The sequence below is a fragment of the Oryctolagus cuniculus genome, chromosome 2, assembly GCF_051225735.1.
Source record: "Oryctolagus cuniculus isolate XC-2025 breed Fujian yellow rabbit chromosome 2, ASM5122573v1, whole genome shotgun sequence".
NCBI classification, from domain to species: Eukaryota; Metazoa; Chordata; class Mammalia; order Lagomorpha; family Leporidae; genus Oryctolagus; species Oryctolagus cuniculus.
Genome location: NC_142868.1, coordinates 181,028,714 through 181,087,366, shown reverse-complemented (window position 1 = coordinate 181,087,366; position 58,653 = coordinate 181,028,714). Strand labels below are relative to the sequence as shown.

General features: G+C 56.0%; 2 protein-coding genes across 2 annotated transcripts; both read left to right on the top strand.

The window, feature by feature from the left end:
- The first annotated feature begins 13,970 nt into the window (after positions 1-13,970).
- SLC35F6 (solute carrier family 35 member F6) lies at positions 13,971-29,462 on the top strand. Its single transcript, XM_002709971.6, has 6 exons — positions 13,971-14,176; positions 22,162-22,234; positions 22,856-23,027; positions 23,226-23,438; positions 23,942-24,052; positions 25,458-29,462. The coding sequence occupies exons 1-6, from the start codon at positions 14,100-14,102 to the stop codon at positions 25,925-25,927; spliced, it is 1,116 nt and encodes a 371-aa protein (XP_002710017.2). The 5' UTR covers positions 13,971-14,099; the 3' UTR covers positions 25,928-29,462.
- An 11,354-nt stretch (positions 29,463-40,816) lies between these two features.
- On the top strand, positions 40,817-47,099 carry CENPA (centromere protein A). Its single transcript, XM_002709969.6, has 4 exons — positions 40,817-41,041; positions 45,010-45,116; positions 45,630-45,707; positions 45,989-47,099. The coding sequence occupies exons 1-4, from the start codon at positions 40,948-40,950 to the stop codon at positions 46,121-46,123; spliced, it is 414 nt and encodes a 137-aa protein (XP_002710015.1). The 5' UTR covers positions 40,817-40,947; the 3' UTR covers positions 46,124-47,099.
- Positions 47,100-58,653: the final 11,554 nt, after the last annotated feature.

Below are 58,653 nucleotides of genomic sequence, written 5' to 3'. Positions count from 1 at the left end.
AGCGTGACACAGACACAGCCCAGACTGGGAGCAACCCACATGTGGACCAACAGGGAAACACGCTGGGGTAAACAGGCCGGGCACGTGTGCACGCAGCAAGACTACTCCACCATCGGACTAGCAGGGTGCTCTCAGGGTCAGCATCGCCGGGGGAAGCAGGCCGGCAGAGAAGAGCACGTCTAGTAGGGTGCCATTTCTACACAGCTCTGGACAGCAAGAGCCAACCTGGAGCTTCAGAGAGCAGGGGGCGGGACTGCCCTGGGGATGGAGAGGTAGGGGTGGGGGGGCGGGGAATGCAGGGGCTCACCTCTCCCCTGTGCAGGCACCCGCAAACACCCAAAGTCATCCGCATCTGAACTATGTGTTGTTTGCTATCGTCCATTTTACCTGAAAGAAACTTTATAAAAGGACAGGGGACTGCTGCCTGTGGCACCCGCATCCTCTCTTAGAGCGCCCCTCGAGTCCCGGCTGCTCCACATCCGATCCAGCTCCCCGCTAATGGCCTGGGAAAGCAGTGGAAGACGGCCCAAGTGTTTGGGCCCCTGCACCCACGTGGGAGATCTGGAGGAAGCCTGGCCCAACCCCCACCATTACAACTCTCTGGGAGTGAACCATCAAATGGAAGTCTCCCCAACCCCGTAACTCCGATTGTCAAATAAATAATTAAAAAAAAAAAAAAGACAAGCGGCGGAGCCCCTGCATCCCCAGCCACCCAGGCGAGCTGAGCGCGCCCACCCTCGCCCCTTGTCCTGGTGGCGGCCAGGGCCCAGCAGAGTCCTCACGCTGATGCTTCTCTCGACATCACCAAGCCAGGCCAGTGTAGCCACAGCAGTCCCGTTTCCTGGAATAGGGGCGTAGCCAGCCCCACCGGCCCCCCTGCCGCACTGATGGGGTCCAAGCATCAGCGAGGGGAGGGGGCTTGCCTTGGGTCCCTTTTGCCAGTGGAGTAAGGAGTTACAGCTCATCGCTTCTGGGCCTTTTGGCTAAGAGCAAGTGTAGGAATCATAGCTCAGGGAGACAAAGTAAGGACAGCAAAGCGGGAGTTTACTGAGATTTCTTCCTGGTCCCAGGCGTTGATCCCTAAGGTCTGAGGGATGTAGACTGGTGATGCACCCAGAATGCTCTTGACTGGCGTTTGTGATTGACAGCTGGGAGCTGCACCCCTCTGGCCACAAACTTGGCTTTTCTAGTTTGAGTTAGTTCCATCTTTTTTAAAAAAAATAATTATTTTTATTTATTTGAAACACAGAACTACAGAGACAGAGAGGTCTTCCATCCGTTGGTTCACTCCCCACATGGCTGCAAGGGCCAGAGCTAAGCTGATCTGAAGCCAGGAGCCAGGAGCTTCTTCTGGGTCTCCCACGTGGGTGCAGGGGCCCAAGGACTTAGGTCATCTTCTACTGCTTTCCCAGGCCACAGCAGAGAGCTGGATTGGAAGAGGAGCAGCCAGGACTAGAACCGGTGCCCATATGGGATGCTGGCGCTACAGGCCAGGGCTTTATCCCACTGATGCACAGAGACAGCCCGTTAGTTCCATCTTATCAGGATACATTACACAGGAGTAAAACGTCAGAGTGGTGGTCTTGGGCGGGTCCAGTCCCTCCCCAAAAGGAGGGTCTGTGGCCCCTCCCCAGCCTCTTTATCCACCTGACTGAAGGACTCCAGAAACTTCAAGTAACCCAGAAAACACATTCTCCTGCTGTTTCTTAGCCTTTTAAAATCACGCTCCCAGCTCCCAAAGGCTCTCACGTCACTTCAACCATTGCGGGGTCCCCATCATGTACCTATAGGGCCCCACCATGTACCTGCGGGGTCCCTACCATGTACCCACAGGATCCCCACCATGTACCTGCGGGTCCCACCATGTACCTACGGGTCCCCACCATGTACCTGAAGGATCCCTACCATGTACCTGAAGGATCCCCACCATGTACCCACAGGATCCCCACCATGTACCTACGGGGATACCACCAAATACCTGACCCCACTATGTACCCACAGGGACCACACCATGTACCTAAAGGGACCCCACCATGTAATGCGGGTCCCACCATGTACCTGCAGGTTCCCACCATGTACCTACAGGGACCCCACCATGTACCTACGGGGACCCCACAATGTACCTACAGGGACCCCACCATGTACCTGTGGGTCCCCACCATGTACCTATGGGGACCCCATCATGTACCAGCGGGTCCCCACTATGTACCTGTGGGTCCCCACCATGTACCTCCTCACCTCCTGCAGGCCCAGCCATCCTGCCACCTGCTGCTGGAGGCTGGCACTGCTCAAGGTGATGGGGGGAGGGGGAGACACGGCTAATACGGCCTCTGCACCGGGGACCAGGCTGGTACACAAAGAGCAGAGCCGGTGCTGGGGCCCTCTCGGGAAGGAGTGAACCTCCAGAAACTCTAAGCGACACAGCTCGCTGGCTCCCTGGTACGCGAGGGACAATAGAGTGAGCACCCAACACCCTGTCTTGGACACCTTCACCGTCTCCCTGCCGTTCTCCTCCCTGGCTTCCTCCTCCCCACACTTTCCAAGACCATGCTTTTGTTTGGTGTTGTTTTGTTTTTTTTTTTTTAAGATTTATGTATTTATTTATTTGAAACGCAGGGAGAGAGAGAGAGAGAGAGAGAGAGAGAGAGAGAGAGACTCTTCCATGCACTGGTTCACCCCTAAATTGGCCACAACAGCCAGGGATGGGCCAGGCCGAAGCCAGGAGCCAGGAGCTTCTTCTGGGACTCCCACGTGGGTGCAGGGGCCCAGGCACTCTGGCCATCTTTTTCTGCTTTCTCAGGCGCATGCGCAGGGAGCTGGAAGGCAAGCGGAGCAGCCGGACCCTAACCTGCACTCCGATGGGATGATGCCAGCACTTCAGGCAGCTGTTTAACCCCGTGTGCCACAGCGCCACCCGCTTAGGGCCGCGTTTGGGTGCCTGGTGAGGGTATGCACAGACTAACACAGCCCCAGTCAAGGGGACCTCTCCCTCCCCTTCCTGAGAGACCCTGCCCACCTCCACCCCCCACCCCCCCACAGACATCTCCCCACCCCTGGTTCCGGCCTCTACCACGCCACCGGGACCCGTTCAGGACCAATCCTCAGCCGCATCTTCCCTCTGCCTCAGTGGGCGCCGAGCCCACGCAGCCTCCAGGACCTCTGCGCGGTTCTGGAACCAGAATCCTGCCGTGCGGGGTAGACGCCAGCCCCCTGGGATTTCAGGACCTGGCCCCCATGCGCTGCAGTTTCAGGGGGAACATTCTGGAAGCATTTTCCTGGAGAAGCACAGACTGGGGTCTGCCGCTTGGGAAAGGGTTTAGGTCCGTTTTTCTAGAAAGAAAAACCAGTGTCCACTCTGCTGGAGGGAAAGCTAGCCGGCGCGGCCCCCTGCGGCCGCCACAGAGCCCCTCCTGGGGACACAGGCTGCCCCCTCGTGTGCAGACAAGAGTGGGGTCTTGCCAGGGAACTTGCAGAGGCCCTGCGGGAGGAGGGTGCCCCCTCCCCACCAAAGGGCGTCTCTCCTCTGGAGAAAAGGTCGTTTTGCCCCCAGTCGCTGAAAATGAACTGTGCACAATGCTGCCTTGGGCCGTGCTCCCTCCTATTCCATAGTTTACATTTTATCACGTGCACACAGAGCCGTTTTAAAGCAAAGATTCCCAGGACTTGCCTTGCAAGTGCCAGAGGAAACTCTGGGAAACATGGGGGCCCCCAGGGCTAGGGAAGCCCTGCCTCGGAGCAAGCCCCGCCTCCTCTCTGGGCAGTGGATGTCAAACCCCCCCCCCCCCCCCCCCGGCAAACAGGCGACTCCCATGGCAGCTGCGTGCACTGAGCTCACTGTGTCAGGGACAAGGACTACTAACACCACCATCCACATCCTGTTCGATAGACTGTAAAGCAGCTAGGACTGTTAGACCCATTTTGCAGATGGGAAATAAAGGGTCAGAGAGGCCAACAGGTCTCTGCAGTCCTGATTGCACAGCCCACACTCTCCAAGGCTCTCTGCCCCAGCCAAGAAAGGCCACCTTGAGCCCTCACGGGGTCTGAAAGCTCCTGCCAGGCCCACGATTCTGCCAGCCCTCCGTGCTGAACAGCCCTGCCGTCCTGGCTGAAGACACTGACCACCTGCTCCCACGTCTGATCCCCCCAGAAGCTGAGCCCTCCGCACCTCGATTTTTCTACTTCTCCCTGAATGCCCCACCTTGGGATGCCCCAGCTGTCTGCACTGTTGGACGTCTGGCTTTTGCTGAAGTTCTCCCAGGTGACCCACAATGGTTTTTTAAAAGCCAAAAGCGCCCAGGAACAGCTGTCCTTTAGCAGTGGGGGCAGCACGCCATCTAGTGGCTGCGCCAGGCTTGGAGCAGAGTCTGGGACCTGGGAGGCCCTTAGGAGTCAGGTAGCGCCAAGGAGGTTCAGAGAGGGGAAGTGAGCAGCCTGAAGACACACAGCAAATGATAAGCCAGGCTCCAGGACAGCAGGACCGTGCTCCCCAGCTTTCCCTGGTTTGGAGGAAGCTGCACATCTGGACCAGCTGTCACTTCGGGGGGCGGGGAAGTCAGGGAAGGATCCCAGCCACAGCTGCACCATCTTCTTGGCACCTTCAGTGTGTTTGTTTGTCTTCTGATAGGTGAGCTTGCATGTGTTATAAAACAGAAGACACGGGGAGCAGAAGCAGTGGGAAGCGAGTCTCCTTGGCAGGCAGAGATGTTCTGTGCATTCACGAGTACGTACACACACTCTGACTTCTTTTTATTTATTTGAAAGGCAGAGTTACAGACAGAGGTACAGAGAGAGGGAGAGGTCTTCCAACCACTGGCTCACTCCCTAAATGGCCGCAACAGCCAGAGCTGTGCCAATCTGAAGCCAGGAGCTTCATCCGGGTCTCCCATGTGGGTGCAGGGGCCCAAGGACTTGGGCCATCTTCCACTGTTTTCCCAGGCCATAGCGGAGCTGGATTGGAAGTGGAGCAGCCGAGGCTCGAACCGGTGCCCATGTGGGATGCCGGCATTGCAGGCCAGGGTTTTAACCTGCTGCACCACAGCGCTGGCCCCATACACACCCTAATTTTGTACACAAATGGTGGTGTATCGTGCACATGGCTCTCGACCGTGCGTCACGTGGATCACCGTGCATGAACAGCATCCCCTTCCTCTCTCTGCAGCACCGTGACCACCGGCTATGGGGCGGCCAGCTGTGGAGGCGCCGCCGGTTCCTGAACCGCTGCCCTTTTGATGAGCCTTTAGGAGCTGCCCACTCCATCGATACCAACACATGTGGGAGAACGTGTAAGGGCAAATGCCTGGAAATGGGCAGCCAGGGCCCATTTCATCTCTTGTCTCAGAAAGCCCTAAGGCTCATTACCTCGTGTATTGAGAGTTTCCCTGTCCCGGCAGGTGTCCAGGGACACGCGGCAGCTCCACGCTGGGATGAGGGCTGTGCGTGCCTCATTGTCTTCGATCTTACCAAGTTGCCCTCCTCAGAGGCTTTCCTGTATTTTGTTTTTTAAGAGATTCATTTTTATTTATTTGAGGGGCACAGTTACACATAGAGAGAGAGAGACAGATCTTCCATCCATTGGTTTACTCCCCAAATGGCCGCAATGGCCAGAGCTGTCCTGATCTGAAGTCAGGAGCCAGGAGCTTCCTCTGGGTCTCCCACGTGGGTGCAGGGGCCCAAGGACTTGGGCCATCTTCTACTGCTTTCCCAGGCCACAGCAGAGAGCTGGATCAGAAGTGGAACAGTTGGGTCTCGAACCGGCACCCATATGGGATGCCGGCACTGCAGGCCGTGGCTTAACCTGCTTTGCCACAGCGCCGGCCCCACAAAGTGTTTTGATTGTTGTATTTGTTTGAAAGGCAGAGAAACAGATACAGACAGATGGACAACAGATGGAAAGTTCCCATCTGTTTACTCCAAAAATACCCACAACAGCTGGGGCTGAAGCCAGGAGCCAGGAATCCAGTCCAGATCTCCCATGTGGGTGGCAGGGACCCAAGTCCTTGGGCCATTACCTGCTGCCTCCAGGGTGTGCATTAGCAGGAAGCTGGAGCCAGGAGCAGTGCTGGGACTCTATCACATGGGAGACAGGCACCCCAGATGGCGCCTTCCCCACTGTGCCAAAGGCCCTGCCTCAGGTTTCCATTGTTTGACTGTTATGAACAATGCTCCTATAACTATCCATGCCCGAGTCGCTTGGATAGATACATCAGAGTGGAGTTGCTTTGTCTAGTGGTGGCTCCTGGGTTTAACCTTTTGAAGAACTGTCACACTGTTGCAGCATGTGAGGGTCCAGTATCTTTGCATCCTCACCAACACTTGTTACTACCCTAGTATTATTATTATTATTATTATTGCCATCCCAATAGATGTGGTTTAGCTCTGTGGTTCTGATTTGTATTTCCCTAACAGCTAAGCATGGTTGAGAATCTTTTCATGTCCTTATTGGCTATTTGTATATCTCCTCTGGAGAAATACCTATTGATTTTAAGACCTCATTATGTATCAAGGAAAGTCATCCTTTGTGATGTGACTTGCAATATTTTCACAGATTGTTACATAACTTTGACTTTATTTATGCTTTTCCCCATGCCAGGTTTTGCATCATACCTAGGAAGGCTTTTCCTACTCCAGAACTACTGTGACCTTTTTAAAAAAGGTTGTTTTTATTTATTTGAAAGGCAGATTGACAGCAGGCGGGGGAGCTGACGCGGAGAGAGGAGACTTTCCATCTTCACTCTCCAGATGGCCTCGACAGGCTGGGCTGGGCTGAAGCCAGTAGCTGGGAGCTCCTTGCAGATGTCCCACATGGGTGGTAGGGGGCCAAGCAGTTGGGCCATCTCCTGCTGCTTTCCCTGGTGCATTAGGGAGGTGGGTGGGAAGCTGAGCAGCCAGGACTCAAGTCAGCGCTCCGACACAGGATGCTGGCATCACAGGAGGCGGCAGCTCCACCTGCTGTGCCACAACACTGCCCCCTGTTGAAACCTTTACAAATGGCTCTTCTATGTTTTCTTCTAGCAGTTTTATGGTTTAGTTTTTTCTTCCAGTCCAATCTCCTCTCAAATGAGGATGTATGTTGGTGTAAGCTGAAAGATAGGGGTTCAGGTTTTTCTAGATATCTGCCCAGTGTCCACATGCCATTTGAATAATCACCACTGATTTTTATTTATTATTTTTATTTTCATCTACTTGAAAGGTGGAGTGACAGAGAGAGAGAGAGAGAGAGAGAGAGAGAGAGAGAGATCATCTGCTGCTGGTTCACAGTCAGGCCTGGGCCAGGCCAAAGGCAAGAGTGAGGAGTTCCACGCCGGTCCCCCAGTGGCTGGCAGGAGCCCGAGCACTTCACTTCCTCTGCCACCTGCCAGGATGCCTCAGCAGGCAGCTGGATCGGAATCAGAAGAGTCAGGACTGAAACCAGCACTCCACTATGGGATGCAAGTGGGGGCTTCATCCACTGCACCATAACGCCGGCCCCTCCCCCTGATTTGAAATCACATTTGCATGTACTAAATTTCTGCATGGATTTGGGTATACTTCTGGGCTCCCTGTTCTATCCTAGTTACTCATCTAACTATCATATACCATTACCGTAAAGATTGACTTTTTATCTTGAAAATCTGCAAATGTGCGAAAAATGAAAGAAAATAGCACGGTGACCCTCTGTGTACCCGTACCATGGTTTCAGCCACCACAGCTGGCTGCCTTCTTGGCTTCTGTGGTTCCTTTCTCCCTGCTCCCTTTTCTAGAGTATCTTAAAGCAAATCACTTCCTGATAATTACTTCACTCCTTAGCTGAGCCAAGGACTTTATTTTTTTAAGATCTAATCATGATACCTCTACCACAGCTGGGGTGGGAAGAATGAAGACTTCCCAAATCCTAAGGTCCCTACTCTGCTCCCCAAAACCTGCACCTGTGTTCCCTTATGTGACAAGAGGGACTTCGAAGATGAGATAAGGATTTTGAGATCTGGGTGATGTAGTCACAGAGGTCACCCCAGGTCCTAGCACCCGGCAGTGACAAGGCAAGGAGGTGTGTTTCTCCCTGGGAGCCCCAGGGGAGGGCGGGCTGGCTCTGCCCTGTCCAAGGGGTCAGCTTCTGTCCACCAGGACTGTATGAGAACACGTTTTGTAAAGTCTTAAGCCACTGTATTGTGGTCATTTCTTCCAGCAGTCATAGGAAGCTGATTGAATTAATCAAATGAGCAATAACGCGTTCTCCAGACCACGCTCCCCTGATACCTCCAAAAATATCTTTTTATTGTCTGTCTGTTTGCAGGCTGTATGGCTTCAAATGTAATATAGCATTGACAGAGCTAGTGATTTCTTTAAATTACTATCTGGCTTAAACTAAATCAATAAAACCAACTCCAAATAAATGAAGACACAGAGCCAAACAGCTCAGAGATTGCTCACTGGGACCTGGGCAAGTCACCTGCTTCCTGGGCCTGGACCAGAAGAGGTTGGAGAAGGTCGGCAGGTGTCTCAGGGCGGGGGTGGATCTGAATGCAAACGACAGCAGAGTTCCAAATCAGATGCCAGGGCCCCAGCCTGCAGCGACTTATCTCCCTCATCCCCACCAGCAGGGTGTGATATACCAGAGCCGGGGGTCCCCAGGGCAAGGCTCTCAACCTAGGGAGCTGATGTCCATTTGGAGACTGCACACAGCCAAGAACACAAGGCAGAAAATCAGCCAAGCTAGGCGATCGCAGAGGCAAAGAAGGTCGCTGCTTGTACTCCAACATTTCACTTCTGCCCTGTCCTCGCTCACCCTCTCCAGGAGCGCGCTGAGCGGGGCACGGGGGCTGGCAGACTGAGAAATGAAATACGGGATGCCCCATGAAATTTGAATGTCAGGTCAATAATGAATCATGTTGTACCGTAAGCGACGCTGCAGACATACTTCTACGAGAAAGTGATTCACTGCTTCTCTGAGCTACACTCTTACTGGGAGGCTGTGTTTTATCGGATCTGACTGGATCCTGTTCCCAGAGGACCAAGCCAGACACCATTTTCCAGGTCCCAAAGACCTGTCCCAAGGCTAAGGACCAGTGCTGGTCTAGAGACGATCACAAAGGAGAAGAGGAGAAACAGAAGGTTGGACCATGACCTTATGAGGACTTGAAGCTGGAAGCAGGTGACTCCTAATCTAATCATCTCTGGTTGCCATGGAGACCAGCTGCGGAGTCAGCCAGCTGGAGCTGGTGTGTTCCGCTGCCTGCTGCCCGCCTGTGGTATGGACGGTCCACACTCCCTGCCCCCACAAGCTACCCTAGTCACCCTGGCCTCTAAGTCTCAGTTTCTTGCCCCGTGAGACAGCCTGCGCCTAGCCCGGTCATCCTCCTCCCTAGCGGCTTGCTCTCTGCAGTGAAAGCCTCAGACAGCTGCCCTTGGCCCTGCTGAGGACACTCGGGCCTTGCCCGGCAGGAGGTCACGTTCCAGCTGGGGAACAGGTCACACAGGAAGGAAATGGCCCAAGGATACACAGCAAAACTTGTTTTTTTTAAAACAACAAAATGAAGTCTGACCAAGCTTGTCTGCTCACGTATCTCTGTCCTTCCCCGGATAAAGTAATTCTTTCCGAATCCAGAATGTGATTAAATTGATTGGGAACATGTTCAATCTTTCAGACAAACCACAGGCGGACAGGAAGCTTTGAATACAGATGCAGGGTTTGCATTGAGCATTTTATCTGGTGCTGAAAATTGGAGACTCTTTGAAGGGAGCAGACAAACTTGTTCAAAATGTCCCAGGCTTTGGGAGAAAAGACCCAAAGACAGGCTCAAGCTCTTAGCGAATCATGAGAAAAGATGTATTTATTTATTTGAAAGACAGAGAGAGACAGACCATCCATCTATTGGTTCACTCCCCAAATGGCCACAATAGCCAGGGCAGGGCAGGTGGAAGCCAGGAGCCTGGAGCTCCATCTGGGGTCTCCCACTTGGGTGCCAGGGGCCCTCTGCTTCTGCTTTCCCAGGCGCATTAGCAGGAAATTGGATGAAAAGCAGAGCAATGAGGACTTAAACCAGTGTTCATACAGGATGCTGCTGTCGCAGATGGGGGCTTAACCCTTTGCGCCACAACACTGGCCCCAAGAACTGCTTTTACCGCACACCTGAGGTCTTTCTCAGCACCTCCTACTGGACAGGCCTTGACCCCATCGCAGCTGTACTAATTGCTCCCAGGGGACCTGCACTGCCCTTGTACCTCTGTCCTCTCTCACAACAAGTGATTACTATTGTTCCCATTTTACAGATAGGAAAGTGGGGCTGTAGGTGATTAACTGAACAAACCCAAGTCACTTAGCTCTAAGTGGCAGATCCAGCCCAAGGCCCCTCTCCCCTTCCCTACTCAGGGACAAGCTGCACAAGCCTCATTTCTTGCTAGAAGATTCTGCACTCTCGGGGGTTGTTAACCAGAAGTCATGAGAGGCCACTGTTGTGAGCTCCTGCACTGGTCCCATCAGATGGAGAAGGAGGGACGTTCTGGGCAGAGACAACCCCACGGCCACCTCGGGGCTGGTGGAGCCGCCATCCATCCAGACCACACCAAAATGGGGTCACTATGCTAAATGTCACATCATCAAACAGAAGCTTTATGGAAACAGATCCCAAAAGATTACAGTTTTTCCTGAAAACAGGAAAGTCCAACCTATCTAAGTCAGCATAGCAAGGAAGTCACTTCTGCTTTAACCCTTGCAAAACAGTAACCCCAAGTCAGCCATTAGTTGTTGCTCGATTGTTCTGTTTCCTTGTCTGCAGTTCACAGAGCCCGCGGTCCTGCCACAGCCCAGTGGGAGCTCTCATTCTCTTGTACAATGCATGCTGCCCCGTTCACGAATCAGGAATAAAATCCAATTTGATCTATAACTGAGTTGTTTGCGATCTTGTCTTTTAACGGGAACAGGAAGAAATTCCTATCTCTTCCCACACCCTAGCCCCCGGAGGACCGGATCCCGAGCCAGGTGCTTTGCTGCAAACGGGCTACACTTGCTCCCCTGTGCAAGTCACATTCTCACATAAGCTGTTGCCTTGAATCCACTTGAGTTAGTCAAATCCAAGCAGTTGGGAGAACACTGCTACCCTGAAGCCTGAGACCCCCACCTGCAGGAGGCTGACCCACCTTCTACTTCCTAAAGGCTCCGAAAAGGAGGGAGGAGGGCCCGCCCCACCTCACACCATCCCCTGTCTCCAGTGTCCCAGCCGCCCAAGTTCTGACTTCCAAGGTAGGGTGTAGGGGGTGGGGGGGAGCAATGCTCAGGATATGGAATTTTATTTATTTTATTTTATTTTTTTACAGGCAGAGTGGACAGTGAGAGAGAGAGAAAGGTCTTCCTTTGCCGTTGGTTAACCCCCCAATGGCCGCTGCCGCCGGCGCACCGCGCTGATCCAAAGCCAGGGGCCAGGTGCTTCTCCTGGTCTCCCATGGGTGCAGGGCACAAGCACTTGGGCCATCCTCCACTGCACTCCCTGGCCACAGCAGAGAGCTGGCCTGGAAGAGGGGCAATGGGGAAAGAATCCGGCGCCCCAACCAGGACTAGAACCCGGTGTGCCGGCGCCGAAGGCAAAGGATTAGCCCATTGAGCCGCAGCGCTGGCCCAGGATATGAAATTTTAAGAGGTACAGATCCAGGTCAGGTATTGACAACATTCATCCTGATTTGCAGAGTATTTTGCCAGGAAATCCAAGCTTTCAAAATTTTGAAGCGAATTTGTGTCATTGAGCTCCATCCCTGAATTTCACCAAACACCTGATGGATTTTGCAAGTCCTCGGCATGAGCATACCTATCTCAATTCCTATTTTCCGGGGCAGCTCCAGCCATTGTGGCCAATTGGGGAGTGACCCATCGAATGGAGGACCTCTCTCTCTCTCTGCCTCTCCTCTCTCTGTGTAACTCTGACTTTCAAATGGATAAATAAATCTTTAAAAAAAAATTCCTATTTTCCTCGGAATGCCCGTCTGCTGTGGACTTGGGCCTCACCCTGGCTCCTGTTCCCATGGACTCTGATGTCCGCCCCAGTTTTCACCTGTCCAGTCCACTCTGGCTGGATGAGGGACCTGGAGCTCCCCGCGGTCACTCCCTGGCCAGCCCCGTGGTGGCCGCGGGGTAGTCTCTGCCCAGGAAATCCCTCCTTCTCCATCTGGAACAATCCTGCTCTTCTTCCAAGTCCCTGCACAGAGCCTGAATTCCAGCATCGCAAGGCTGCTGTGGAAACTAAGCCCACAGTGGGCAAGCTCGTGGCACGGGCCTGACCCAGGGGGATCCGATTCAGGACAGTTCGGATGGTCCCTGTCACTGCCCATCCACGCCGACCCCAGGCCCCTGCCTCTTACACGCTCTCGCGTCCCCACGTGGGGAACACTGTGCTCACCCCTCCTCTGCTGAACCTGGAACACCTTGGGGGCAGCAACCTTGCCTTGCTTGTCTTCCGGGAGCCCCACACTTAGTTGGCTCCATGTGTATTTGCCAATAAATCCTCCCGTCTCGGGTTCCAGAGACAGTCATGTGATGAACAGGCAGAGAGACTCAGAATTCGCTGCTTGATGTGGCCGTAGCTGTGCCTCTAGTGACATCATGTCGGGCTGGTGACACCAATGGCCATGAGTCATGTTTACTCCAGGGAGTGCCCTTGGCCTGAGCCCCGTCCGGTGAGTCACTGCCCCTCGGAACTGCCTCCTGGGAGTGGGGCGGCCCCAGCCAGTCCCCCTGGGCTCCAGTGTCTCACTTTTGGTAAATGGATGCTTTCCTTTCGCTCCTTATTTGTTTACATTTTTATCTGCTTATTTATATTTTAGTTGAAAAAACAGAGAGAGAGAGAGAGAGAGAGAGAGAGAGAGAGAGAGAAAGAGAGAGATCTTCTGCCCCTTGGTTCACTCCCCAAATGCCCACAACAGGTGGAGCTGGGCCAGGTCAAAGCCAGGAGCCTGGAACTCAATCCAGATCTCCCCATGCGTGGCAAAGACCCAGGTACTTGCTTCCCAAGGTGCCCATCGGCAGGAAACTGGGTCAGGAGCAGAATAGCTGGGACTCATATCAGGCACTCCCAGGTGGGGTGTGGGTGTCCCCAGTACTTCTTAGCCAGTGCCACCACAGCCCCCAATTCCTTTTAAATCCCACAGAACTAGAGGTATTGCAGGGAACAAGAAGTAACCTCCTGTGGGTCTCCTAGCTCCCCAGCACTCAAGTGAAGGAATGTTCCAGAATGATGTGCAGATCCCGCACTCACACTCACCCATGCCTCTGTGCCAGTGCACAGCCACTTCCTCCTCCCCTTCCCTGTCTGCCGCGTGAGTCTACATTAGCCGTTTCTGCGGGGATGAGGCTGTCCCGGGCCCACCTCGTTCCGCAGCTCCCACAAGGCGGCACATGTTAAGGGGACAACTGTGCACTCCGTGCCAGCCGGGGCACTGGGATGCAGCCTGGAGCCCTGCCTTAGCGCAAGGCGGCAGCTGGCGGCTGAGAGTGGGGCTGGGATGTTAATGGCCGGAAATCCTCAGCAAACAAACCCAGGGAGGGTATTTCTGCCTGGCTGACTCCGGAGCCACGAGGCTGGGGACGGCTGGCCACGCACAAGGTGGGAGCTCCGGCGGCGCGGGCCCTCGCCTCCGCCCACCGCCGGTCTCCGTGTCGCTCCGCTTAGTCGGCTCGGCTCTCAGATGCCCCCCGCCCGGCTGCTGGCACTAGATTCCCGCGCCATTCTGCAGGAAGACGGGAGCCATTCGTTGGGCTGGGGTCCCGGGGGACACCCCCAGGCCTCCCGGAGTTCCCTGGGAGCCCTGCAGAGAGGGGACCCCGAACTTCCCCCTTGCGGCTCGGGGTACACACGGCTCCAGAATCCGCGAGGCACCCTCACCGCGTCGCCCCGACAGCCCCTATGCGAAAGGGGACCGCTAGCGTGATCCTCCGTCTCAACCCTCCCCGCACCTGCGCCTCGCAGCCTCTCCCGGGGAGCGCGCACGCCGCGGTTCAAGCGCGCTCCCGGGGTGAGCAGGCGCGGGGCGGGACCAAGAGGGTCACATGACTCCCGGCCCGGAAGCGCTCGAGCAGGAGACCCCTCGGGTGACCCGGGCCAAGGCTGCTGACGGAGCGGACCCTCGCGTCCGCCGCCATGGCCTGGACCAAGTACCAGCTGTTCCTGGCGGGGCTCATGCTCGTCACCGGCTCCATCAACACGCTCTCGGCCAAGTGAGTGTGGGCCCGGCCCGGCCCGGAGCGGACGCTGCGACCCCCGCGCGCTCCCCGCCGGCTCTCCCAATAGGCCCGGGCGGTTCGCGCTGTTTAGAGGCCACCCAAGGGGAAGCCAGAGGAATTGTGGACGGGACCGCGCCCCACGCTGGGGGGATCCGAGCCCCGACCGCGATCCACCGTCTCTCCCGGTCTCCGCGCCTCCGTTTCCAATCTTTAAACGGGAGGGTTGGATCAGCGCCCACGGGCGGCCCTTCAAGGGCTGCAGTCCCAGCCCGGGTCCAGCCCTTTCAGAACCGAGAGCCAGACTGGGGCCCACCAGCCACAGTGGCAGCACCAAGGGTGTCCCCCAGGGGGGTCCCTCGGGGAAGAGGGCGCCTTGAAGCTGGGGTGGTATATCTAGATGCAAGCCAGACTTGGAGGCAGGAAACCAAGGGCCAGATTGGAAGTCAGCCCGTAAGCAGCGCCGTGTGTCCGGGCTGGATGGATTCCCCTGTGGGAAAGGGGTTTTGGGGAGTGACCCGTGAAAAGTGTTGCGATGCGCCTGGCGGTGAGTGTGAAAGGTCCTTGGGACCACCGCATGGTCGTGGAGCCCAGCAGATTGGGGCGGGTGGAAGGGAGGAGTGGGAGAGACCAGGTGCGGGAGGAAGCTGCCAGGCCTGACCCGCGGGATCGGGCTTCCTGCCTGGGAGAAGGGAAGTGTGGTTGAGACAGGACCGCGAGGCAGTTCAGCTGTGATGTGCGGAGGCGAGACAGGAGGACAGTCTCGCAGAGGCTGGGGATGAGGGAGCAAGCGTCGCCTCCCGCGTGTCGTGGGCGGGCAGGCAGGCGGCACCTGCTCCTGACCACTCTCTGCCCCTTCCGCTGCCCTCACCCGCCTCTGCCTTCTCTTCGCCACCCACGAGCCGCAGAGCCCGGAGCTGGCCTTTCTCTGGGCCAGTTCCGCGGTGCACGTGGAGAGGCAGACGGCAGCGCTCTGCTTGCTGGTCAGGCCTCACTTCGCCTGGGCCTCGACAGGTCCAGAGCAGGAGGGAGTGGTGTGGTGGTCCCCAGCAAAAGCTTCCCCTCGCTCTGGGCTGCGCCGCTGGTGCCCTCCAGTTCTGTCACGCATCGCTCTTTGAGAGACTGACTGCGAGCGCCCTGAGGGCAGGTGCCGGTTCTCACTTGGCGTGCGTGGCTGGTACGTCCCCCCGTGGTGTGCCACAGGAGAGAGGTATTCCGTTCAGTTCACCCAACCTGTGTATGGTGGCTTCCGAGATAGGGGTAACCACGAGACGGCCCCTGCCTTAGAGATGCGCAGAACCTGAGTGCGGGAGACAGATGTGCACACAGCTGGCTGTCACAGGGTCCTCCGTTCCCCTAGCAGGGGGCTCTGCATGAGCCCCACCTGTTGGCTGTGCCTTGTGGAGAGCTGGTGGCCTCCTGGGCCCTGTGGCCTCCCGGAGGTCACTTCCTGTGTCAAGTTCTTAGCGACAAAGGAGGCCCGGGCTCAGGGCTCCCTTCCTGGTTAGGCTCTGAACGCAGCAGAACAAGTCCTCATCCGTCTGTTGTAGCAGCTGTGGCTCGATCAAGTGCCTCTAGACTGTAAGTCTGCTAGGGCTGCTGTCCCCAAGGAGGGTCCAGGCGTCCCCCTCCTGCTAGGGTGCACTGTGCTGACTCAGCGCCTTTCTTTGAAGGGCTCCAAACCGGTCGGGTAGGACGCCAGGAGGTCATCAGTCCCTAAAGGCCTCAGAAGCCGCCCAGGAGTCAGGGAGGCGGCCGCTGGGTGGGAGACCTGCAACCTTTGATCCCTCTGCCCTGCCCTGTCACCTGGTGTGGGGCCTTTGACCCGAGACTGGCCCCAGCCCTGGACTCTACTCCGTGTTCTAGGGCCAAAGCCTGCGGTGCTCTCGGAGGGGAAGGACCTGGGGAGCGGCGGTGTCCTCCCTGGTGGGGTTAGCAGCGTGAGACGGTGTTTCTGGCCTGCAGTGGTCAGGGACGGACAGACAGGCTCAGCAGTTCGTTTACCACCAGCGCGCCTGCCCCGTGCCAGCCTCATGTGTGACTCAGTGAATTCTCACAGCCACCCCACGAGGCGGATAAACTCATCATCCCTCAACGAGGAGACCGAGGTTTGGAACAATGGAATGACTTGCCTGAGCTCAGATCAGCTGCGAGGTGGCAGAGTTCAGAGTTTGGCCAAAGTGGCCTGGCGCCAGGGTCCATATTGACAACCACCACTGGCGGGGGAGGCTGGGAGCTTCTCCAGGCTTTTTTTTTTTTTTTTAAGATTTATTTATTTATTTGAAAGTCAGCGTTACACAGAGAGAGGAGAGGCAGCCAGAGAGGTCTTCCATCCGCTGGTTCACTCCCCAATTGGCCACAATGGCCAGAACTGATCCAAAGCCAGGAGCCAGGAGCTTCTTCCAGGTCTCCCACGCGGGTGCAGGGGCCCAAGGGCTTGGGTCATCTTCTACTGCTCTCCCAGGCCATAGCAGAGAGCTGGATCGGACAAGAAGCAGCCAGGACATGAACCGACACCCATATGGGATGCCGGCGGTTCAGGCCGAGGTGTTAACCTGCTGTGCCACAGCGCTGACCCTTCCAGTTATTTGGGGGGGGGGGGGGCATTTAGAATGTTAGCAACAGAAATCACCCCATCTGATTGCCACCAGTTACACAGCAGGCCCCAAGACAAATGTCTTCTTTGTGGCTTAACTGGGCGGGAGCTAGAACCCAAGCCACGGAACTGGTCCTGTTCGTTCAGCACTATCGTGCCCCAGAATCTTCCTCCTTAGGGATTTCTTCTTACTTCCTCCCAGACAAGAACACACAAACCCATGTCCATGGCAGCTGTAATCCTGCAAGTAAAGTAGCGTCTCCGGCCAGCCCGCAGGATGCACTTCCTGAACTGGGCAGGCTGTCTCCCTGCACACCCTGCGTGTCTGTCCCCTGGGGCTGAGAGCCTGCCGTGGCCTCCTGCAAAAGGAGCAGCGATGCTGCCCGGACCTGGTTCTCAGGAGGACTCGGGCCGCCGGCGAGGAAGTGCGCGGGGGCGCGTGCTTCTGCTGGTCCGCTCTGCTCTGCGCGCTCAGCAGGTTTCAGGAGAGACCCCCCCTCGCTGGTGCGGGGGCGGAGTTCACATGCCTGGGGAAGGAAAAGCCACCAGTCAGCCTGGCCCCTTGACCGCAGCCCTGCGTCTCGGCAGGGCCCTGCCTGCGAGGGCTTGCTTCTCCTTTCCATGGCTTTCTCTCCTCCGGATCGTCTGCTTGGGACCCTACCACGTCTGTCCGCCTGAGCTGTGTGTGCAGGGGTGGTGCCCAGGTTCAGCATCTGAAGAAGCAGGGTCGAGTAGGCACTGAGTGAGGCTCGGCCCCTCCTGAGCTGCCGCAGACCGTAGGGCCCACGCAGCCAAGAGGGTGCCGGGGACTGGCTTCCCAGGACCACGGGGCCTGCGCCAGGCTCTCCCCACCCCCTCATGCTAACTGTTGCCCTTGGCAGCTCCCCATCCCTGGGAGAATTGCCTCACAGGGTGGCTGTGCCAGCTTGAGGAAGCCTTAAGTCAGGAGGGCAGTATAACACGATGGAAAGAGCTTGAGGCTTGCAAGCAGTGGGATTCCATGGCTTATGAGGCCAGAAGGCCTCGGTTTCCCCAACTGTAAAATGGGCGTGATAAATCCCTGCCTCGTCTTCTTCCCAGACACAGAAATATCTACTGGAGAGATTTTTTTCTTCCATGGAGACAAGGCGTATCCTCTCGTAAACCAGAGAGAGAAGAAGTCCCAGCCCTTCTGTGGCCCCCACAGTGGGAAAAGAAGCTGGCTCACGGGGCTTGCCAAGCTGGGAGTACGGGGCAAACGGCAGAGCTTCGGTGGGGATGGACACACGGCAAGCGGGCCTGGGCCAGCCGCAGCGGCCACTTCCTCAGCTCTGTCAGCCCTGACCACCCAAAATGCTGAGCTTGGAGTTTGGACAGGGCAGGGCCCGGGAGTGACTCACCACCCAGCACGGGCTGCCGGGGCTCCGGAAACTGAAGTGAGCTGGCCTGTGCCTGCCGGGGTGCTTCCTCCGGGGCCTCAGCCTGGCCCTGCCAGGGTACCATAGGCCTCCTGCCTCGGGGCCCGGGGCTGTCCCCCAGAACAGGTGTCCACAGCCAGGGAGCGGGAGGTCTGGATAAGGAGGTCACAGGAGAACTTCAAAGTGTTAGGGCCGGGGCGGGGACCTGACGATGCGGTTCCTGGCTGCCAGCCCCGCCTCGGGGTCTGATGTGCCCTGTGTGCCTCGGGCGCCTCTCTCAGTAAGGACTCTCCGTGTTGGAGGGGCCGGTAGCCCAAGGCCCCTCCGGCCGCCGCCTCTGCCTCTGCCTTAGCCAGCACCAGGCTGCAGAGAATGGGTCTGGAGCAGAGCTGGGCGCACCCTCACCCAACACGAGGGGAGATGGTCCTGCCCAGTGAGGGGATGGAGGGAGAAGGGACAGAGGGGACTTGTGTCACACACTGCTGTGAGTCAGCTCACACCACTCTCGTCTTCTGACGAGTCATCAGTGTCGGCAGGATCACCTGTGGCAGCCTGGCCTGGGTGACCTAAGACTTTCGCACTTCCACTGTAAGAGCCTGAATGGCCCCTCTGCTGCGTGGAGCTCTGGGGTCCCCATGTAAAATGTGGGTCTTCATTGTGACGCTTCAGCGGGACACAAAGACAGTGCACAGTGAATTGTGCAGTGGAAAACAAGGCTGTCCCACCCTAGGGGCCGTGGCTGTCATCCCCAGCTCCACTGGGGCTGGATTTTGGCTCCTGGCTGTGAGGCTTGGGGTCCCTCTGAGCCCCACCAGTGGGCCAGGAGGAGAAGCCTGGCTTCCTCCCGCCCACGGCACCTGCAGAGCTGAGCGGCGGGGCAGCCTGTGCTGGGGACATCCAATCCCTCGTGCTGCGAGCCTGCCCCAGACTCTGGGATACAAAACGATTCCATTTCCCCGGTGGGAACCCTGCCAGCCGGGCCTGTCCAGGCAGACCTGCCTCCTGGAGAAAGCAAAGCCAGTCCTTGGGAAGGGTGGGGCGCTCAACTCCCATGGGGTGCCCCTACCCCCCAGGGAAGGGCAGGCTCCAGCCTGTTCCACGGCCGGGGCTGCCTCCCGCCCCCGTGGGGACAGTGCCTCTGGACGGCAATCCCTGCGCTGTTTGCTGATGGGGTCTGAAGTCCCATTCGTTCAGTGGAAAATCCCAGAGCCGCTGTGTAGCCATGTGCCAGGAGCTGGGGCCGGGAGGGGCTGAACGCTGTGCTCCCTCTCGGCCTCAGGCCTGAGTTGTCCTTACTCTGAGTTGTGCAGGTTGGACCCTGGGTGAGTTGGGGTGTGGGCTCTGGAGGGGCTTCCGGAGCTGCATCTGTGGTCTGGGCATGGCACCAGGATGAGGAAGTGGCTTCCACACTTGCCACACACACCCTTTTCAAAAAGTCCTTGCTGGAGGCCTCATGGCCTGGCCCCCGTCTTGTCGCTGCCCCAGCACTGGCAGTTCCCACCTCTGACCTGCGCACCTGCTGTGGGGCAACCTTCTCCGTGCCCTGGGTAGACCTCTTCACTCTTGCCCACCTCTCTGCTTTGCTCAGTGGCCTCCTGGGACCGCCCTGTGGCACTCTATCTGCAGAAGCAAGCCAGGGCCAGAGAGCCAGCCTCCTGGGTGAGCTTGTGGCTGCTCTGTGGCTCCACCCACTACCCATGCCCTGTCCTGCCAGGGACCCCAGGGCCAGCCCACAGCACATCAGGCAGAAATGAGGCCTCCGTGAGCAGAGGTTTCTCTTCCCCCTTGGCGTCGGACCAGAGAGGGCTCCAGGCTTCACTCACACTCAGCTTCTAACCAGTCGTATCAGAACTCCTGCTCTCCTGTCCACTCACCTCTGACCACACCAGTCCCGAGAACCATGAGCCTTGTGGTCCCAGGTCAGTGAGAGGGATCTCCACTGCCACCTGGCCGGCCCTGCCCACTGCCAGGGTCCACGTCAAGCCCTTGCCCTGGGCTGCAGGAAAGTTTCCTGCTTCCCTCCCAACTCAGGGGCACACGGAGGTCAGAATCTGTGTTGATCCCATCCCGCCCACGCTTGGTGGCACTGGCACAGCCCAGAAGACACCTGTGCCCTTTGGGAGCTCAGGCTGGTTATGAGTAAGCCAGGAGCGCAGGGCTACGCCCCGTGAACTGGTCACGGCTAAGCCAGGAGCGCAGGGCTGTGTTGGCTGCTCTGGGAAGACATTTAACAACAAGGAGGCCCGAGTGCTGCACTTCCGGGCACGCGCCGTGGGGAGCTGCGGAAGAAGCAGGTCTGCAGCTCTCTGGAAGCATTCCTGGTCCTGCATTGACCAGCTCGGCATGTGACGTGCCGGTGCTTTCGGAGATGTGTCAACACCCGAGATGGCCAGCACAAGGGAGCGGTCACCATCTGGCCAGCCCCACGCTGGGCCAGATGACATGCTTGGCTCTGGGCCTGGCCCACCGAACGCTTCCAAAAGGCAGCAGCCGGGGTGGGGTTAGGCAGGGCTGGGGCTGCCGAGCCGGGAGATTCGGAGATTCACGAGAAGGTCAGAAGGCTTGCGCATGTGTCCAGGGCTGTCAGATGGAAGATGAGACGCCGGGGTGACCAAGCCCAGCGTAAATGAAACTCGGGAGAGGGAGCTTTCGTGCACAGATGGCGGGCAGTTCAGAGTGATTGGTGGCCACTGCCCGAAGGCTGCGCCGTGAAGGATCCTGGACTCCTGGCTGTGCTCAGTGGGGAGGGAGAGGCAGTCAGTTCTCACCGTCTGCCACCGTGCCGGCTGGGGGTTTGCTCCACCAGTTACGCGAAGTTGCCACCTGCTGAAGGGTCAGCGTTAGAAAGACCTTGCAGCTCCGTGAAGGTTATATGTGGGTGATCGAATGGTCTGTGTCCTGTGGTCTTTTCCTGGGGCCCAAGTTCCCCTGCAGAGCAGAGACTTGGTCTTTTCTGTGCCCTGGAGCCCTTGACAGAATGGTGTTTTAAGTGTTTTAAAATGTGCAAATAAAAGCAAAGATTATCAAGGAAGCCAATTCAATGGCCATGAAGTCAGCAAACATAAAAAAAGCAAACTGGTGATACCCACATATGTGAGATATAAATATTAAAGATTTATTTATTGGGGCCGGTGCTGTGGCATAGCGGGTAAAGCTGCTGCCTGCAGTGCCGGCATCCCATATGGGCACTGGTTCTAGTCTCGGTTGCTCCTCTTCCAGTCCAGCTCTCTGTTGTGGCCTGGGAAAGCAGTAGAAGATGGCCCAAGTCCTTGGGCCCCTGCACCCAAGTGGGAGACCCAGAAGAAGCTCCTGGCTCCTGGCTTCAGATTGGCTCAGCTCCAGCCGTTGGTGGCCATTTGGAGAGTGAGCCAGCAGAGGGAAGACCTCTCTCTCTCTCTCTCTCTCTCTGCCTCTGCCTCTGCCTCTGCCTCTCTATAACTCTGCCTTTCAAGTAAATAAATAAATCTTAAAAAAAAAAAAAGATCATTTATTTGAAAGGCAGAGCTAGAGGGGAGTCAGAGAGAGAGCTTCCATCTACTAGTTCACTCCCCAAAGGGCCACACCAGGGCTGGGCCAGGCCCAGAAGCCACGAACTCCATCCAGGTCTCCACGTGGGTGGCATCTTCTGCTGCTTTCCCAGGCGCCGTAGCAGGAAGCCGGATTGGAAGCAGAGCAGCAGGGACTCCAGCCTCACAAGCAGCAGCTTAACCTGCTACACCGCAGTGCCGGCCCCAGTGCTGTGCGTTTCTTACTGTGTGACATTAAAATAGTGGTGCTGACGTGTCCCTTTAATGAGTATAAGCGATACTTCATACTCATAGTCATAGTGACTAATGCGGTAATGAGAATATCTGTGATTTCTGAGCATTCCAGGGGAGGGAGCCCCATGCTGCGGCCGAGTCCCCCACACCCCAGCCTCTTGGCATTGCGTGGAGGGAGACAGAACCCTGCCACTCTGCCCGGGCTGACCTTGCCTCTCTCTGCTGCAGGTGGGCGGACAATTTCACAGCTGAGGGCTGCGGAGGGAGCCAGGAGCACAGCTTCCAGCACCCTTTCCTCCAGGTATCTGCCCTCTGCCCTCTGCCCTCAGCCCTCTGCCCTCTGCCCTCAGCCCTCACCCGCCCCTGCCTCCCAGGCCTCAGGCCGGGTGTCCCCTGGGAGGCCGGGCTGCTTCCTGTGCTCAGCGGAGTCAGCTCCCTTGCTTCCCCGGAACAGGGGCCAGACTTTGAGGGGGCACGGTCCCCTGTGGCGGGCCTGCGTGAGTCCAGGCGAGCCTTCGTGCCGCCCCACGTTCGAGAACAGACAACGTGGAAAACATCAGAGACAAGCGCCCCCTCCCCTTTGGCAGCCCGGGCCCGGACTGGAAATGAAGACAGCCCGTTGCTGGGCTGGGAACGAGGAGCCGGAAACTTGAGCCCCAGCTCTAACAGCGCATGCCATGCGGCTGCCCACGAGTCTGCAGGGCTTAGGGGGCTTCGTTAGTGGTGGGCCTAGGTGGGTGGTTTGGGGACAGGACTCCATGCAGCCTTGGGAGCGCTGGGACAGAGCCTTGGGCCTCCCCCAGGAGCTGTGTTTCTGTTGTTTGATGTGTTGGGGTTCTGGGCCAGTTTGAAGAACGGTTGTATTAAAAATACTCCGCCGGTGATGCCCAGCTCTGAAGTGCCGGCGCTCTCGCCCCTGCAGGCCGTGGGCATGTTCCTAGGGGAGTTCTCCTGCCTGGCTGCCTTCTACCTGCTCCAGTGCAGAGCCGCAAGGCAGCCAGACTCCAGGCCGGACGCCCAGCAGCCCTTCAACCCCCTTCTTTTCCTGCCGCCAGCCCTCTGCGACATGACAGGGACCAGCCTCATGTACGTGGGTGAGTAGCCAGGCCAGGCCGAGAAGGGCTCAGCGAAGCCTACAGGGGCTGCCCCACCCCACCCTGCCCCCACCTGCCATGCTCCCGGACCTCACACACGCACGCACACACTTGACCGTGGCCTGTGTCCAGCCCTGGGGACCCCGCAGTGGCAGCCTCTGCCCTCGGAGCTAACAGCCTTTGTCTCTCCTCTCCTAGCCCTGAACATGACCAGTGCCTCCAGCTTCCAGATGCTGCGGGGCGCAGTGATCATATTCACAGGCCTGTTCTCCGTGGCTTTTCTGGGCCGCAGGCTGGCGCCAAGCCAGTGGCTGGGCATCCTGGCCACCATCGCCGGGCTGGTGGTCGTGGGCCTGGCCGACCTGATGAGCAAGCATGACAGTCAGCACAAACTCAGCGAAGTGATCACAGGTGCGGCTGGGGCGGGCCCGGCACAGGCGCGTCCCCCACCCTGGCACAGGCCCCGCCAAGGGCGCACACCTGCTCTCGGGGCCATGGACAGAGTGCAGGGGAGACTGGTGAGGAGTGAGGCTAGCAGCAGGAGAGGGGGTGTGGGAAGAACGGGTCAGAGGAGGGGCAGACTTATCCTGGGACATCTGTGCTGTCACACTGCTCGCCTGGGAGGGGAAAGGAGTGGACGCTCACTGAGCCCAAGCGGGTACTGAGCACTGTGTGTGCATCATCATAGGAACCTTCCCGAAGGCAGCCTGTGTGGCCCATGTTACAGTGGAGTGGCCACTGGAAACTACCCGGACTCGGGGTGACACCAGAAATCTCCACCTCAAAGGCTGCCGCTCTGGGCCTTCAGGAGCTCAGTGCTGTCCTGGCAGCCTGTCCCTCCCACCTGGGGAATCGGGCGTGGCCTGTGTTCTGCCCCTGGCCTGCCGTCACCCCAGGCCCCGCCTCTCCCGCAGGGGACCTGCTGATCATCATGGCCCAGATCATCGTTGCCATCCAGATGGTGCTGGAGGAGAAGTTCGTCTACAAGCACAACGTGCACCCGCTGCGGGCGGTGGGCACCGAGGGTGCGTGGGCCCGGGGCCTGGGAGGAGGGCCGGGACCGCCGGGAGGGTGAGCCCCACTCCTCCTCCTCCAGACCCAAGCTGACAGATCTGACCCCTGCCATGCCAGGAGCTAGGGGAAGCCAAGGACGAGATGAGCGGGACTCACGCCCACTCTAGAGGACAGGGCCAGGCCACGCATCTGAGCTTGGCCTGCGCGTGCGGGAGTGATGCTTGCTGGCCGAGTTCTGACTGTCTCAGAGCAGGAGGGTGGCGTTCAAACAGCGGGAGTGGCGGGGAGGAGACTGCAGACAGCAAAGGCGTGGAGAGCTGCACGTGAACTTGGAAACCAGTGAGGGGAACTGCAGTGCAGGGTAGGTTTGATGTTGAGGAAGTTAAGTAGTCAGGAATTAAGTAGGTCGGGGTCATCTCTCGGAGAACCTTGACTGGGCAGGTGGATTTAGACTGCAGGTGACAGCCTGGGAGCAACCACTGAAGCTTTTTGAACAGTGAAGCAACAGCAAGATCATGCTTTAAAAAAAAAAAAAAACCAAGATTATCTAGGTGAATTGGAGCTGTGCTGCCAGAGCGGGCTGTCAGGGTCTGCAAGAGCCGCGAAGCTGACGGCAGGACGTAAACCGGCCAAATCCACGACGCCACAAACCACATCATCTCCACTCGCTGTTTTAAAGATTTATTTACTTGAAAGGGAGAGGGAGAGACAGAGAAAGAGATCATCTATCCCCTAGTTCATTCCGCAAATGGCTGCAATGGCCAGGGCTGAGCCAGGCCAAAGCCAGGAGCCTAAGACTCCCTCCAGGGGTCCCATGTGGATACAGGGGTCCAAGCACTTGGGCATCTTCCACTGCTTTCCCAGGTGCATTAGCAGGGAGCTGGATCAGAAGTGGAGCAGCTGGGACTTGAAATGGCGCCCATGTGGGATGCCGGCGCCGCAGGTTTGGTTTGAGCCACTGCGCCACGGTGCCGGCCTCATTCTTACTCTGTGTAGTGCCTCAGTTCCCATTCTGGTGCAGGCTCCTCGCCTCAGTCCACTCACACTCTGAGTTAGAGAGCTGTGCTTTTCCAAACTTGAGAGAGCGAGGTAGTGAGCTGTAGCCAACATTTTTTTAAAAAAGCCTTTAGACGGATTTAGAGACATCAGAGAGCATGGTCCGTGGTGAGGGTGGCGTTGAGAATGGGGCGTGCACGCGTTCACAGGATCACAGCATACACAGTCTTTCTGACTCAGTCCAGTCAGATGTCACTGAGCTGAAGTAGAGAAAGGGTGGCCAGAGCCCATTTAGTAAGCCAGTAAGCTGCTGGTGAGACAGATCCAGGGCGGGCCACGGGACCCCAGAGGAGGAGGCCGTGGGGGCGGGGCGGGCGGAGGCCGGGCAGGTGGAGAAGGTGCCGTCCTCGCCCCTCCCAGGCTTCTTTGGCTTCCTGATCCTCTCCCTGCTGCTGGTGCCCATGTACTACATCCCCGCCGGCTCGTTCAGCGGGAACCCTCGCGGGATGCTGGAGGACGCCCTGGACGCCTTCTGCCAGGTGGGCCGGCAGCCGCTCATCGCCCTGGCCCTGCTGGGCAACATCAGCAGCATCGCCTTCTTCAACTTCGCGGGCATCAGCGTCACCAAGGAACTGAGCGCCACCACCCGCATGGTGCTGGACAGCTTGCGCACTGTGGTCATCTGGGCGCTGAGCCTGGCGCTGGGCTGGGAGGCCTTCCACCCGCTGCAGATCCTCGGCTTCCTCATCCTGCTGACGGGCACGGCGCTCTACAACGGGCTGCACCGCCCGCTGCTGGCCTGCCTGTCCAGGGGCCGGCGCCCCGCCGAGGACGGCGAGCACGAGAGACTGCTGGGGGGCGGCCGGACTTCCATCAACAGTGCCAGCTGAGCCCCTGCTGGGCCTCTGCTGCCACCCGTGCCCCTCGGTCACCCGGAGCCTGAGGCCCTGCCAGCTGGCGCCCTGCCCCTCCCTGCCGACCCCCAAGGCGGCTGCTCCCACCAAGGTGACCCAGCTCGCAGTTCTTCCTGCCGCCACAGGCCTGCCTGGGTACAGTGAGCGACCCCAGCCCTCCCAGGCCTCCTGCAACACTAGAGCTAAATGAGGATGTCAGAGTCATAAATTAGATCGTCATTATAGGTCACCTAGTTTATGGTTCATAGCAAAATTTGATTCTCCAAAGAGAAGTCAGTGAGCAAGCTGAAGGCAGAACTGAGCACTGTTTGCCACAATGTGTGAGGGACTCCCTAACCCTGTCCCGACACTGCGGTCCAGCCCCGCCCCTGCCCACACCCTGCATCCACTCCCCAGCACGTACCTGGTCGCTCTGGAGAGAGGCAGCCAGGGCGGTGGCCTCGGTGCCTTCTGGCCCAGCCTTCCATGGGCTTTGGTTGTGTGCAGCCTGAGAGGAGGAGAGCCCGCGACAGGGAACCGTCCCTTGGCCCACCCCCACTGCGCTCAGCCTGTCCTTGCTCACCCCCTCGGGGCCTACCTGCGCGGGAGACCTTCCCGGGGGCTCCAGGCACCCTTTGTTAGCAGCTTGAACCCTTTCCCTTCCATCTCAAAGAGAGAAACTGAGGCCAAGAGTTGTGGGTGGTTTGGCCAGAGGGGTCTCCTGGGGGAGCCTGAGGCTGGGCAGCTCACGCTTCCGCCACAGGCTGGGATGCGACACATATCTGGAGCCCGGGCCCCGCCCCCCGGGATCCTGCCACTGAGGGTGATGCAGGGTCCCAGGCATTGTGCTAAGTACTTGACTTTCATTCTTGCAGCCTTCAGAGGTGGGTCTGGGTAAGGAAACCAGGGCCCAGCGACTTGTCCATGTCCAAACCTGTGGGCCCACCGCCCACATCGTCCCTGCAGGGTCCCCCAGATGGGCCAGAAACCTCTTGTGCAGTTGTCCTCCAGCTGCCTCCACCCCACAGAGCAGGATGGCAGCCGTGATGGAAGTGGGGCTGGGGGCTGTTGCCGCCAGCTGTTTCGCTGGGCAGCTCAGCAAACACCGGACACCTTAAAGGAGACTCCAGGGCGGGGGCTGTGGCCAAGTGAGGCGCTAGGATTGTGTGTGGCCACAGCAGGTTAGTAGAGCTTGCCCGGGGAGGGTGGCCTTGCCATCCTACCAGTCCTGAGTCCCAGGACCCCTGCGCTCCTCTGGACCACGGCATGTGTCACAGGAATGTGAGTGGACAGTGAGGGTGGTGGACACTACAGTGACCTTGTCTAAAAAACTGGGGCCTCAGGATGTTGTTTTATACTTTATATTTTTAAAAAATTGGAAATATTAGTTTTTTTAATATGTAGTTTTATTTATTGTTTTACTTAAGAGAGACAGAGGGCTCCCAAGTGCTGCTTCACTCCTTAAATGCCCACAACAGCCAGGTCTGGGCCAGACCAAAGCCAAGAGTCTGGAACTCAATCCAGATCTCCCAGGACCAGGTCACGTGAGCCATCACTGGTGCCTCCCAGGGGCTGCATTAGCAGGAAGCTGGAGTCAGGAGCCAGTGGCAGGCATTGAACCCAGAGACTGATAGAGGACATGCATATCTTAACTGATGTCTAAACCACCAGGCTCAATGTGGGCCCCAGACTTTTTTTTTTTTTTTTTTCTTTTTCAAATGAAAGAGAAGGGGCACAGTGAGTGCCTGGGGTAGCACCTAGGGTGCTGGAATGGAAAAACTAATGTGCAAGCATAGGAATCACTCGGGGGCCCAGTCATTGTTCAGACAAAGGAGCTGAAGTCCAGAACTTACCCAGGTCAGCCAGCCTCAGGCCAAGCCAGGTTTCTGGCTCTGGGCCACTGCTCAGCCCGTTTGCCAAGACCTTGTGCTGTGTCTGGGACTTCTTGCACGGTGTTGGGGAAGTGCTTGGTCTTTGAGTGCTGCCCCGGGGGCTGCTGGGGGCATTACAGTGGGAGTTTGTGGCGAGGGGAGGTCCCATCAAACCTGCCCCCCGCTCAGGCACATCCCTTCGTCTCCAGGAGTGAGGGGGCTTCATGTCCCTCCCATGGCCATGTCAGCCTCCGCCTTCCAGGTTAGGCGTGAACGTCAGGCAGCAGGCGCGAAGGGCCTTGTCAGCTCTGCCCAGTAGAGTGCGGAGCAGGGCTGCTCTGTGCGGCCGCCTCCCAGCCCCAGTGCCTCCGTCCCAGCAGAGGCCCGGCTCAAGGCCCCAGCTTCACACAGAAGGGGGAGAAGTATTGAAACACCAATGTGGAGTATAACCTCAAAATTCACACGACTTGGGGTGCACGGAATTGAGCCCCACCTCTGCTCCTGATCCAGCTTCCTAGTGCAGCGGGGGAGGCTGCAGAAGATGGCCCAGGGGTTGGGTTCCTGCCACCCACATAGGAGAGCCACATAGAGTTCTGGCTCCTGGCTTCAGCCTGGCCCAGCCCCGGCTGTTCTGGACATTTGGGGAGTGAACCAACAAATCCAAGATTGCCCTCTGTCACTCTACCTTTCAAACAAAGAATAAAGCGAGCTGCCTGGAGAAAATGTTAAAGTGCCGGCAGGTGCCTCCCCGCCTGCTGGAGACGGGGTGTGCATTACAGGGCGGGCTTGAGAGGCCTGGCCGTGTTCTGGGGGCGGGGGCGTCCACTCTCCTGTGGAGTCTGCAGGGTGGTGGGACACATCTGGCTTTCTGTTCTCAGTGCAGAAAGGGGCTCTGAAAGGTGGGAGCTTGGCAAGGGGGCCGCACCCTGACATTAGAACAGACCGACTCCTGAAAGTGTGCACTCCAGTACAGCCTCGGTGCCCGGGCCAGTCCCCGCCCCTCCCAGAGCAGCCCTAGGGGTCCTGGGGCTGGCTTAGTCCTCAGGCGCCCTCCTGCCAGTGGCAGTGACCCCTGAGGACTGAAAGGGAGAGAGTGGCACCAGAGTTCCCAGCTCTGCCCCTACTGCTCAAGGCCTCCCCTGCCCATTGGAGGAAGGGCTCTCCACCACCTCCCGGATGGCCTTGTGCAGTGTCACTCCTGGTCCCCTGTCCCCTATCCTCTCGTCGACTACAGCCTTTGAGAGCCAAGGTCCACAGGGAGTTCCCTGTGTAGCTGTAAAAGCTGATAAATCCCTTTTACTATGAACACTTGGGACTGGCACTGTGGCGCAGCAGGTTAAGCTGCCACTTGCAACACTGCCATCCCCTATCAGAGCACCAGTTCAAGTCCTGGCTGTTCCACTTCTGATCCAGCTCCCTGCTAATGCACCAAGGAAAGAAACAGAAGATGGTCCAAGTGCTTGGGCCCCTGCCACCCACATGGGAGAACTGATGGAACTCCTGGCTCCTGGCTTTGACCTGGCTCAACCCTGGCTGTTGCAGCCATTTGGAGAACAAGCCAGTGGATAAAATCCCTGTCTTTTTCTTTATCCCTTACTCCCTCCCTCTCTCTCTCTCTCTCTCTTTTAAATATATAAATAAATCTTAAAAAAAAAAAAAAACTTGTAAAAATTGTTAAGGTTCTTCAATCCCAGATTTCCCTAAACTCAAGAACTTCTGTGCTCCAAGAACTGTGGCTCCATCAGGTAAGAGGAGGGACGTGGTGAAGACACTCCCAGCCGGGCCTGATACGCAGTGAGAGGCTTGTGTGTGAGGCACAGGCAAGGGAGCATGGGAGAGCTAACTGTACCCAGAGGTATCAGAGAAAGCGGTACTTGAGCTAGGCATTGAGGGATGAGCAGTCTTCCAGGCTTGGGGCGGGGAGGGGGGATAAGGAAGAAAAAGTTGGTCAAGCCAACCAAGCACAGCACCATGTGAGTGTATGAGCACCCAGGTAATGTGTTCAAGGGCTGCAGGTGAGCAGACTGCTGGGACTGGCAGCACAAAACACAGAGTGGCAAGAGGTGAAGCCAGGCCGGTGGCCGGGAGCCGGCTGGTGCCAGCCTTGTTGACTCGCCAGGCATTAGTACTTGCTCCTGCAGCCCGTGGACTACCATGGACAGTTGTAGGCAGAGGAGCAACGTGGCCCTGGGTAGAAGGCCACCTATTTGTGATGTGGAGACAGGCTTGGCCGGCCGTAGGAGGGGGTAAAGGCAGAGACCAGGTACCCACTTTTGATGAACCGGGGTCTGGAATGGAGACATGGTGGGGAGAACCAGAACCATTCAAGGACTAGATGCCTTCCTTCTGGAACCTGTTGCTGAGGCACCATCTGGGGCGGTTAAGTCTCCGGCAGAGTGATGCTCTGGGTTCCATGACTGAGGTGGGCCCGATGACCACGATCAAGGACAGCTGCAGCCCGCCGAGGAGACACCGCCTCACAGGGCTGCACACCCCCTCCCGTTCAATCTGCCTTGTTGAGGGTCATCGCCCTCCCAAGCTGGGCAGGGACTGGAATTCTCGAACAACTAAGGGGGACGTCACCAGGGACATCACAATGCATCCCAGAGTCGTCAGCACAGCATTAGTTTGCTTTTATCTATAAGCTAAATGCCAGGGGTCACAGAAATCGGGTTTCAGGAGCTTATCCTGGGGTGCTGACCCCACAGTCCAGTAAAGACCTGAGCTAGACTGATCTCTGTGGCCGCCTGATGGTGGGGCAGAGTTCCCTCTGCCAACCCAGAGCTGCAGATCTGTCTTAAACTGGTGGCTTCACAAGGCTTGTTTCCAGATGATGGCCTCACTGTACGCAGAATGGAGCTGGCCAGACACCTACACAGAGGGCCCAGGGATCTGTGGTCCATCTGCTGGCCGGGGAGCATGACTGAAGCTTGTGATTGACCCAGAGGAAATGAGACCAGAGCGGCTGAGTTCACTCCCTGCACATCAGTCACTGCCTGGAGTTCAGAGGGATGACACCCAGCAGGATGCCCCCTCCCCCTCCTGAGCAGGTGCAAAGACCGGCCTAGGCCTCTCCAGGAACACAACTCGCCCTGCCCTGGGCCAGCCTCCCGCTGGTGCTCTGGGTGATGCTGGCTGCGCTGCTGGCTGTGACATCAGACTGCCCCATTACTGGGTTTCCCCTGACGCTCCAAGCTCAAAGCACGTTTGTTCTATATCCCCAGTCCTTTCTTGGAAGTCCCCCATCTTTTAACTTTAACAACTGATCTACTCTTATGTGGTGGAATGAGGAGGTGAAAAGGTCATGCCAAGATGGCCACTGAGGTGAAAAGTTCATGCCAAGATGGCTGCTGACAACAGAAACTGCCTGGCAACAGGCTGTGATTGGATGGCTTTGGAAACCACATGACAACAGAGCCTGACTGACAACAGGCTGTGATTGGATGGTTTCAGAAACTGCCTGGCAACAGAGCCTAACTGGCAACAGGCTGTGATTGGATGGCTTTGGAAACTGCCTGGCAACAGGCTGTGATTGGTTAGGGCATAAACTGCCCCTTGACTGGATTGGTTGCCTTGGCTATATAAGCTGTTGTACCAACTGAAATAAATGAGTCTGCTGGCTGCTTGCCTCCAGCAGCTTTCACCTGACTCTCGGGGGTCTGTGTGGTGACTCTGCGCCTGTTTTTTTTTTGTTTTTTTTTTTTTGTTTGTTTGTTTGTTTGTTTTTAAGTTCCTGCTTTCTTGGGAGAGCTGCCCCATCTTATGTGCTGCTGGCCAGATTCCTGGCCCATCCAATCAGAACTCACTTTACCAGTGTCTCCGCATACGACTCCCTTGTACCCAAGTTTCATAAAACTCCCCAGACCCCGATGGATCCAAGAGGTGGATTTGAATCACATCCACCCCCAGTCTACGGCCATACCACCCTGAACGCACCCGATCTCGTCTGAATCACGTCCCCCTGCTTCTTGCTGGCCAGTGACAAAGCATTTCTGTCCTCAAAAGACCTAGGTCATAGACTGGATGTTGGGGGTGGGGGGCAGGAGACCTCTCTCCCCTCTTCCAGAGTGGTTGGGGCCTGTCTAAATGTTCATCTGCTTTAGAAGTGACCTTTGCTTGCCGCTGGTGTTGTGCCGCCTCCAGCTAAGCTGTTGTTTGCGACACTGACACCGCCGCCCCATACTGGAGCATCGAGTCCCAGCTGCGCTGCCTCCAGTCCAGTTCCCAGCTAAGGAGCCTGGGAAAACAGCGGCTAATGGCCCAAGTACTTGGGCCTCCGCCACCCATACGGGAGACCCAGATGGAGTTCCAGACTCCTGGTTTCAGCCTAGCCCAGCCCTGGCTGTTGCAGCCATTTGGGGAGTGAACCAGCAGATGGAAGATTCATTCTCTCTCTCTCTCTTTCTCTCTCTCTCTCTCTCCACTCTGTCTTTCAAATAAATGAATGTAGCTCTTGAATATTCCTGGCAGCCTCCCTGGGAGGACAGGGGCTGCCCAGGACAGCCGGGTGCTGACACTGGGACGCCACCACTGGGCTGGGAGCTCCTTCACTAAACACCAGGAGCGTCTTGTCCCCAGCCCTCATTAGCAACTCGCTGGCCCTCACACCTGCCCCAGATCCCAGCAGCAGCCAGGGGATCCCTCAGCCTGAGTCTTTTTCTATTCATTTCCTTAATTTATTAGCTCCATTTGGTCAGAACATAGGAAGGACTACACTCACGTGACAGTTCCAGAGTTAAGGAACTGTTTAATAATGGGAAATTCATTTAGAAAAATAAAAGATTAAGGACAAAAGATCACTTAGCTGCTTTCATGCCAGAAACCATCCAAGGTAATATTCTCCAGGCCCTGGCTCTGAGCTCAGTCCCACACAGGATGTTTGCAATACTAGGGTCTGTCTGGGGACACTGGACAGACCTGGGGACACTGAGTTCATGGTGAGGTCAGCTGGAACACAGAAACTGCTAGCGGAAAGTGAGAATTTGCACTAGTAGTGCGCCCAAAAACAGAACCCAAAGGGATTTTCATTAGGTTATCTGAAAGACAGAAATACACACATGTACAGAGAGTGACAAAGAAAGACAGTGCCCATCCACTGGTTCATTCCTCAAATGCCCGCAGCACCTGGGGAACCCAATCCAGATCTCCCTCATGGGTGGCAGGCACCCAACCATCACCACTGCCCCCCAGTGCTTCCTCCAATAGCAGGAAGCCAGGCACCCTGATATGAGATACAGGCCAAACATCCACTTCCCAAAGGGTGTGCAGTGGCAGCTGGCACGTGACTGCAACACCCACAGCACCCTGTGGGACTGTCCGCAGGCATCTGTGTCATTCCTGGCCCTGCAGGATTTATCACCAATTACTCATGCGCACTCACCTCCCACTGGCACCGGTCAGCCTGTGTTTGCTGAGGCGCTGTTCTCTGACCTTAGCTGACCATCAGTAAGTCCATGGTCACCTGGTGGGCTTCCACAGTCCCAGACCTCTAACTTCTGCATTATCTGAAGACTTCAACAAGCAACAAGCTTGTTTTTTCTTTTTTTGTTTGTTTGTTTGTTTGTTTTGTTTTGTTTTGTTTTGTTTTTTATAAAAAGACAACAGGTTAAAGCCCTGGCCTGAAGTGCCGGCATCCCATATGGGCGCCGGTTCTGGTCCTAGTTGCTCCACTTCCGTTCCAGCTCTCTGCTATGGCCTGGGAAAGCAGTAGAGGATGGCCCAAGTGCTTGGACCCCTGCACCCACATGGGAGACCGAAAGAAGCTCCTGGCTCCTGGCTTCGGATCAGCACAGCTCCAGCCATTGCGGTCATCTGGGGAGTGAACCAGCAGATGGAGTGAAGGGTTAAAAAAGTTAAAAGCCGCTCCCGCTCCCCCTTCCCTTCTCTGGTGAACTTTTCTGACCTCCTTAGACTTGCTCTGCATAGCCATTCTCTTTAAAGTTAGTCAGTAAATTACCCCGATGTAAGGGTAACCTTAGTTTCACCTAAGTAAGATAGAAGAAGTCACCATATATCTCTTTGCCTCCTGGAACTCTGACCCCACCATGTGTCCCTTATCGCCATTCGGCTGCATTCCTAGGTATCATCAAGGCAGTTCCTGCAACTTTGTTGTGTTTGTTGTGTGGCCCTCCTTTTGGCAATAGGAGGCTTTTTGATCCTTCCTGTATAGGCCATATGGTTCTCTGATGTCTAATCAAGCCCTTAATCGATACCCTGTACTCCCTGTATTCATAAATCAACTGATTGTAAAATCACTTAACTTGTATCAATTGTTTACTCTGTACCACTGTTTGATCTATGCAATGATTGATTTTCTATGTTTAAACGTGTATAAAAACCCCAACCCAAGACTACTCGAGGCCGCCCGCCTGTACTGAGACGGGGGCCCCAACATGCCGGTCTAAAAATAAAAATAAACTTTACCCTTTGTGTTTGCATGAGAGAAGGTCTCTTGGAGCGTTTTTGGGGTGGCAAGAGCAATCCAACTCTAACAGGAGGACCTCTCTCTCTCTCTCTACCTTTCTCTGTGACTCTGTCTTTCAAATAAATAAAATAAATCTTTAAAAAAATAAAAAGGCGTAGAAGCTGGAAATCTGAAGGTGCTGTTATTGGCGATAAACGCTGGCCTCCTTACCCTCACAACCGACTGAAAACCACAACCAGTCCTGGTGAAAGCCAGGAAACCTTGAGCTTCAGTGGGGATGCAGAGGCCAGCCCCTGTGTGCTCAGCTGCGGGGCAAGGGAAGACACGGAAGACATGAACGGCGCACGGGAACCGGGTCCTCACACACTGCCCAAAAGACGAGAGGCGGGGCAGGCGCTGGCTGCGGCAGCTGGGAAGCCACTCGGGACGCAGCACCCACACGGACTGTCTGGCTTAAGTCCTGGCTGCTCTGCGCTTCCGATGCTGCTTCCTGCCAATGCCCAGGCGCTTTGGCCAGGCTCAGCCCTGGCTACTATGGGCATCTGGGGAATGGGGCTCGTGGAGGGATGATCTCTTTCTCTCTCTCTGCCTTTCAAATGAAATGAAAATTAATTAAACAAAAATAAGAGAGAAGAGATAATTAGAAGCTTGATATCTTTTAGCAACTAGAAATGAAACCCATCTGTAAGTCTGTCATTCGACTTTAGTACACTTGTATTTTTTTAAAGTTTTGTACCATGAACTTTTTTTTTTTTGAAATATTTATTTATCTGAAAGTCAGAGTTACACAGAGAGAGAAGGAGAGTCAGAGAGAGAGAGAGAGGTCTTCTATTCGATGGTTCACTCCCCAATTGGCTGCAACGATTGGAGCTGAGCCAATCTGAAGCCAGGAGCCAGGAGCTTCTTCTGGGTCTCCCACGTGGGTGCAGGGGCCCAAGCACTTGGGCCATCTTCTACTGCTTTCCCAGGCCATAGCAGAGAGCTGGATCAGAAGTGGAGCAGCTGGGACTAGAACTGGCGCCCATGTGAGATGCCGGGACTTCAGGCCAGGGCTTTAACCCGCTGCACCACAGCACCAGCTCCATTTTTTTTTTTATGATTTTATTCGAAAGGCAGAATTACAGAGAGACAGAGGCAGAGAGAGGGAGAGGGAGAGAGAGTTGTCTTCCATCTGCTGGTTCACTCCCCGAATGGCTGCAGTGGCTAGAGCTGGGCCAATCTGAAGCCAGGAGCCCGGAGCCTCTTCCAGGTCTCCCACGAAGGTGCAGGGACCCAAGGACTTGGGCCATCTTCCACTGCTTTCCCAGGCCATAGCAGAGAACTGGATTAGAAGTGGAACAGCCAGGACTCAAACTGGTGCCCATATGGGATGCCAGCACTGCAGGATTTAACCTGCTACACCACAACGCCAGCCCCAACATTTATTAATTTTTATAACAGCCTGCACTTGGCCAATCCAAAGCCAGGAGCTCGGAGCCAGGAACTCCATCCGGGTTTCCTGTGTTGGTGAAAGGGACCTAAGTCGTTGACCCATTTCCTGCTGCGTCCCAGGGTGCACATGAGCTTAAAGCTAGATTGGAAGTGGAGGCAGGACTCTGTCCCAGGCATCCCAAGGGGCAGCTTAACCCTACACTTAGCCTATTTATATGTGCAAGAATGCATCCGGGGCCGGTGCTGTGGCACAGTGGGTTAATCCTCCGCCTGCACCGCCAGCAACCCATATGGGCGCCAGTTCTAGTCCCAGCTGCTCCTCTTCCAATCCAGCTCTTTGCTGTGGCCTGGGAAAGCAGTGCTTGGGCCCCTGCACCCACGTGTGAGACCGGGAAGAGGCACCTGGCTCCTGGCTTCGGATCAGTGCAGCTCTGGCCGTTGCGGCCATTTGGGGAATGAACCAACGGAAGGAAGACCTTTCTCTCTCCCTCTAAAAAAAAAAAAAAAAATGCATCCTTTACTAAGATAATGATCTGAGCACTACACTAGACCAAAAAACTCCTGAAGAGCAGAGGCTGGATTTTACTTCTCTGGATCTCCCCACCTTGCCTGCAGGCAACTCAACAGTTCTGAATAGAATGAATGAGTATATAAAGAGATCCATAATAAACTGAAGAATTGTTGGGTTTTAAAAGCATATATTTTCCTTAGAAAGAAGACCTCCACTGGGAGAGTTTCTGGGTGGAGAAGTGGATGGGGAGGGTGGTGCTGGGAGCCAGGGATTTCTGAGGACCCAACTGAAAACCACCACTGGGCGTGACAGCCTTGCTTCCCGCCTCCCGCGACTCGAGACACCGCTGGTGCTTGCCAAAGTGCCGATTCCCGGGCCTCACTCCACGCCTCTTCAACCGAGTCCCTAGAGACACGGGTGTCTAACCAACGCCCAGGATCACTGCCCCGCGTTTCAGGGGCCCTAAGGGAAATCATGCTTCCGGCGGGATCTGTCTCTCCAGCCAGGCTGAGCTCCGGGGGCCCTGCTCTTGCTTCTCCCTCCCTGGACGGTGCTGCTCGGCACACGGCAGGCAGAGACCCCAGGACGGCGGGCGCGGGGCACCCACCTCACGTCGCCCGGGTGGTGGGGAGCAGCGGGGAGCGGGGCCTGTCTCTGACGCGTCCTTGATGTTGGTGGCCTGTGGGTGCTGACCCGTGGTTCTGGGGCTTCTCATCACCCAGAGGCGAGGCTCTTCCACAGCTGGTCCCCTCCCACACACGCTAGGGACTGTCCCCCGAAAGCGCTCTTGGGGGGAGCTGAGCAGCCAAAAGGAGCAGGCTCAAGACCGACAGCCAGGGGTCCTGCCCGAGAGAAAGCTGTGCCGGCCCCAGCCAGGCCCCGCCCCTCGTCTTCCTGATGTGAAGCTGCGGAGTCCCGAGCCGGCCGAGCTTCCCACGCTGTGGCCCCGCAGCAGCCCGCGCCCCGGAGGTGGCCACGCAGGAGCTCGGCTGGAGGCAGGGCAGGCGTGGACACGGTGGTCAGGACCCCAGTTAAGACGCCTGTCCCACAGCAGGGCGCCTGCATTCAATGCCCGTCTGCGCTCCTGACTGAGCAGAGGGCGATGGCTCTAGCAGTTGGGTCTCTGCCACCCAAGTGGGAGTCCTGCACGGGGTCCCAGGCTTCCGGTTTTGTCCTGGCCCAGCCGTTGCAGGCATCTGGGGAGTGAACCAGTAGATAAGAGATCTCTTTCTGTCTCCCTCTCTCTCTGCCTCTCAAATAAATAAATAAATAAATGTGAACATGAGTTTGACATGTGCCTTAGAACATATTTATTTGTGTTTCATTCTGTAAGCACAGTTTTTATTTATTTTTTATTACTTTGTTTTAAAGATTTATTTATGTGAAAGTCAGAGTTACGAAGAGATAGAGAGAGAGATCTTCTATCCACTGGTTCACTCCCCAAATGGCTGCAACAGCCAAGGCTAGGCCAGGCTGAAGCCAGGAGCTTCTTCCAGGTCTCCCATGTGGGTGCAGGGGCCCAAGCACTTGGGCCTTCTTCCACTGCTTTCCCAGGTGCATTAGCAGGGAGTTGTATCGGAAGTGGGGCAACTGGGTCTCGAACCAGCATCCACATGGGACGGCGGCGGTGAAGGCAGCAGCTGTACCCACTGCATCACAGCGCTGGCCCAAACACATAGTTTTTTAATAATTTGTCATAAGACAGAGCTGATGACCTAAGAAACAGAATGTGCCCATCCGGTGGATTCCTGTCCTCTTGTTCCCCGTAGGTACCTGGGGCTGCACCGTCTCCCACGTTCTACGTGCCCGCGCCCCGGGTGGCTCCCGAGATCTGACTCCCTCAGGGACTTCCTGGAAGCCAGAAGAGAGCTCTTCGGGCAGCTCGGGCTCAGCAGGAGGCTCTGTGCTTGCTTTTTATCTTTCCCTGAGAACCGCAAGGAGCCGGGCACAGGCTCCAACGCCACGGCCCTCCCTTCCCCTTGGTGCACTTTCCCTGTGTGCCACCAACACAACCCTTTCTCTCTCTCTTTTTTAATTTATGCATTTGAGAGGCAAAGAGAGAGTAATGGACACGCACAGAAAGAGCTGCCATCTGCTGGTTTATTCTCCAAATGCCCACAAGGGCCAGGATTAGGCTGCAGGCCAAGTTGGGAGCCCGAAACAAACGCAACACAGGTCTCCTGTGTGAGTGACAAGAATCCAGTTACTCGAACCTCCCAGCGTCTGATCTGGCCGGGAGCAATCGGGAGGTACAGCTGGGAGACGACCCCGGCTACTCCGATGTGCGACACGGGCATCCTCCCTCGTATGGTAAACAAAACCCCCACCTCCCGAACCTTTGATTACCTAGGGTTTTAAAACCATCCCCTAACCTCAGGAAAGATTATTAACAGAACAATACCATGAGAGTCTACACAGTGTGGGGACTGAGTAGACGATAGCACCAGGTACCTGGGTTCAAATCCCAACTCAGCTCTGAGTCTGCTCCCTGCGTGGCCCCACCAAGGCCTTGGTTTCCTTATCTGCAACACTGGCATTAGAAAGTCTTAGCAGGACACGGGATTGGCTTAGTGGGTTAGGGGCCTGTTGGGACATCACGTCCCACAACAGAGGGCCTGGGTTCCACGGCTGCCACCGTTCCTGACCCCAGCTTCCTACTCAAGCCGACCCTGGGAGCAGCAGGAGATGGTGCCAAGTGGCTCAGTTCCTGTTACCCGTGTGGGAGGCCTCGGTTGAGTTCCTGGCTCCCAGCTTTGGCCTGGGCCCAGCCCCAGCTGTTGTGGGCATTTGAGAAATAACCCTACAGATGGAAGTCTCTCTCTCTAGCCTTCTCTCTCTGACTTTCAACTCAAATGAAAATAAATAAAATTCGAAATCCTACCTGAGGTTGTTGAGAGGCTCAGGCGAGTGACTACGTGAAGTACTTGGAGGAGCGCCTGGCACTGTGTCCACACTGCCGGTCGTGGGACTTGCACGTTGTGCCTTGCTTCCTCAGCCTTTACAAACTGCTGGGGACAGGAAGCATGTCCCGAGTACCCATGATCCTTAGCACCTCACACCCCTTACACTTCGCTCATAACAGATGCTGAACACGTCTTAAATGGATCTGATCTGCAGATTTTCATAGATTGCCCTTTCAACGCGCTTACGCTATTCGTCCTTCTTTTAAATGCAGGAGCTGGAGTTTTGGTTTTACTCCAATCACAAAAGACAGAACAAGAAGAAAAAGGGTAGATGAAGACCGGCAGCTGGTCAAGCAAAAGTTCAGGTTAACGGGCCTGGTCCCAGGCAGAGGGGCAGGTGGGAGTGAGTCCCTACAGCAGACTAAGCCAGGCTGCTCTCTCCTCGCTGGGATCTGGGGCCCCGGCCTGCTGTGCCAGGTGTGCTGTCATCCATCCTGGTCTCCCGCGTGGATGCCAGGGGCTCGGGCACTTGGGCCTTCCTCTGCTACCTTCTCAGACGCATCAGCAGGGAGCTGGATTGGACGTGGAGCAACTGGGACTCAATCCGGCACTTCTATATGGCATGCCATCCTGGCAGGCAGCGCCTGGTGGTTTAACCCTCTGCGCGAAGGTGCAGGCCCCGGTTCATCCAAGTTTCTGCATGGGTCAGAATTTCCTTCCTTTGTCAGGCTGAGCATTGCACTGTACATACTACGCTTCGACCTTTGAGCTATTGTGAACAAAGCTTGGGTGTGCAAACCCCTGTCCGAGCTCCCGCTCTCATTCCTTTTGGATGTACAGCCAGAAGCGGGGCAGCGGGGCTGCTGGCTCACGGGGAAACTGTTTCCTTGTTTTCAGGAACCACCACACTACTTTGCACAGCAGCTGCCTACGGTTTTGTATGGCCCCATCAGCAGCGCCTGAGGGTCCATGAAACCACTGATTTTATAACCAGCAATTTTCCTGATTACAGTGCATGTTCACTGTAGCACATTTTAGGAAAATCCAAGACAGCAAAATGAGGAAATTAAAATTCCCTCTCCTAAGCACGGAGACACGACCGGAATTCGTGTTGTTCCCCACAGACAGGCGAGAGATCGCTTCCCTTGGGGCGAATCCGTCGCCACGGTCCTAGACTGGCGCTGACGCCTGCCTGGCCGGACCCCGGCTCAGAGCGCCCGGGCCTGGCCGCCCCCACGACCCTCACCCTCTGTCACGGACACGCGGTGGCGCTGGCCTCGAAGCCCTGCCCCCCAGGGAGGGACACAAGCGCGACAGGAGGCTGTCACGTTCGCTACGGGTCTGTTGGCTCATCTTTAAAGCCCTCTTAGGGCTGAGAAAAGCCTGGGCGAAAGCTGGAGGGACAGACTCTACAAACGCACCATCCACGACTTCCTTTTCAGATCAAAGAGCCCTCGAAGCCATCCCTCAAGAACAGGCACCCCCACCAAGCAAAGACCTGGAGAAACCCCGCCTCCCTTTACTTTCCCAACCTCCCATTGGTCGATTCTGTCGTCAATCCGTCATGTTTCCCCGCTCTCTGCCTATCAGCGCCACTCTCCGTGTCTCAGCTCGTGTTCTCATTGGTTCTTCCCGCGGTCGTTCTACCCGGACGTTCCAGAGACAGCCACTGGGAGTCGCTGGATTGGGGTTTTAAAAAACGCCGGCGATGGAGTGGGCGGAGCGGGCGATTTGAACCGGAGGTGCCGCAGCCTACGCCGGAGCACCGACTCCTAGAGCCACACGGGCGGCTCGGGCGGTTGTCCGGTTCCCTGCGGGCGCCAGCCTTCCCCCCCGGGGCCGGGAGGTCCGAGCAGAAGCCTCGGGGGCGGCCCGCCATGGGCCCGCGCCGCCGGAGCCGCAAGCCGGAGGTCCCGAGGAGGCGCAGCCCGAGCCCGACCCGCAGCCCCCGCCGGCGGAGCGTCTCCTTAGGTAACCGGCCGCGGCCCTTCCCTGGGGGACGCGGCGGGGGTGCCGTCCACGCGAGGTCTCGGCGCCACTCCGGGCCCGCTCTACGGCTCACGGGACGCAGGCGCAGACGGGCCGGGTGCCCTGGGCACGGCCACGCGCGCGCGCTCGTGCACGCTCTGGACCCGAGTTTGTCCACTTTGAGCGAGGCTACGTCAGGCCTTGAACCGAGGCCACGTCAGGCCTTGAACCGAGGCCCTCGGCGCGCTCGCCCCGACCCCGTCCGGACGGCGTGACCCCCAGTTGCTGGAGTGTGCGCTGGGGCGGGGTGGGGGGCTCGGGACCCTGCAGCGGGCCGTGGCGCGGGTCTGTCCTACACGTGCTGGCGACAGCAGCTTTCCCTCTTCTCCAACTTGCTGCATAGCCAGGAGCAGGGTGGGACACGTGTGTAGAGGTTACTGCCTTTCAGGACGTGGTGCTGTGAGAGTGGGACATTCTTCCCTGAGACCGGAGTGCTTAGTCCTGAGTGCTCCTTAATCCTGACAGTCCCGCAGTCGGAACCTTAGGTAGACTACTATGTCCTGCACGTGGTGAAGTCCGTGTCCGCCTTTTTCAAATTCTCACCTTTTATTACTTAGTGTATGGCATTAGTGAGGCCCTGAGACTAACTATAAGAGCAAGGGTTTTGCCCGTTTTTGTCTTGTTGGGAATTGTATTTATTTATTTAAGAATGTATCTATTTGCAAGGCAGAGTGACAGAGGAGGAGAAGCAGAGAAAGAGGTATATTGATTCCACTCACTGGTTCACTCCCCAAGTGGCTGCAACAGACAGGGCTGGGCCAGGGTGAACTGGCCTGGAACTCCATCCGGGTCGTCCTCGTGGGCTGCAGCCACCTAAGCACTTGGGCCATCATCATCTGCCTTCCAGGAGCCTTGGCAGGGAGCTGGATCGGAAGTGGAGCAGCTGGGGCTGGAACAGTGCCCTGATGGGATGCTGACGGCCCTTGTTTGTAATTTTAATGGGAATATCAGGTGTGATGTTTGCTTTTGCTGTCCAATGTAAAAAATGCCTCTTCTACTCCTGGTTAAATGGAAACTTTTAGCTCAAGTGGGCACCCAACAACACTGCCCTTGTCTGATAGCCTTGCTTTTTCGTCCTCCATGTTGGCAGTTCCATTTCTTCCTCTCCAGCTTCCTGCAGCACCACCCTTCCACTGTTCGCTGACAGTGGCCCCGCTGGAGTGTCCTGCTTTTCTGTCAAAAGCCACTCCTGGGGCCAGCGCTGTGGTGTAGCAGGCTAAGCCTCTGCCTGCAGTGTGGTATCCCGTATGGCCGTCAGTTCATGTTCCAGCTGCTCCACTTCCCATCCGGCTCTCTGCTGTGGCCTGGGAGAGCAGTGGAGGATGGCCCAAGTCCTTGGGCCCCTGCACCCGCGTGGGAGACCCTAAAGAAGCTCCCGGTTCCTGGCTTTGGATTGGCCCTGCTCTGGCCATTGCAGCCATTTGGGAGTGAACCAGCAGCTGGAAGACCTTTGTCTGTCTCTTACTCTCTCTGGCTCTCAAATTAGTAAAATCTTTGTATATGTATATTTAGAAAGCCACAGCTCCCATCCATATGCACCTGCAGAGGGTCTTTCTGTTGTCTTCTCCTGCACTTAAAATTAAACCCAGACTCACATTGGCTTTGGCGGATCTGCTCTAGTGTTTGCAATCTGAAGGACAAGGGCAGGGGGGCGGGCATTTGGCGCGGTGGTTAAAGACGGAGCTTGTGTCCCGCATCAGAGTGCCTGGGGCCCAGAGTCTCAGCTCTGCTTTTGATTCCACCTTCCTGTTAACATGCACCTTGGGAGGCAGCCCGTGACGGCACAAGGACTTGGTCCCTGCCATCCATGAGGGAGACCTGGATGGAGGTCCAGGCTGCTGGCTTTGGTCTGGCCCAGCCCTGGGCTGCTGTGGACATTTGGGGAATGAACCAGCAAAGAAAGTTAAAGGACAGAGGGAGTCTGCCTCCCCTTCCTGTCGCTGCCTTGCAGATAAGTGAACCTTGAAGAGCAGGTGTTTCCCTGACGCCGCGTTTCCAGTCTTCCTGGCGCCGGGATCCCTCCACTTCCTGTAACGGCTGCCCTTGTAGAGAGGCTTGTTTAGTGTCCACCCACTGTGTCTGTTCCCCATCTCCCAGCCACCCTTGCACCCATTCCGCTCTGACCCCAGAGCCGCTCCCCTCCGGTCGCTGTCCCCAGCTGCACTGACGACGCTGCCAGGGCTAATCCACACCTCTGTGCCTTCCTCACCCAGCCCCTCAGAGCCCTGCGACACCCTGCTCCTGGCTGCCCGGCTGGCCCTGCGCACGCTCTGGCGGTTCCCAGTGTCCTCCACGCTGGTGCCACCCTCTGCGGCTCCTTGACCGTGGCCAGCAGGGCTGCCTTCCCTTTCTGCCTCCTCCCCGGGCGCCCATGGCTGCTGTCAGACTTCTCCCGCACCCTGTGCTGCTGCCTTCCTACCTGAGTGCCCTGGGCGAGTCACACACATCCCAGACCCAACGCCTGCAGCCCCTTGTCCAGTTGCCCCGTTTTGGTAAATGGCACCGCCACCCACCCAGGGTTCAAGCCAGAAGCAGGGAGACATTCTTTTCTGTCACCCCCATGTCCAATCCAAAGGCAAGTTCAAGCAGTTCTGCCTGCTCACTGCGTCTGTCATCACCCCACTTGTCTCCATCTCCGCCCCCAGCAGCCCAGGGCAAGCCGGCAGTCACCACGTGGGAGCCTGCTGACCACTGCTCTGCTCCATCCGCCCCCCCTGCAGCTCTCCGCACACGGCGCCAGAGGGTCTTATTTTTATTTTTTAAGATTTTATTTATTTATTTGAGGGGTAGAGCTACAGACAGAGAGAGGGAGAGACAGAGAAAGAGGTCTTCCTTCTGCTGATTCACTCCCCAAATGGCCGCAATGGCCGGAGCTGCGCCTATCTAAAGCCAGGAGCCAGGAGCTGCTTCCAGGTCTCCCACATGGGTGCAGGGGCCCAAGGACTTGGGCCATCTTCTACTGCTTTCCCAGGCCACAGAAGAGAGCTGGATTGGAAGAGGAGCAGCCGGGACTAGAACCGGCGCCCATATGGGATGCCAGCACTGCAGGCAGAGGATTAACCTACTGCACCTCAGTGCCAGCCCCTGAGAGGATCTTTAACCCGGAAGTAGATCAGCTTTTCCTCTCTCTTCCTGAACACTTTCCCTGGCTTCCGGTCACTTTAGGATTAAATCCCAACTCCTTATGTTGGCGTTTCAAAACCCAGCTGCTGCATGTTCTGATTTGTGAAATTCATTTGAAAGACAGAGCTGTCATCCACTGGTTCACTCCCCAAATACCTGCAAGGGTGGGGGCTGGGCCAGGTCGAAGCCAGGAGCAGGAAACTTAATCCAGGCCTCCCTCATGGGTGGCAGGGACCTACCCCTTGAGCCATCACCCACTGCCTTCCAGGGTGCCAGGCTCAGGTGCGGAGCTGGGACTTGAACCCCGGCACTGTGGTGTGGCAGTGCTCTCCACACACAGCTGACTGCATTTCTGATCCCGGCTCTTCCCCGTGAGCTTTCCCTGGTCGCTTCTCACGTGTTCGCATCACGGATTTCCTGTCTCGCCCCTCTGAGGTCATCGCCTGTATTTAAGGGCTCTCCTTTCTCTGCTACCTCAGATTCCTCCGGAGTGGTTTTTCTGTTGAGTTGGGTTCCTTCCGCTCGCGGTGTCCTTTCTCAGATCGTGTGGTGACCTTTCGTCGTGTCCCTCTTCACCTTGTGTGACGCCGGGCCTTGTGTGTGAAGGCTGCTGATGGGCGGGGGAGACGAGGCGGGGTCAGCCTGTACGTCCTCCCTGTTCCTGACCCCACCCGGGTCAGCTGCCTGGCTCAAGCCCCTCTGGTGGCCTCCCTCCCCCACCTTCTCAATGCTCTGTGTGTGCTCCCCCACCCCGCTTTCCCCTGCTGACCCCGCGCACACCCCTGCAGGCGCGGCCTCGCAGCACAGACGGCGGCGGCACGCGTGGCTGAAGGAGATGCGCAAGCTACAGAAGAGCACGGACCTGCTGCTGAGGAAGCTGCCGTTCGCCCGCGTGGTGAGCTCAGGGCGCCCCGGCCCGGCGTGGCCCCTGTCCCTCACCTTGTCCCCCTGCGGGGGCCCTTGGTCTTGACCCACACCACCTTCGCTTCTCCACAGCTCCCCCACACCTTTGAAGCTGTGTCTTACTCTTTGTAACAGTTGTGTGTATGGGCACTGTGAGAGCTCGGGCCCACGCCTGTGTGTTAGGGTGGAGTCAGGGTTCCATCTCCTGGGACAGGTCTCGCTTCTTTGTGTTGGGAACCTCGGGTCTTAGCGTCTGAAACTGTCTTTGAGTATGGAAAACGGAGCGCTGTCACCCATCCGTCATGCTTTGGTCCCTTTTGCTGCCCTGGGGGAGTGCAGCAGGCCGACTCCTGTGCCCCAGAGGCAGCCCTGCTCCGCCCCAGGCACGTCCTGAGGTTGAGGGCCAGGAAGGACCAGTGGATTCCCTGGAGACTCTTAGAGAGAGCCCAGCTCTCCTAGCCTCCCGTCTGTTACTGCCTACTCCCCCATCCCCACTCCTCCACAGGCCAGAGAAATCAGCACCAGATTCACTCGGGGTGTGGACTTCAGCTGGCAAGCCCAGGCCCTGTTGGCCCTCCAGGAGGTGAGAGGGGGCCTGGGTGCAGCTGGGGGAAGGCCAGGTGGGAGGGACTGGCGTCCTGGATCCTGGCACCTGGCTGCAGACTCGCTGGCCGGGATCCCGAGCAGGGCAGCCGGGTCCCCCCGAGCAGCGGGGGGCTGCAGAATTCCCAGACAGAGCCCAGTCTCCTGCACCGTCCTCCCTAACGTGCTTCGGGCGCTGGAGACGGAGGTCAGCGGGTCCCGAAGGAAAAGCAGCCGTGCCCCCATGTCTGCCATGTCCCCTCTGCCCCCTCCTGCCCCCAGGCGGCAGAAGCGTTCCTGGTTCACCTCTTTGAGGACGCCTATCTCCTCTCCTTGCACGCCGGCCGGGTCACCCTTTTCCCAAAGGACGTGCAGCTGGCCAGGAGGATCCGAGGCATCCAGGAGGGGCTCGGCTGAGCGCCGGGCCGGAGTCTCCGCCAGCCTTCCTGTGCCCGGGCGCGGCACCCCGCTCTCAGCGCCGGGAGGGCTGTCCTCGGAGGAGCTGCCTTCTCTGTGCCCAGCCCCTTGTCATCTCAGCGTCCCTGGTGCTCACGAGACTGCCTGGGGGTGTGTGGGTCACGCCTTCCCGTGCAGCGTTGAATAAAGATACTTTGCTACCACGTGACGAGCCAACGGCCACACCTGTAGCAGCGCTAAGCCTCTCCGTTTCACAAGGACCCGTGGCTTCGTTTTGATGAAGAGAGATTTTTTTGCTTCTGAAAATGCCTTGTTAGGAAAAGCGATTCCTGCGTGTCACGGATGATGGCTGGGACGGCTTCGGTGCCCACGCGTAGACCCGGGCATCCCGGAGGGCCGCCTGGGCCGTGCTGTTGCGGAGCAGGGGTCCGGCTGGGGTCGGTTCTTTCCAGGAGAGGGTGGCCTGGCTGGCTGTGTAGTGGACATCGGCACGGCTCCCGGCGCCTGGACATCATGTCGGCAGAGGTTCCAGGGCCTTCAGCTTGTGACCCGCACATCCGACCGATGAAGCTCCTGAAGACCTCAGCTGCGCACGGGCAGGAGGGGATCCTGGCTCGTTCCTGTGCCGTGCGTTTTTCACCCCGTGTGTGTTTAATCCACTGCTGAGAACGCGAGAGGAAGCCCGAGAAGCGCCTGAATCAGCTGCATGGGAAAGCCCAGCCTTCCCGGCCCGCAAGCCTGCGCCCCTCAGACGGGGCTGAACGTTGGTGTTCTGGTTCCTTCCAGTACCTTCCCATCAAAATCGCTCGGAAGTTCCAACTTCCAGGATTCAGCATTTTCTTATTATTTGTAAACCACAGAAGTTGAATCTTATCAATCCATGATTTTAAAGTGCTTTTCCAGTGTTTTTATGGGTGTTTTTTAAGCTTACAGCTTCTTTGCAGAGAGATAATAAAAATAATTCTGTAATGAAAAAGTTAAAGCCAAGTTACTGTTTCCAGCACAGCGATTATGCTGTTTTTCTGTAATTTAAACTCTGCATTTCCGCACTGTGTACAGGCATCCATCGTTTCAACAAGGGGACTGAAGGGTGAGATTTGCCCCCAGTGAAGCAGAGGTGAACAAAGAAACCTTGGCCTTCTGCACGGCTGAGAGCATGGGAGGTTTCTGGAGAAATGGGGTCTGCTGTGGCGAAAATGCGGAGTGCGTGGGGCTGGCTGATGAGGACGCCGTGTCAGACTGGAGGGAGGCACCAGGTCTCACTGTAATCACTTCTAGCCTTTTGGAAAAGCCTCTTCCTTTGGTGTGATGTCGTACCCGTGCTGGTGTGCCATACCCGTGTTGGCATGACATCATATGTGCTGGCATGACACTCATACTGGTGACGTCACACATGCTGGCATGACACACCTGTGCTGGTGTGATGTCACACCCATGCTGGCATGATGTCACACCCATGCTGGCATGGCATGCCCATGCTGGCATGTCACATCTGTGCTGGTATGACACACTCATACTGGTGAGACGTCACACATGCTGGCGTGACACACCTGTGCTGGCGTGACATCACACCCATGCTGGCGTGGCATACCCGTGCTGGCATGACATCACCTGTGCTGGTATGACACTCATGCTGGCGTGACATTGTACTCATGCAGACACCGGAATGGCGCTTACCTATCTGTGATTGTCAGAATTAGTCCTCTAGTTTGTGTTGGTTTTATGTTTTTGGCTGATACTTTTTTGCCACCAGTGCGTCCCTGCGGTACACACAGGTCACACTCAAATGCCAGGCGGGAAGCTGCTCTCAGCACCACGTGGCATTTATGCAATGCTACAGGGACTTCCTTTCTGTTGGAGTCTCAAGTCCGAGGCTGGCCCCTGACAGACACTGCCCAACAAGGCGAACGGGAAGGGTAAGGTGGACGGGTGGTGAACACACCACAAGCACCCCTGAGTTCTGTCGAAGTGGGAACCGCTTTATTGAGGAAGCCTACAGGCTTATAAAGGTTATGAAGGGCATGCGCAGTAGGGGAGCCAATCAGAGAAAAGGTCACACAGGCACGGGAGGACCATGCACAGGGGCATCTTAAGTATTAGGGATCATGCACGTCCACGTGTCCGGAACTGAAGCGGACCTACCCCTGCCGGTGGTCTGATCTTAGGTCCTTAACCGCAGCAGCCGCAGACACGCCCCCCGCCAGGCGCCACGTTGTAATGGAGATTTTACGCAATGCCCAACACCTTTCGGTCATGAAGCTGGAGAATGTTACAATTTACTGTAAGTTGTGAGCAGTTACGGTTGAGTTTTGTGGTTTTTTAAAAAATTAATTAATCTGAAACAGACATCTACCATCCATTGGTTCACTCCGCAAATAGGGAACTGGGCCAGGCCAAAGCCGGGAGCCGCGAGCTCAGCCCGGGTCTCCCATGCGGGTGGCAGGCACCCAGCTGCGCTGGCCATCACTTGCTGCCTGCCAGGCTGAGCTATGACATCCCAGTCAGTGTTCGCTCAGCAAAGCAGAAACCACTGCAGATGTTTCCAGTCAAAGGGGGTTTGCTGGCAGGGATAGGCCGTAGTACGGTTAGGAGAGCAAAAGGGACACGGCCCGTGCTCAGGAAACCGCTGGTACCCCGAGCCCACCCTCGCTGCTCTGTGGGCCGACGACGGGAGCTCGGCAGTGCCCACTCGGCCCGCGCCGCGACCTCACGGCGAGGAAGTGTCTGCTCTTCCCTCCCACCCCCGGCACCTCCCGCTAGCAGAGCCCGACCAAAAGCCGCTGCAAGCGAGTGTGGCATGCGATTGGCCAGCTCCTGTGTTACAGGCGGGAACTTGAGGGGGCGGGGATAGAGCTCAGAGCCAATAGAGTCGCCCGCGTCCCAGCCTGGTTTCCAGGCGCAGGGCCAGTTGGAGGTTAATCCACTGGCCCCGATTTTTGTTTCTCTGCACAATTGCAGTTTTCTCCAGGCTGCCCCGCCCCCTAATTTGTTCTGGTTCCTCTTTTACTTCCTAGATTTTCCTTTGGTGTTTAAGGGTGGGAGTCAGAAAAGCCGGCCGGCAGCTCTGAGCCTGTTGATGGGACTGGGAACTTGAGCTTTTCTGCAGGGTGGCCGGTGAGGCCGCTGTTCTCAGCCTCCGCACAGCCAGAGCTCGGCCGCCTCACCTCCTGGGGCCCGAGTGGGATGCTCATTAGCTTTGCCTCTCCCTGGCTTGGCCTCTCGGCAGGGCCCGTGAGCAGCCCTCCGGTCCGGTCAGTGGCCCGTCCCCATGTTTCCAGTTCCTAGCCCAGCTCCCAGCTACTCGATGGACAAATGCACCAATGAGCTGTGCTGGAGCCTGCCTTGTCCCATGGACGCTGGAGGTTTTGAGGCACATCCATCAGGCTCTGGAAACCCTTCTGATTGTTTTTTTAAGTTTATGTAAAAGCAGAGAGAATCTTCTGTCTACTGGTTCTCTCCTCCAAATGGCCACAACAGCCAGGGCTGGTCCAAGCCAAAGCCAGGAGCCAGGAACTCCATTCAGGTCTCCTACATGGGCAGAGGCCCAAGCACTCGGGCCGTCTTCTGCTGCTTTCCCAGATGCTCTGCAAGGAGCTGGACTGGAAGTGGAGCAGTCGGGACTGGAACCAACATCGATAAGGGATGGCGGCGTCACAGATGGTGTGGTGCCACAACGCTGGCCCCTGGAACCCTTCTCGGTCCAAGAGGCTTGGATGAGGCAGGCTTGTTTCAGAATCAGGGAATCAAAGAATGCCAAGAATGAAAGTAACCACAAGGGACTGGAGAGAAGCCGGTGGAGAACAGGGCTTGGCTTCTTGCTTCTACGGTCAAGCACCTCGCCGGTTACAGAAACCACATTCAGAGGGTCCCAGACCACAGCAGGCAGAGAGGGAATCGCTGTGGCGCGCTCCTTGTTGGGGAAAATGACAACAAAGCAGAGTGGGCTTCCAGAGGGAGCCCACAGCTGCTGCCTCCGGCCCCGACTCACTTCCTACGCGTCACCCCTAGGAGGGGCCCTCCGAGGCCGTCACAGGCGCAGTCCCAGGGAGTTTGGGACGCTTGGCCACTCTCACACATCTTCTTTGCTACGACTCTGAGTGGCTGTAGGTTTGTCCCATCTCCTGCACCAGACTGGAAAATTGTCCTTCCCCCTCTTCACTCACGACTCCCCCAGCCTCTCAGCTACTGTTGCTGGCTCCTAGGTCACCAGCCAACTCCTGGACAGTCTGCAGGAGGCCCTGGCAGGGCAGCTTTGGGGGTGGGAAGACGCTTGGGCCCCCAGGTAGCACTTGCTTGGCTGGGCTCATCAAGCAAGACAGGCAGACGTGAGCGCATGCGTGCGGCCTCGTGGGGTGCGCTCCTCCTGCTCCACTTTATCGGATCACACTCAGATACCCCGGAGAATTGAAAACCCAACTCTGCTTTCCATAATTCCATGGATCTCATCGGCAACTTCACCATGGAAACAGCAGGAGCAGGAAGCAGCCAGCGTCAGACTGGACCCAGATTCCACCAGAAAACACGTGAGATGTCACGGTTAAGTGCTTTGAAGGAGAATTAGTTTTCTTTAAGATCTTTCATGGGGCCGGCACTGCGGCTCACTAGGCTAATCCTCCGCATACGGCGCCGGCACCCAGGGTTCTAGTCCCGGTTGGGGCTCCGGATTCTGTCCCGGTTGCTCCTCTTCCAGTCCAACTCTCTGCTGTGGCCCAGAAGTACAGTGGAGGATGGTCCAGGTCCTTGGGCCCTGCACCCCATTGGGAGACCAGGAGGAAGCACCTGGCTCCTGGCTTTGGATCGGCGCAGCGCACCGGCTACAAAAGACCAGCCATAGTGGCCACTTGGAGGGTGAACCAACAGAAAAAGGAAGACCTTTCTCTCTGTCTCTCTGTCACTGTCTAACTCTGCCTGTCCAAAAAAAAAAAAAAAAAATCTTTCATGGAATCAGACTCTCAGGTTGAGAATGGTTCCAGGGCCCAGCCAGCATGGACCCACGCGCATGGCCAAGTCTTCTCTCCAACACCCCACCCTGCAAAGCAGCCCCTGCCTCTCTTTGGATCCCTCTGCTCACAGGAAGCTCATTACCTCCCAGGGCAGACTATTCTACTGCCTTGTTCTAATTCTCCCTCCTGGGACCTTAGAAACAGACCTCAGCCCTCCCTGGCGGGACAGGCGTTCCTGTAAAAGGCAGCTCTTGTTCCTTTTGAAGTGAGCCATGGGACAGCTGCAACGTCATCCAAGTCGGCGTGCAAAGCGGAGGTTCCAGGCCCAGACCAAGGCCCCTCCTCAGACTCCAGGGACCCTCTGGCCACTCTCAGCCTCCCAGGGACTCAGGTGGGGGTGTTCCTGGCCGCAGTGCGGATGGAGGGGAACCCAGGCTGGCGACTTTCCAGTTCTCCAGGAGGTTTGTGTGAACAGGTCTGCTTAGAACCTGCTGCTGAAGCTCCAGCGAGAGGCCCGGCCCCGCCGAGGGGCGAACCAAGCCTTCCCTTCTGCGGCTGCCCTGGCTTCTGCTGCCCTCTTGGGCTTTTACCTACCGAGGTCAAGATCCTCTGGCAGATAAGGGCGATGGACACAGAGGGCAACACGCTGCTCAGGGTGCCCACACGCCATGCTGAGAGCCTGGGGCTCGACCCCTGGCTCTGCTTCCGGTTCCGGCTTCCTGCTAATGTACCCTCTAGGTGATGGTTCAGCTGCCTGGGATACCCATGTGGGAGACCCGGATGGAGTTCCTGGCTCCCGGCTTTGACCTGGCCCAGGCTCAACTACTGCAGGCGTTTAAGAAGTGAACCAGCAGATGAGTCTCTCTCTCTCTCTCTCTTCTCTCTCTCAAAAACAACATCCTCCGGCCCGGCCTTGGCTCCCTTCTTGCGTAACACTGTCCTTCCCCTAACTGAGCCAGTGATTTTACTGATGGCTTAAAGTTGTGAGCAGGTGAACTTACTCTAACTGGGGCGACTGTTCAACAGTTCAGGGGGCAGGGAAGGTCAGGGAGGAGCGCAGGGTTGGTCAGTGTGGCAATCAACAGGACACCGCGTGCGTGCGTGTGTGTCCCACATGCTAACCGAAGGCCACTGGGACCACTTGGGTGTCCCAAGTGGCATCTTAACCACTGAGCCAAATGCTCACCTCTGAAACAAGACTTTCTGTAAATCTTTCATACCTAAAACTGAGATTCCTCGGAGGACACCCTGAAATATTGCAAAATGTATCTGAATTTCAACTTCTAGAAAGAGAGGTGCTAGAAATGATTTTGTTTAATGTATTACTATTCTGTATTGCACTTCAATTAATGAGGGAACCTATGCCTGTTAAACTCGGTGCCAGGCAGAATGCAAAGGCCTTTGGGAATGCTGGGAAGAAAGTGCCCACAGAGGGGCTGGTGCTGTGGTGTAGCAGGTAAACCTGCCCACTGTGGTGCCGGCATCCTATATAGGCACTGGTTCTAGTCCCACCTGCTCCTTTTCCCATCCAGCTCTCTGCTATGGCCTGGGAAAGCAGCAGAAGATGGCCCAAGTCCTTGGGCCCCTGCACCCACGTTGGAAACCCAGAAGAAGCTCCTGGCTCCTAGCTTCGGCCTGCCCAGTCCAGGCCATGCAGCTATTTGGGGAGCAAACCAGCAGCAGATGGAAGATATTCTCTCTCTCTCTCTCCCTCTCTCTCTCTCCCTCTCTCTCTCTCTCTCCCTCTCTCCCCCTTACTCCCTCCCTCCCTCCATCCATCTATCCTCTCCTTCCTCCCTCCTTCCCCCTCTATGTAACTCTGCCTTACAAGTAACAAAAAAAAAAAAAAAAAAAAGGCAGCTCACTAGGCTAAACCTCTGCCTGCAGCACCAGCACCCCGGGTTCTAGTCCTGGTCAGGGCGCCAGATTCTGTCCCGGTTGCTCCTCTTCCAGTCCATCTCTCTGCTGTAGCCTGGGAAGGCAGTGGAGGATGGCCTGCATCTACGTGGGAGACCAGGAGGAAGTACCTGGCTCCTGGCTTCGGATTAGCGCAGCGCACCTGGCTCTAGCAGCCATTTGGGGGATGAACCAACAGAAGGAAGACCTTTCTCTCTCTGTCTCTCTCTCTCTCACTAACTTTGCCTGTCAAAAAACAACAACAACAACAATAAAAAACTTAAAATCTACCTGACATCAATATAAGTAAAACTGAAATTAATAACACAAAAAAGTTGGTCAACCATGCTATTAAAAAGTGAATTATGTGTTTCTCTGTAGAAAATGCTATTGTAAACTTACTATAGTAACTTTGCAACCAGGAGCATGAGGACAACAACACACTAAGGAGAATAAAGCTAAAAGCTAGAAAAACCTGTGGCACTCTGGGTAGCTGGACCCCTGACTGCCTGTTTCAACAGTTCTTTTTGAAGAAAAGTAAACCCTTGTATTTGAGCCCCACACAGGTGTGCACACCTGTGGAGGAATGAGGAGACCATGCCAAGATGGCCGCTGGTAATGGAGCCTGCCTGGCAACAGGCTGTGATTGGATGGCTTCAGAAATTGCCTGGCAACAGGGTGTGATTGGTTAGGGCATAGACCGCCCCTTGACCGGATTGGCTGCCTTGGCTATATAATCTGCTGTAGCAACTGAAGCAAATCTGTGGGCTGCTTGCCTCTGGACCACTTTCACCCGGCTCCTGGGGTCTGTGTGGTGACGCTGCACCTTTTGCCCCCACCATGCTCCTCCTTTCAGAACAAATCCACCACAACACACGCCCGTGCATGCTTGCACACACACACAGTGGTCAGATGAAGAGGTAGTGCAAGACTACGTCATCAAAATTGGTTGGTGTACAATTATTATGTGTTAGTCAAAAATATTTTAAAAATTAAAATCTGCACAGAAAATCTGGTAGGGAAATGTATTATAAATGTGTCGCAGACAGTTAAAACAAAGGCACCATGAGAACCTGGCAGGGTCCCAGAGCCTCCAGCAGTGCGCCTGCCACACACCGGATCCAGTGGCTTCCTATTCTCAGCTCTGATGCTCCCCAGGCCCCAGGCCCCCACATTGCAGGGAAGTTGCAGCTAGTGGATGTTTTGCGTAGGGGTTAAGATGCTGCCATATTGGAGTCCTGGCTCTGCTTCTGATCCCAGCTTCCTGCTCATGGGCATCTGGCAGGCAGCAGCGATGGCTCAAGCACTTGGGTCCCTGCCACCCAAGTAGGACACCGGATTGCCGGTTTGAGTCCCAGCTCCGGCTGTCAATTCCATCTTCCTGCTAATGTAGAAGCTGCGGGGCAGCAGGGGGTGACTTCAGCCGCTGGGTCCTGTCACCTGTGTGGGAGACCTGGACCAAGTCCCTGGTCCCTGACTTCAGCTCAGCCCAGCCCTGGCCATTGTGGGCATTTGGAGAATAAACCAGTAGATGGGAGCTTTCTCCCTCAAGTTAAAAAACATTCTTTAATGCTAAGGGAGGAGCCAGCTTTGTGGCACAGGGGGTAAAGCTGCTGCTGTGATACCAGGATCCCATAGGGACACTGGTTCATGTCCCAGCTGCTCCTCTTCCAATCCAGCTCCCTGCTAGTGGCCTAGGAAAAGCAGCAGAAGGTGCCCCAGGTGCTTGGGCCCCTGCCACCCATAATGGAGATCCGGATGAAACTCCTGGGTTTGGCCTGGCCCAACCCTGGCTGTTGTGGCCATCTGGGGAGTGAGCCAGTGGATGGAAGATCTCTCCTTTTCTCTCTGTAACTCTGTTTTTCTTTATTTATTTGAAAGTCAGAGTTACAGAGAGAGAAAGAGAGATCTTCCATCCGCTGGTTCACTCCCCAAATGGCCGCAATGGCCAGAGCTGTGCTGATCTGAAGCCAGGAGCCAGGAGCTTCTTCCGGGTCTCCCACGCGGGTGCAGGGACCCAAGGACTTGGGCCATCTTCTACTGCTTTCCTGGGCCATAGCGGAGAGCTGGATCAGAAGTGGAACATCTGGGACTCAGCCGGCACCCATATGGGATGCTGGTGTTGCAGGCAGCGGCTTTACCCACTACGCCACAGCGCCGGCTCCATCTGCCTTTCAAATAAATCAATTAAAAAAAATTGCTAAGGGATAGTGAACTAAACAGCCTAAAGGTCAAAGCGTAAGGGTCAAGGTCAGGAGTGAGGTGGACTGAATTCAAGTCCCAGCAGCGCCGCTGGGTTCCAGCTGGGCATTCCTCTCCTCCAGACGGCAGATCATAATTTTAGAGGGGGCATCTGCTCCTCCCCAGCCCTCACCACCACACCAGCAGGGCCCCGGGACAGTATCAGTGCCTCACAACGGACAGAGCTGTAGCTCATAGACTCTTCTTAGAGGGAGCCCGTTGATGACAGCAGAAACCCAGTAACAAGGAAGCTGGCAGAAACAAGGCTGTGGTGCCGCAGCTACAGCCAACAGTAAGCACAGCTCAGCTCGGAGCTGAACTACCAGAGAGCCCCATGCTAGCAGCCTGATCGCCTCGGTCTCTCTCACCTGGCACGGTGTGTCTGGGTTTCCACAAAGAAATCTCAAGGCAGGCGAAAAGGCAAGAGGAAAACCACAGTCTGAGGAGACAAAGCAGCCTCAGAACAAGACTCAGCTCCGACAGATTTGCAGCAGCAAAGAGATGGAACTGAAAAAGAAAACACTATTCCAGAAATGAAGAATGCCGGCGATGGGCCTCAGTGGAAGCTTCCAAAACCGAAACGCAGAGAGAAAACAGAGCGAAACAAAGAAAAAGAAGAACTCCCAAGAATGAGAGGACGGTGAGGAAAGGTGGAACATGGGTGTGATGGGAGCACCAGGAGACAACAAAAGGAGAAAGGAATAGGAAAAAATATCATGAAAGTAATAATGACTCAGCACTTTTCAAACTTAGTGTCAGACCTCAATCCAGAGAACACAAAGCAGGATAAGTACAGTACACCTGCTCTCGCGTGCATCACACTCAAACTGAAGAAAGCCAAAGCCACAGGGAAAACCTCGAAAGGAGCAGAGAAGAGAAACCCCTGCCCCAGAGAAGGTCAACGTCACAAACTGCGGTGGCCTTCTCATCAGAAACCGGGAGGGAAAGACGAGAACGGAGAGCAACGCCTACACTGCCGGCAGAGAAAGGCCTTAGAATTCTACATTCAGTGGGACTTTGCTTCGGAAGCAGAGGAGAATTCACAGCTTTCTCAGAAAGCCAGCAGATCTGCCGGGTGAGCGATGTGACTAGGACGTCTTCAGGGAGAAGGGAACGGACGCGATGAGGTCGTGGAGCTGCGTGGAGGAAACTCTTCCTCCACTCCTCTTCACTCACGGGAAAGGGAAAGAACATCTTTTATTTCTCTTATTTCCACTTGATCCCAGTGGGCAGCTGTTGATGATATCGCAGCAGTGTGCTGGGAGACTATGGAGTACGGACAAGTGAAGTGAATGACAACAACTTCCTCAGGTGTAGTGGAAGAGAAAGTGTCAATGTGAAAGGAGTGGGGTGGCTGTTGTGGCTTCCAAGCCTTAGGACATCCACATCCTACATCAGAGCCCAGGTCAAGTCCAGACGCTCTGCTCCCGATCCAGCAACCTGCTAACACATCCTGGGAAAGCAGCAGAAGACGGCCCAGGTCCTAGGGCCCCTGCACCCACGTGGGAGACCGGCAAGAAGCTCCAGGCTCCTGGCTTTGGATCGGCTCCTCTCTGGCCATTGCAGCCATTTGAGGAGTGGACCAGTGGATGGAAGACCTCTCTCTCTGTGTCTCTACTTGTCTCTGTAACTCTTTAAAATAAATAAACTAAAGATTTAAAAAAATAAAAAAGAGAATGAAAAGACAAGCCACAAACTTGAAAAAATATTTGAAAGCATCTGATAAAGCACTTATATCTAAAACATGCAAAAATGCTTTTTTGCCTTTTTAATTTTTAAAGTATTTCAAATAATACAGGAAAGTATAAAGAAGAGTTCAATAAGCACATACAGATTGAACAATTTTTAACATTTTCCCATATATACATCCTATATGAATACATATGCACATACATACTATTTTTTCTTTTTTTAAGGATTTGTCTATTTTTATTTGAAAGAGAAGAAGGAGAGAGAGGGAGAGAGAGAGAGAGGGAGAGAGAGAGAGAGAGATCTTCTATTCCCTAGTTCATTCCCCAAACAGCCAGGGCTGGGCCAGACTGAAACAGGAGCTTGGAACTCCATCCTAGTCTCCTCAGGGGCGGCACTGCCTTCTCAGGGGCATTAGCAGGGACCTGGATCAGAAGCAGAGCAGCTGGGACAAGAACCAGCCCCAGTATGGGATGCCAGCAACACAGGCTGTGGTTTTACCAGCTATGCCACAGCACTGGCCCCCAAAAGTATATTATTACATAATGGGTATTATTCAGTGAAAATAACATTTGTAAATATATATGTACATATACACCAAATAATACGATATCCACATATTATATATTTATTTATATTCTGTGTACATTAGTATGTAATATAATTTATATATAATATATATTTTATATATTAGCTTCCACATTTGTGAAAAAATGTGGTATTTTTGTGGTTTTTAAAAAAGATTTATTTTATGTATTTGAAAGGCAGATTAGCCGGCGCCGTGGCTCAATAGGCTAATCCTCCACCTTGCGGCGCTGGCACACCGGGTTCTAGTCCCGGTCGGGGCGCCGGATTCTGTCCCGGTTGCCCCTCTTCCAGGCCAGCTCTCTGCTATGGCCAGGGAGTGCAGTGAAGGATGGCCCAGGTGCTTGGGCCCTGCACCCCATGGGAGACCAGGAAAAGCACCTGGATCCTGGCTCCTGCCATCGGATCAGCGCGGTGCGCCGGCTGCAGCGGCGGCCATTGGAGGGTGAACCAACGGCAAAGGAAGACCTTTCTCTCTGTCTCTCTCTCTCACTGTCCACTCTGCCTATCAAAAAAAAAAAAAAAAAAAAAAAAAAAAAAAAGAAAGGCAGATTACAGAGAGAGAGATCTTCCATCTGCTGGTTCACTCCCCAAATGGCTGCAACAGCCAGGGCTGGGCCAAGCCGAAGCCAGGAGCCAGGTGCTTCTTCCAGGTCTCCCACGTGGGTGCAGGGGCCCAAGCACTTGGATCATCTTCCACTGCTTTCCCAGGCCACAGCAGAGAGCTGGATTGGAAGTGGAGCAGCCAGGGCCCATGTGGGATGCCAGTGCTGCAGACAGCAGCTTAACCTGCTACACCACACTGCCAGCCCCTATTTAATGTTTTTGTGTCTGGATTATTCACTTAGGAAAGTGTCAGGATTTCATTTTTTTTTAAATGCCTGAGTAGTATTCGTGTGTGTGTGTGTGTGTGTGTGACGTTTTCTTATCCAGTCATCCACTGACGGACATCAACGTTGACTCCATATCTTTGTGATTGGTGATTGTGAACTGGGCTGAAATAAACATGGGAATGCAGGTATCTCTATCACTCTGATTTCGTTTCCTTTGGATTACTCCCAGAAGTGGGATAGCTGGGTCACATGGTAGATGTATTTTTAATTTTTTGAGAACTCATCGTACTGTTTCCTATAATGTCTTCACTAATTTGTATTCACACAACAGTGCACCAGGGCT

What these genes read in the sequence shown, in the direction of transcription:
- CENPA (XM_002709969.6), top strand. Translation starts at nt 40,948, where the DNA reads ATGGGCCCGCGCCGCCGGAGCCGCAAGCCGGAGGTCCCGAGGAGGCGC. An exon ending in CCGGCGGAGCGTCTCCTTAG is followed by an intron (nt 41,042 to 45,009) that starts GTAACCGGCCGC and finishes ACACCCCTGCAG; the next exon opens with GCGCGGCCTCGCAGCACAGA. An exon ending in AGCTGCCGTTCGCCCGCGTG is followed by an intron (nt 45,117 to 45,629) that starts GTGAGCTCAGGG and finishes ACTCCTCCACAG; the next exon opens with GCCAGAGAAATCAGCACCAG.
- SLC35F6 (XM_002709971.6), top strand. Translation starts at nt 14,100, where the DNA reads ATGGCCTGGACCAAGTACCAGCTGTTCCTGGCGGGGCTCATGCTCGTC. An exon ending in ATCAACACGCTCTCGGCCAA is followed by an intron (nt 14,177 to 22,161) that starts GTGAGTGTGGGC and finishes TCTCTGCTGCAG; the next exon opens with GTGGGCGGACAATTTCACAG. An exon ending in ACTCAGCGAAGTGATCACAG is followed by an intron (nt 23,439 to 23,941) that starts GTGCGGCTGGGG and finishes CCTCTCCCGCAG; the next exon opens with GGGACCTGCTGATCATCATG.